Raw genomic sequence first — 72,089 nt, forward strand, 5'->3', positions numbered from 1 at the left:
TTCAATCATTGTTTTTTATAATCAATAAATAAAGAATTTCTTACACAAATAAAATGAATTAATTGGCGATTGAAAAATCATTTTCATAGTAACTAACAAAAGTAGGCATCAACTCTTTGCATTAAAAATAACATCAAATATTACATATGCCTAATCACATGCATTGTAAGAAGATGTCTTTTTAGTTTATTGTTTTTCTTTTGTTCACAAAATGAAAATGTCAGAAGAAAATAAAATCTCGCAAGAAAAATAAAACAGACAATAGATATATTAAAAATAGAGACAAAATGTTCACTTTATATATATATATATATATATTTAGATATAATACAATTATCTAAATAGGAGATATGTGTTAATAGCAATATGTATAACATCTTATGATCATGAAAAATTAAACATAAAAAACAATTTATATTAAACGTAAAAGCAAATACTAAAAAATAATAAAAAACAAAAAAGATCATGGCATTCATTGGTTCATTATGGTTTCAATTATGTAAAACATGATAGGATCATGAACCTTTTGCCAACTTTCAGAAACACTTCCTCATGTAAATTTTTTTGTATAAAAAGTAATTTATACTAAACAGAAAAGCAAATACTAAAAAATAAAAAAATCATGGCATTCATTGGTTTACTATGGAATCAATTATGTAAAACATGATATGACCATGAACCTTTTGCCAACTTACACAATTTTTTTTTTCATGTAAAATTTTCTGTAAAAGGTTCTATGAAAAAGTACAGACTCATAAGTATGAAAATGTTCAGAATCCATTAGTCACTTCTCAGAAACAACTATATTCAACAAATTTGATAATCAATGGCAAACAATGCACTAAATAAAGATTTTCTGTAATGTAAAACTCATGACCACATCAAATAAACAACTACATAAAAATGAAGGCATACCAAATTAAAGAAACAAAGTGAGACACAAAGACACATAAAAATGAATTAAAAAAAAATGAAATAGGCTATTGAACATGCAAAGATAACTTGAGAACCATACAATTCTTTTACAAAATAATTGATTTATGACAATGTTGAGTTAAAATAACTCATTCATGTCAAAAAAAATTAAAAATAACTTATTCAGCCGTTAAAGATACACTTGATGAAATATCTCTCCACCGATGATATCCCAGGTGTTCAAAAAGTCATCGATAAAGTGTTATCGCATGACGAAGAGCAAGCAATAGCGTTGAAGAATTTTGCCAGAAAATAGTTGCCCAAAATAGTCACCAAACTTTTTTTTCGAGAGAAACACAATGGGGCAAAAGGGGTAGAGGACCACAAAAAATATCCTAAAATATGAACCATCACTTTTTAAAAAATGAAGCATTGCATTTAATACTTGTATGGACATTCACAAAAACATGAGAAGATTTGCATTTACGTTTTGAGAAAATTTATAAATCTCATATCCAATATGCAAATGTTCTAAAAGTATGAAAATGAGGTTACAAGATCTGCATATATAGAGGATGTTCACGAATTGTATTGCAAACATCACAAGGACATTCACAGCAAGTATTTGAGAATTTCAGCAGACATTTGCAAACCTCCTATAAGAGTATTTAGTTAAAAGAGGTTTACATGTTTTCTTTACGAAGGTTATAGTATATTTGCAGAGGTCTCAACAAAATGTGAAAGTAGAGAACATTCACAACATGTATTTGCAAATATCACACATTTACGGAGCTCCTTGAAGAGTATTTACTTAAGTGAGGTGTGCGGGTTACTGTATTTGTCGATGTTAGAAGAATCTCATTTTTTATTAAAAGGTTGTGAACTTCCTACAATTTACCTATATATTGCATGAACCTCAGCAGGTTCACATATGCGAAGAGCAAAAATGTTCTAAAAATCGAGAATTCACAATTTTGGATATGCGGAAGATTTTATCAAATTGGTAGGCATTTTGGAAAGCACGTCATTTTGCAAGAAAAATAGTGTCATTTTCCGAAAAATGTTTTCTTAAAAAAAGTGAAAAACATTGTTGTTCATCTCTCCCATTCTCCATCAGCACATTGGGCTCGGACTTAATACAAGGTCCAACTCTAGAACCAAATCTTACATGATATAAAACTGAACTAAGATCCAGACACATTTGCTAGACAAAAGAAGCAGCTCGTGTTTTGGCTCAATTTAGCTCAATTGAAGTTCACTTGGGTTTGTCAAAAGGTTAAGCAAGCAGAGCCAAGAGCAGCTCTTATAGTACAAGTGAGTCAAGCACGAACAAATGGTGTTTGGTTTAGCTCAACCATAGTGACAAATCATGCGAGATTTATGAAAATCTCACAAAAAACTACCCGAAAGTTAAAAACGGCAATTTCTTACTGGATTTTTGTCAAAAACATAAATATCATGTTTTAAACACGGTATTTGTGTTTTTATCAGCTAATTATCGTGAAGAAAACACGTGGCTTTTATTTTTAAATATTTTTATTTATATTTTCTTATAAAATTTACTTTTTATTGGAAAGATTTTACTGACAAATACAAGATTTTAAAAAAAAAATCAATTTGTCGTGAGTTTTTGCCTGCCGATATTTTGCCATTTTAAACTTTTGTCACTATGAGCTCAACTCGTTTACGCTTGCCAAGATGGATAAATATATTATTTTTTGATTGGTGAATAAATATATTATTTGTATAGTGTTAAAACTTATAATGGCTCACAAGGGCTCTGCTCATCAGGTAAGGCCCATTTGTGAATGTCACCAAGTTGATGGGATATCACAATTTCGAAACCCACAGGTGGTGTCCCTTGGCGCAAGGCCCTATGAGCAGGGGGGACTACACCACCTGGAGGCCAGCCAATGTGCGATCGGTGTTTGGGAGGAGGGAGATACAAATTAAGTATTAAATTAAACCCAGATCCGATATCAGGATCAGCTGATCGGATATATTAAGTATGTAATCACTTCGGATATTTTGTCTAACTCAGAATTGAATCTATCTGCTTACCAAATCCTATTAATCGGGTTCAGATTCGATAAAATATCCAACCCAAGCCTGATCCATTTACATCCCCACAGTACCATGCAAAAAGAGGCATCATTTGACCTTTGGTTTTCTGTAATGAACAACATAAAGGCATGCCAATTCAAGTTGGTCAAAGAGTGTTTTAAGGTGCAAGTAAACTCAATTGTTTGCAAACAAGAAATATGATTACATCAGACCCTTAAATTCCATATTAATCTCAATTAATGGTTGCATCAGACACTTAAATTCCATATTAAGCAAAATGGTTCAGATCCGGAACAGCTAAATACATCAGAATTTGGATCAAAATCGGATCTCTATCCTAGATTTGACCCATTTGCATCCCTACCCACGATCAGGGTCTTAAGTATTAATTGGTTGTGGACGACTAATTCAGATCATAGTCACAAATCTCATTATCGGGATTTTCTCGGCAAAGGAAACTCTCGGGATAACTTTTTTTTTTTTGCTTTTCTCAGTAAAATCTTGGGAAGATAGAGATATATTTAAATTTTAAAAACATGTAAAAAATTTGTATAATGTTTTCAAAATATAAAAATACATAAAACTATAAGTATCACGATAAAAACACGATATTTTCAAAATAGTTGATATTTTGAAAAATCATCGTGCTTTTCTGTGGAGTATATTGGTTTTTGAAAATCTTTGAGATTTTCAAAAAATGGCCGATATTTGTGACTATGGTCCAGATGGGGAAGTAGCGGTGCAAATGGATTGGATTAAGTCAGATCTCGAATCCAAAATAAGTACATTTTAACCTTTAAATATAACTTTGAATGTGCTTTCAGATTGGGTTCAGATATATCTGTTAAAATCTTTAGGACTAGGACTCAGATTGATATCAATAACCTTTATTTGATATATACCAGATCTAGATTAAATCCAATTCATCTGTAACTTGTACTTGTGAAATAGATGGACTCATCCTATTTTTGCCTGATCCCCATAGTAACTGTGAGATTCAGATCCAAATCTGCTTTTCCATATCTATTGTGGACCAGGATTGACTGCATAAAATCATATTTGGATTCAAATCAATCATCATATGGCCCATATCCGACTCGTTTGCACTCATTAGTGAATGCATGTACTTATGCGTGTTAGGGATGGCAGTGGACCGGGGCGGGGGCGGCGCCAAGGTCTCCACCCTCGCCCCGTCTCAAAATCCTGCCCTCCATCCCCTCACGGGTTTTGATTTAAACCTCCATTTCAGTTTCATGTCCTCCATCCCCGGTCTAAACAGGGTGAGGTGGGCCCCGTTTTTCCTCGGTCTATTGCCATTCCTAAAGAAGGATTGGAGACGGGGTAGGGCAGGGCGAGGCGGGAATCGGGATGGGGACGGGAGAAATGTAAGTCCATCCCCGCACGGGTTTTGATTTTAACCTCCATCCCGGTCTCATGTCCTCCATCTTCAATCCAAACGGGGCGAGGCAGGGTGAGGCCTCATCTCCCCAAGTCCACTGCCATCCCTAATGCGTGTAGTGTGGGGAGGGCTTTGTGTTGATCCATTTTCTTACGGAAAAATGTTGGTTTGTAGTTTGTACGGCTATTAATGACGCATTAACAGCTATATTTATGCCAAATTGTAAATTATAATTAATATTACATCCTAAGTTGTGATTTTCCTTAAGCAATGATTAGCATTCTTACTAACAAATCACATTATCAGGATTTTCTTTTCTATGGAAAACCTTGTAATAAATTAAAAAATGTTTTCGTGAGAAAATCCTGACGTATTTAAATTAAAAATAACATATAAAAAATAAAAAATGTAAATTAGATAATAGAATTAAAAATTTATTGTTATCAATCCTATGTCACATTGACATGGACATGAACCGTGACTTGATAAGAGTTCCTAAAGTGAGTTCGATTTTTTTTTGGCAAATTAAAACCAAAACACAAGAACACAGATTTTTTTATTGTTTATTTGATTTGAAAATAAAATTTGTCATATTTGAATATATGAAAATATCTTTGTTATTGAAATATTGTTTAAACTGTTAATAGGTAAAAAATAATAAAATATTTTTTCATACGTGTCAGGGCATGTCATGTGGCGTGCTATCGTGTCATGTCCCTGACACGAAAGCCATGCAAACGTGTCCTATGGCTTAGTTGTAAACTACGATATTTAAAAGGAATGATATTTTGAATATAACATGATTTTATCGACATTTTTTATTGCAATAAAATCTTGATATCCTGACCATACCACCGCTCATCTGATAAAGGTGGCTTGTGAATGTCACCAAGTTGACGGGATGTCAAAAGTTCGAAACTCACAGGTGGCGTCCCTTGGACTGTTAAAAAAATGAAAAATTGGACGAAATGGATTATTATGGATCAGATGGTGTTAGAGCCAGAAATCTATCTTTTTTTTTTCATAATTTGGGTAAAGATTTTTATTCAATCACGCTCAGTTTTCATAATAAAAGTCCCAAAACCGGATCCCTATCCAACTTTATGATACTGGACCCAAAGTAAAACAAGTCAAACTGCATTCATCATCTGTTGTTTTTATTGGAAAAGTTAAAACAGGTCGATTTTGAGACTATTTCAACCCAATTTTGAGACTATTTCAACCCAGATCCGATTGAATTTCATCCATAGCTCAAGAGTGGAAACCGGGTCTGGGGGCAAAATGTCATCTCAGTGGAGTCTGGCCGGACCCAAACGATTTACTGGTTGAGTTTAAAGGGGTCTGACCCGACCCACATCAAACCCACCCCGATAAGACCCAGGTCTGCCCAGAATCTGACAAGAGGGCTCGGCCTTAATTTTAGTGAACCTGGGTCTGGGTCAGGCATGTCTGGCCCTGATGGTTTTACTATAACCGATTATACTAAGTACTAAATCTGGCCCAAGTTCAGATAAGGTGTACCTAACTATATCTAAGAATATATGTCCGAACCGTTGTCACAAATATCAATTATTTTTTGAAAATCTTGCGATTTTTTCATGAAATTTTCAAAAAACCTACATAATCATGAACACGATATTTTCAAAATATTACCTCGTTTGAAAATATTGTGATTTTCTTGCAATATTATCGCATTATTAACATGATATTTATTTTGTTATATATTTTAATGCTTTTTATATATTTATATATTTATATATTTTCTTATATATATTCTCAAATTTTAAATATGCTGATATTTTCTCCAGAATTTTTTAGGAAAGCAGTTTCTTAATTTATTGTGAGATTTTCCTTTGCTTGGAAAATCCTGACGACCACATTTGTGTCTATGGTTTGAATTAGGGGTGGCAATTGGGTCGGGTTGGCGGGTCAGCACACCTCAACACGAACCCGACCCGTTTATTAAACGGGTAACCCGACATGACACGGTTAACCCGTTTAATAAACGGGTCGGCGGGTCGGGTTCGGGTAAACTGTAAACGGGTTGACAGACGGGTTGGTGAGTCGGGTTTGGGTAAACGGGTTGACCCACCCGCCTAACCCGTTTATTAAACTAGTCAGGCGGGTTGGCATACCCTTAACACGAACCCGACCCGTTTAATAAACGGGTTAGGCGGGTCGACCCATTTATGACCCGAACCTGGCTAAGAAGCGGGTTGGCGGGTCGTGTCAGATTTTGCCACCCTTAGTTTGAATAAGGATGGGACTCTTATCTAAGGTTAAAGGGGGGTTGACGTAGTGGGTTCGGGCTTTGGCTGTCAGACAGGTGGTCAAGATTCGATCTCTTCATGGATCACCCTTTTCCATAAGCCGACACCAGCCATACGACCTGAAGGCGTGCAAGAATATCAAACTCGAAGTTCTACACCTTTGGGACAACAACCATAGGTATATATAGCAGGCTGAGCCAGTGCTACCAGGTCTTCGAATTCCGGGCTAGTTTTTTAGATACACAAATCCCATGATTTGAAATATGATGGGTTTCATCATACATTCAATTCAATCATAACCATCCAATCAACGACAAGATGGGTCTACTGGATGGTTAGGATTGAATGTATGATGAAACCCATCCTACTTCAAATGATGGGATCCTTTGAGTAATAAATAAAAAGAGGGGCTCTTACTAGGGATGGCAGTGGGGCAGGGCGGGGCGGAGGACAAGGTCTCCACCCCCGCCCCGCCTCAAGATTTTATCCTCCATCCCCGGCCGGGAATGAATTTTATCCTTCATCCCCGTTTCATGTCCTCCATCCCCGGTTCAAACGGTGATGAGGCGGGGCGGGTGGGGATATTGCGGGGAAAAGTGGTCGGGGCGGGGATGAGGCGGGGACCGTGGCAGGGCGGGGAAAAGTGCACGTCCATCCCCGCCTCCACCCCCGGACGGGGATGGATTCTAACCTTCATCCCCGCCTCCATCCCCGTTTCATACCCTTCATCCCCGGTCCAAACGGGGCGAGGCGGGGTGGGGCCCCGCTTTCCCCCGGTCCACTGCCATCCCTAGCTCTTACCTTCTTACTTCCTTACTTCTTTTGACCGAGTCAAGACTAGTGCCAACGTCTCTAAGCTGTCATTGTATCGTATTATATTTTTAGAGGATTACAAAAGACAAATATCAAGTTATTATACAGCTAGAAAATTTCAAATTAACGCGTAAAAAGGTCCAACACAAGTACCAACTTTTCTCCAATTGTTCGACTGCAGAAGAAAAGGTCTATGAGTTCATTGAAGTTTGGTTCTGCCACCTACCCTTCCAGTGACAGGTCCTAATGGGTCAGATGTAATCTGAAATCAGACCAGATTCCGATCCGTTTAGTCAGATTAGGTAGATATATAATGTCAGATCTGATTAATAATCGGATCCAGATTCAGTATTGAGTTTTGCATCTGAGTTCGAGTCCGAATCTGACTAAAATCCAAATACGAATATATGTAAATCCTGGACTTTAGGTTGATCGGATAGAGATTCAGTTTTGACTGATCTCATCCATCTCTGAATCCGAATCTGATTAGGTTAGACTCGGCAATGCTTAGATGGACCTGAGCCCGACCCGTTTACATCCTTAGTCATAACTCCTAACTTTTGCATGTCATGAGAAAGGGTCATTTGAATGTATGTAAACAGATTCAGATGCGATTAGCTAGGTAAAAGTGCAAACGGACCTGCTTATGTTCACTTCTTTGAGCTTTTATCAAAATGAGAAACAAATTTTGATATATATATATATATACATATACATATATACATATATATACATATACATATATATATATATATATATATATATATATGTATATGTATATATATATATATAAAATAATGGGTCTGTGTTAAACCCATTTGGTGCTAAATCACAATCTAAATGGGTTTCTCAGCTTATCTGGTGCTTTTTATGCGGTTCCGGCCCTATAAATGTGTTGGACATGATCGATTTACTAAGAATCCACACCTGGATCATGTGTTTTGGATAGAAAAAAATGATGTTTGAAGCCTAAAAAATTTACAAAGATTTAAATAGTTGATTTTTTGAACTTTATAAAAATTAACCCACCCATGTGTCAGATGCTTAAGAATTGATCCCTATAAAATCAAGCAAATAGATCACATCTGTATGGTTAGAATTTATACATAAAATGAAAAAGCCCAAAAAAACTATTTAGCATGCACCGATCCATTACTCTATATATATAAATATATATGGAAAATATTGGCTATTTTCATGGGTTAGAGACTCCCTGGTTAAAACTCATATGGGTGGAGGTCGTTTTGACTGAATCTGACCCATTGAATGCATACAACATGGTCAAAATAGTACAAATTGAACCTTAAATTGTACTTTTTGACATAAAAATATAATTTTTTAGGATTAAAAATTCATGTTATTGTAATTAGCTATATATTAACTTTTCAACCCTAGAAAATCTGAAATACATGTCGAGAAAAACATGATCTAAAGGTTGTTTTTTATTAAAAATAAACACGTAAATCACATTTGAAGGGTCAGATGTGCCAAAAAATAGTTTTATTCTATTACAGTTTAAAACCCGCAAGGATAGCAAACATTATCTTCTTATATATATTGCTATAGTTGATTATAAATACAATCTACTTGGCATAGTGGCGGAACCTCTCTTTTTTTTTGTGTTTTTTCCTCACATTTAACACTATAAACATATTTTATTTAGTAGGAACCAGCTTTTTTATTGCTTGAATTCGACTTGTATACAGGTTTTTCTGGCAATCCAAAAATCAACAGCTATAATTTTTTTCTCAACTTATAAAAACATGTTTTTTCGAAGAAAAAACATGTTTTTTCTTCGAAAAAACATGATCAAAGTGTTGATTCCTACTGAATTGAGTCTACTGAACACATCTTAGGGTTAGATTATGTCAAAACAACTTATGATACCTGTTAAATGAGTTTTTATATCTTTTTGGTGTTTTTTTTTGCAGTTCCAACCCCATAAATATGATAGGCATGGTCAATTTATGAGGAATCCACACCTGGATCATGTGTTTTCGATAAAAAAAAAATAATATTTGGAGCTTCAAAAATTTACAAAGATTTTAGACCATTATTTTTTTTAAACCTTATAAAAACCCACCTATGTGTCGGAATCAAAGACTTCAAGAGCTGATCCCTATAAAATCAACTACACAGATCACATCTGTATGGTCAGAATTTATAAATAAAATGAAAAAATACTGAAAAAACTATTTAGCACGCTCATTTAGCACCTAAACGTGTGAGCAATACCAATCACTATATATATATATATATATATATATATATATATATAATCGATACGATATTCTAAGTTTGGTAGAAATGGTTGACTTATATACTTTGGAGCGTTGAGGGTGGACTTTAAGGGACACTTTGACACAGCCCTCCAAGTCTAGAACATTCCCAATGATGCTAGAAATCTTTAGTGAGCCAAGTCAAAGAGCAGCCAAGTTTAACCATGCTGCAAGCCACCAAGTGTTGTTTCCTGCTTAACAACTACTGTCGTGTCGTGTCCTCTCATATATTATTCTTGGATCTAGTGCAGCTCTCATACAAGTAAAATCTGGTCTAGAATCTTTAGGCCGGATGACAAGGGCAAAATCATGTTTTTGGAAAACTTTGATTGCCAAAACTAGCTTTTTCAGGCTATTGGTATAACCAAAAAGCTAAAAAGAAAAAAGAGAAAAACCCAAGGCTGGTCATTTTCCAGCCAGCCACCGGCTGAGAAATGGTTGATCATCAAAAAAAAAAACACTGAGAAAAATGTTAAAAAAAAAAGAGTATGGTCAGCTATTTTTTGGAATCCAGCCATTTAGTCGGGTGGAAAAAGGCGATAGGGGGCACAATTGAGATGCTAAAGATGGAGGGGCTGGTAAGGGTTGGGAACACCCTCTCCCTGGATAAACCTGGTTGGAAAAAGAGGGGCAAGGTGTTTTGCAAAACTAGATTAAAAAACCCGTTTTACCTAAACCCCCGTTTGGTGGTACATCAAATTAGGTTTTGACTACAAAATTTGGTTTGACACCATCCAAAGGAAAACTTAGAATTTCTAAAAGTCACAATTCTGACTTTATTTATGCAAATTCTTTAAGCTTCTATTTTCTTATACATGCCATGAGTAGGGATGGCAGTGGACCGTGGCCGGGGCGGGGGACAAGGTCTCCACCCCCACCCCATCTCAAAATCCTGCCCTCCATCTCCGCCTTCATCCTCACACGAGTCTTAATTTTAACCTCCATCCCTGCCTTCATTCCCGCATGGGTCTTAATTTTAACCTCCATCACTGTTTCATGTCCTCCATCCCCGGTCCAAACGGGGAGAGGCAGGGTTGAGCCCCATTTTCCCTCGGTCCACTACCATCCCTAAAGAAGGATCGGAGACCGGGCAGGGTCGGGCAAAACGGGGAGAGGCGGGGCAGGGAAAAACGTAAGTCCATCCCCGCATGGGTTTGGATTTTAACCTCCATCCCTGTTGCATGTCCTCAATCCCCGGTCCAAACAGGGCAAAGCCGGGCGGGCCCCATTTTCCCCGGTCCACTACCATCCATAGCCATGAGAGACGTTTCATTCCCTAGCCATGAGAAATCTCTCTTGCTTTATAGACACTGAACTCTGTTTGTTGCTGTTAATATAACACTACTCTTTTTCTTTCACTAAAAATTTATAAAAAAAACAAGGATAGTGAATTTTCTATTCACATGAAAAAATACTTTATATTCTTCCCATATATATATATATATATATATATATATATATATATATATATATATATATATATATATATATATATATATATATATATATATATATATATATATATATATATATATATATATATATATATATATATATATATATATATATGTGTGTGTGTGTGTGTGTGTGGGTGGGTGGGGACCACTTCTAATTGATTTCATACTTTATAGAATGGACTTATGAGTTATGATTCATTTATGTTTAACATAATTAATTGGATGTTTACACGCACACGCATGAGAAAGAAATTAAACAATCCAAATTATCTTACAATTATAGAATGGATTCGGTCCTCGGCGAAGGTTCATCGCTATATATATATATATACACTAGTTTTTACCTATATTCTTACAATTATCAAATTAATTATCTTGGCCAATATCTTGCCTGTGAAAACATTAGAAATATAATTTTTCAAATTTTCACGCGAATTTGGCTGCCTTTATTTTGGCGTTTAAAACTTTTGTACCTATAATCTGCACTAAACGAACCACAATAATAATATACTGATACTGTGATACGCATAGGGAGTCGTTGATATGAAATGTGTTATGTTTTCAGATCACTCTTTATGCGCCACGTGTCAAAGAGGCCGATTAAGGAGAGTCCAGAACTATGTTAGGCAATAATACGTGGTTATAAGATTAAAACAAAATAAGAAAGCGAATTACTTAAAAGCCCCCACTAAAAGAAACCCTCCAACCACTCGAATCCACAGTATTACACAAGGGATTTTTTGGGAAATTAGAGATTGTTTCCGGTCCTTTAACGTGATGTTATGAGCAAAAGTTGGCAGGTGCTAAAACACAGACATTAAACGATTGAAAGTATGACGTAATAAATAAATAAATAAATGAGAATAGCGATTAATAAAAAAACTGCCAAAGAGAGCATCCCTTCAACCAAACGCGCCCTGATCTCCTCAATGCTCAAGATTGAGTCGCTTCCCAACTCGACTACTATGAGCCGTCCATCGGCCATTGATCAATGGATCAATTTGAGTCATGATCCTTTCTTCCCTAATCATTAATAATATTAATTTAACATGAAAAGAAAAAAATAAAAGAAAAAAAATCATTAGTATCATTAATTAATCAGGAAAAAAAAAGAAAAAAAAATAATTTCCTATTTAAGTATGGTTCGGACTTTTCTCATTAATAACCTCTCCTTCTTCCCTCCTCCCCCCCTCTCTCTCTCTCTCGCTCGCGCGCGCCATTCTCTCTCTAGATTTTCTCTGTTTATCTCTCCATAACACAAGGAAACGGAAACTACCCACCAATTCCGTCCTCCTCCTCCGTGCATGTTTCGATTTTTCTGACGAGTTTCCGATCGGTGGCGGTGATGGCGGGGGCGGCGAGCAGCGCCTGCAGCAGCACCGCTTCGAGCCCGAGGATAAGCGGACCGGCGGCGAGGCGGAGGCACTCCGACCCGTTCGTGGCCTCCGGCGACGCCGAGGAAGAGCGCTACCCGTTCCTCTACCGCTCTCGGGAGGTGGCGGGGTTATTCCGGAGGGCCCTCGGGACGGTTCACGGCAGGAGGAAAGCCATCGCGGGCCTCACGCTGCTGCTTGCGGTCTCCTACTTCTTTAAGATCTCGTCCGTGGACCTCGACGTCCGGCTTTCCGGACGGAAGGATACCGCTGCCCGACGGATGATGGTGAAGACGGTCGCCGGCAGTGGAGACGCCGTCAACGCGCTCGCCGAGAGCGAGCGCCCCGTGCCGAGGCGCCGAACCAGGAGCGAGGAACTAACGGTTGGTCTCTCTCTCTAGAGTTCTACGTGAAACTGAAAAGCGTGATAATTGTCGTGATTTTTCAATGGGTTCTTCGAGGTATTCAACCTGACATATCAGGATTTGGACGGAAAAACCACTCTCGAGATCAGAGACTTTTCTGATTTTATCTTACTTTTTTTTGAAGTTTTGATTCTAGGGTTGTTGAGAGAAGATTTCTGGATTTGTTTTATGAATGGTGTTTGAGATTATGCGATTTTGGGATTAGTATCGTGGATTTGATCGAGTCTGTGTTGGTTTTCTTTTTGTTTTTTCGGTTTTTGGTGGTTATGAGTTGCTTGCGTGGAGTTGCAAAGTGCGACCCGACTCGGAATTGGGGTTGTGTTCCGAGTCTCCATAGTATCGGGTTAGGAACTCGGGTATGAGAATCGTGTTGCTTGAATACTTTGAGGTAGATGGATCTTGTGGAGCGTTGGGACCTTTAAAGTCTCGTTTGTTGTGATCTTTTAGGATGACATATTGACATGTGACACATTCTTGTTTGGTATATGAAATACTAACAAAATCTGGATTTCATGGAGCATCCATACACGACATTGAGTCGTGTCCTAAATTTTTTTTTTTTGGATAATCGAGGAAAACCACCTGTCACTCATGTGCTTGTTAAACTAAAAACCCTAAGTCCCCTTTGCTTATCAGTACACCAACTTCAACCTGGCGGCAATGAATGCACACTTATGGGTTTCGAACTTGTGACATCCTTTCAACTTGGTGACATTCAACAGTCGCCCCTACCGGATGAGTGAAGCCTTACCCTTATACCGTTCGTGCCAAGACTCTAGTCCATAATGACCTGGCCCTAGCAGCATGGGTTGGATAGGTCTACAGTCTTCAAGTCGCCCATGATCTTTATATTCTAATGATTATGATGCCTTTGAATCTTCTTGAGACCCATAATTTTAGTGGTTGGACAGTCCTTCTAGGAGAAGAAAAGGATGGGGACCTTTGACCTTATGGAAAGACCTGTCATGCTAGAAAGTTCTGACAAACTATGGTCTTTTCATGCTCGATGGCACGAATCCCCAAGTTCGCCCCCTGACTACTAGGGAGCCTGCTGCTTCGGCCGCAGCTAAAGAGACACCCTAAGTATCGAACTCTTGACATCCTTCAACTTGAACATCTTAAGCTAACCCAACTGCTAGCGAGGCAGTTGGAGCCCTTGTGGGCTACTAGCACCATATCTTGATGCACCTAAACATCAGGCTAGGGGCCTGTTTGTTTCACAAGAAACAATGGCTTGTTCCAACAGGAAAAAGGGTCATTTTCTCGCAGGACATGAAACAAACAAGCCCCGCCGGAAAAAATGGTCCGCCCATGCGGCTCCGAGGCGGGTTTCATGTTTTCCTGCGACATGTGTTTTCATGTGAAAATCCTTTCTCGGGGACCAGCGGCCTACAGCTCTGTAAGCACACAAAGGTGCCTGGATCATCATTCAACTGAATGAACCAAACCAAAACAATTAGATTGGAGATATTGCTGAAACATCTCACATGTTTCCAGAAAAAGGAAGAAAGCAGTATTATCCATACTAAGGGTCATCCATCCCAAAGATGAACACCACTAGTAGAAGAATGTCAAATATAGCATAGCTTTGCCAAAGTTGCCTCCAGATAATCCTGACTTTAGCTTTTGTATATATAAACAGGTTCCTGATATCTGGTTAAAGCCAAACAGTGAAAATTATTATCAATGTATTGGGCGGCCAAAAACTGGGATAAGTATGCAATATTTTATGACTTTTTCTTCATTTTTTGTTCATAAAACACACTGATATCCATAAGAAAATGGCCCGAGAATTTTATTTTATTTTTACTCGTAATCTTGCAGGAACGGGATCGCGCACAAACGGTTATATTTTGGTCCACGCAAATGGTGGATTGAACCAAATGAGAACAGGAGTATGTTGTCAGTTTATCTTTTGGTTGAAACCTTGCTATGCTTTTTTTTTTCTTCAAAAGTTTAGCTTTTGGATGAATTGATTTTCAGATCTGTGATATGGTCGCAATCGCGAAAATTATGAATGCAACACTTGTTCTCCCATATTTGGACCATGAATCTTTCTGGACAGATCCAAGGTAAACATTGTATTGTCTAAGGTCAACTCATCTGGTAGGGGAGACTCATGAATGTCACCAAGCTGAAAGGACGTCACGAGTTTGAAACCCATAAGCATGCATCCCTAGACATGAGGCCGAAGCTTGGTGTACTCCCTGGTAGGATTTAAGGGGGACCTGAAATTTTTGTACCAATGAGCATGCAAGTGAGTGAAGTGGTTTTCCCAGATTATCTAAAAAAGCAAAAAGAACTCCCATGGATTTAAGCTATTTTGGGGAGGTTTCCATTTGTATGAAGGTCTGATCTGGCATGGGCTTCACGCCAGATCTGACCTTGAGTGACATGTTTGTGGATCTCTGTAAGCACTCAAATGCACCCTTTAAGGCTAAGGTTCGGAATTCAGGTTCACGAGCTTGTTACTGAGTGCTGAGTCTTTGTTTATCAGATCATGAATGAAATCAAACTTTAAATTTTCTTACAGTGAGTTCACAGACATATTCGATTCAGAGCACTTCATAAACGTCCTGAAGGATGACATTGAGATAGTGGAGACTCTGCCACCAGAGAGTGAGAATGTGAAACCATATCTAAAAGCGCCTATTTCCTGGTCTAAGGTGAGTCTTTTGCAGAATCCTTTAACATATCAATCCACTTATCACTTAACCCTCCATGGCTTCTGCTGGCAGGCAAGCTATTACAAAGGTGAAGTGCTAGCGCTATTGAAGCGCCACAAGGTTATAAAGTTCACGCACACAGACTCTCGGTTGGCAAACAATGGCCTTGCTAGTTCAATCCAAAGGTTGCGATGCCGTGCAAATTATAAAGCACTTCGATACAGGCCTGAAATAGAAGAGTTGGGAAAGAAACTAGTGGCCAGGCTAAGAAGTGATGGCAGTCCCTATATTGCTCTCCATCTAAGGTAAACTATAGCTGCATATATATGAAGTTAACCACTGCAACATATTAGAACAAAGATTTGAAGTATTTTATATCTGTGGCAGATATGAGAAGGACATGCTATCCTTCACTGGCTGCAGTCACAACCTCACAGAAGAAGAAGCAAAGGAGCTGCAAGATATGAGATATAGTGTAAAGCATTGGAAAGAGAAAGAGATTGACAGCAAGGAGAGGAGACTTCAAGGAGGGTGCCCAATGGCCCCAAGAGAAACTGTACTTTTCCTGAAAGCATTGGGTTATCCTTCCACAACAACCATCTACATTGTTGCAGGTGAAATTTATGGTAACCAAAGCATGGCTGCACTTCAAAGTGAATATCCCAACGTGTATACACATTCAACGCTAGCAACGGAAGAAGAATTGGAGCCTTTTAAACGGTATCAGAACAGGCTTGCAGCACTGGACTACATTGTAGCCCAGGAAAGTGATGTCTTTGTTTTCACATATGAAGGGAACATGGCCAAAGCCGTGCAGGGACATCGAAGGTTTGAAGGTTTCCGCAAGACCATCAACCCAGACAGGTAAGAACAGATATTCATAGTTCAGAATTCAGATACTCATAGGTTATATATGAATGACGAGTGACAACTTCCATTCTGTTGCATCAGGCAGAACTTTGTGGCTCTAATAGATCGCTATGACCGGGGAGAAATATCATGGGAGAAATTCTCATCGATGGTAAAGGAAATACATTCAAACAGGATGGGAGCTCCTTATTTAAGACAGTCCAGTTCATTCCCAAGGCTTGAGGAAAGTTTTTATGCGAATCCATATCCCAACTGCATATGTAATGATAAGTCACAACCGAGCCGGAGAATGATTTCAAGACGGACGGGCAGATAGTTCTGCAACAAAAAGTTCTGGCATTTTTAGAATATGGGATTATTTTGAGCTGCTTGGGAAAAAGATCAGCTCAGAAAGACACAGAGATTAAAGGATTGTTAATGTTATATTCCCATACCATTGCATGGCTTGCTGCTCAAAAGGGCCATCCTCTGCAAGCTTGAAGTATTGGCATATCAAAACTCGGGGCCTACCGACAGCACAGTTAGCTCTGCAAGTTGGGAATTTTTTGTATTAGGAAGAGAAAAAGAGAGAGCCTGCTGCATAGAGGTTTGTTCATAGCCCATGCATTGGCCGGTTGAAGACAAATACATACATAAGCACGAGTTACTCCTATATAAAAATTTTAATTTTCCCCATGTTGCATTAAAATGCCAAGTGAAATAGAGGCATTCAATAAAACCAGGCAGCATGGGATCTTAGTGCAAAGTCATCAACCTTCAATTTGTTATACAGCATCAAAAGATGAATATCAAGGAAAAATACACTTGTAGCATGGCATGTATCTTGCAAAACATTAAGCTAGAGGAATACAAGACTAATGAACATAGCTCTCTCTCTCTCTCTCTCTGAAAAAAAAAGCTAAAAGCAATTCAGTATACCTATAGGCATCATATCAGAACTCGAAAAAAAAACTAAAAGCAATTCAGTATACCTATAGGCATCATATCAGAACTCAGTTAGCTTACATCTTAGGAGCAGAAGTAACCTCCATGCAATTATAAAAAATGGAGCTGCAGTATGGAAATAGGGGGACAAGTCAACTTCTAAAGGGATCACAACAGGAATCTACTCTGTCTACACAAAGTTCAGGAACGTCATCATTCTTGAGAGTTAAATGGAACATCATCTTGTCAGAGAAGAAAGGGCTTAACACATGGAGGGGACATAATACCTGCTATTTCAAATTTCTCTGTGGTACTTTCAGTTGAAAACTCTCTTAGTACACCAATAACCCACTACAATCTAATTCCTGCAGCAATTGCGATACCAAGGTCTTCTCTCTAGTTTGTCTTGATCCTAATCCACATTTGAATGCCCAATTAACTTCCGCCTCACCATACCAGCCACAAAAGAATCCCCGGAAGCAGTTTTCTCACATGTAAATTGGGTGATAAGGACATCTTCTGGGAAAGTCTATCAATGCCACCATAACCATCCCCTATCCTCTTCTTCTTTAGTCTCTACCATTGTCTTTTTTTCTTCTCCGCATCGATCTCTTACACCTTCTTGGAGATCTTCTCTTTGTTGGTACGACCTTTCTTCCTTTCTCTTCCCTTGTTGATGCTCGTGCAGTGCTTGCTCCCATGGTTTCTGCATTGATTCGACTGAATCTCGACTGAATCCGAGGCCATTTTGCGAAGCACGCAATGCTTCTTTCTCTCTCTCTCTCTTTTGGGTGAAGGTGCAGCAGAAGTAGAGTGCAAAGATGAAAGAGGGGAGCGTTTGGTGACCTAATTGGTACCTTGCGATTACGTTTCCGGGTAGAGGGCGTTTGGTGACCAAATTTCCACTATTTTTCGCACCAGAAGAAGAGTAAGAGCTTTGCCACAAGGACACGAGTAATAGGACACGAAGCACGTATTTTTATGCAATTTTTTAATTAAAAATAATATACAAAGGGACACGACACGGGGCAAGTTGAAGAATAGGAGCATGCAGTATCTTGGGCTAAGGGTAGGGGTGTCAACTGGTCGGGTTAAGCGTAAGGAACCAAACCCTATAGGGTCCGGGTACGGTGACAAATAAGAAGACCTGATTAAGACCCAAGTCCAGACCCAAAGGTCCAATTAATACATGGACCCGAGTATAGTTTGTGAAATTTTATACCAGACCCAGGCCCGACCCGAGTTTCGATTAAGACTGTAATTTTTCAAAGTAAAAATGATAAAAAATATTATTTTACCAGGTATGGTCCGGACTGGTTCATGTTGTTCTTATGAGGTCCGGGTATGGTTTATCTTATAGAAGGCCCAATTAAATCTTGGCCTGAACCCGATATCATACTCGAAAATCTAATCCAAGTTTGATTCCACTTGCGTCCTAACCAAACTCAACCCGTTGACACCCCTAGTTAAGGGGCAACAGGAGAGTGTTAACCAGGAATGAAGAAGAGGGTTGAAGACACTCCACGGAGGCAATGTCACATGGACAGGCCATTTTGGGTGTGTCCTTGACACAAGCGGACACTCTCGAACATGGTGACAGGTACAATTATTATTTTGATGTTTTTAATATTTTAATATTTTTAAATATTATTTAATCAAAAATGTATTTTTATTATTAAAATAACAAAGAAATAACTTCATTGATTAAAAAAATCAGGCCCTCGTATCATATTATTCGAAAAAAAATTCAAAACTTGCAAGTCTGACACACATCATGCATCCTCGTGTCCACGTATCTTTGTGACAGCTCCATGGTGATGAGGGACTCAAGGACCCTCCACATCTTTGGGTCGATATCCATTTTTCAAAAATGGGCATGCGATCCATATCCAATTAGATCCACACATAGGGGTGTGCATCAGGCTGGCCTGGCCCAGCCTGGCCTTAGGCTCATTAGGTCCAGAAACTATTAGGGATGTCAAAACGGGACAAATTTAGATCCAACATGGGTCCGAATCCAATCCAATTAGTAAAGCAAATAGAATCTGATTTAATAATCCAAATCCGTTTCTGTATGCAGATTTGCATCTGAATCCGAGTCAAAATCCAATGGATTATCTGACCCGATTACATATTACATTTTTCTCATTTGACCCTGAATCCAAATCTAAATCCTATTATGCTCGATCTGATAAGGTCGGATTAAGTAATGACTATATCTGACCTGAGTCTAACACCAACTCAGCTTAAGCTTCGGTTAAGCCTTAATCAAATCACTTTCTGTTATATGTGTCTTATGCGAAATGGATCTGATAGAAACAAATCGGATCTGGAACAGACAATTTGAGGATCCACACGTGGTTGAAAACAAAATGATTCAGATTTAGATGCAAATTACCATAATTTACGTTCATTTTGGTCTGGATTTGAACATCTGAAAATATTTCATCAAATGTTCGAATCTCAAACCATCCGACTGAGATCAGTTTTCTGATCAATCCCAATCCAACCTAATTAAAACCCAAAGAGTGCAACCATAGTGACAAAAGTTTAGAAGGGGAAAATAACGGCAGTGAAATTCTCGTGAGAACTTTTCTGATTGCACATGTTTCTGTTGAAAAAATATCAGCAAAACAAGTAAATTAAAAAAATAGGAACAGAAATATGTAAAAAGGAACAAATATATAGAATATTTATACAAAAAAATAAAGAAACTCATTTTCTCCTGAAATAACTGACAAAAAAGTAAATACCACAACATAATCATGATATTTTCATTAAAATGATAATATCATGTTATTTTGACCATTTAAAACAGTGACCACAATATCGCATTGTTTTCACAATAATTTCAAAATATCATCAATAAGATATTGTCATGTATGTGAATATGCGAGCTGTATGGTTTTCGCTTGCATCTCTAGGCAACTGAATCGACTTAATTTTGAGAGAGAGAGAGAGAGAGATTTTCCTAAAAGGTAGGGTCGTTCATATGGAAAAGGTATACGGGTAGCATGGTCATTTTAATAAATACATAACTAGTAACTAAACTGGTGTCATTTGATTAACTCAAGCTGAAACTTGTGGAAATTGGCAAACTCTAAAACTTTTGGTGTGTGCATGAATTAGACAAAGAAGTTTGGGGTGTATTTGAAATTTTCCCAAAAAATAAAAAACCATTGATCAAGCCTCATCATGGATAGAGGTTTCAAAACCAAAGACTAGTACTCAGAAATGCTCGTCTTAACCAAACAATAGAAGAAGGAAAGAAAAAGAATGCTTACAGGCTTGACCAGAAAAGATCAGTCTTGATCAGCCGCATTGCAGCCTTCCAAAAGGAATGATCAAGTGCAGTTGCTGAACTGTATCATGGGCACACCAATCACTCAAACCATCAACTCAGATACTTGCTAGCACACCACACTCTTTGCTCAGGCTAGACTGAGGGTTGATATGGGCATCTAGATATCCATCCCAATCCAGAAGTGTAGATTAACGGGGAGTACCTAGTATTTTGTGCAGTCAAATACACTAGATCATTCCTCTTCTGCGTGCTGTTTCAAAAAGCAAGGAACATGATTCCTCTGAACACCAACAAAGCTTTACACAATCACAAGAAGCTCATTTGAGCATGTAAAACCTTGCCACTATAAGAAACCAAACCAAAAGTGCTCCTCTCTCTCTCTCTCTCTCTCTCTCTCTCTCTCTCTCTCTACTGATACCAATCAAGAAACAGGAGAGAGAGGGGAAGGACAATTAAGAACAACAAAAGAAATGTCCGACTGCTACTATTGCGCTCAACTGCTTTTGAAAGCTCCTTGTTGCCAAGAACTACATTTCTTGTTGCCTCGACTGCCTGAAAGCACAACAGAACTTATGCAAAGTAGTAAAAGACACAGAAGAGCAAAAATAAGGAATCAGTTTTACAAAACAGAAGGATATTTTGTAGGTCAAATTAGATATAAATAGTCAAGATGAAAAGAATCTGAAAAGCCTATTTTGGAGATCATTTCACCAATTTAGGAAACGTCTCTGCCAAAACTTTGAAATTTAAGCTGACCTAGGCATTTGGTCAATGATGAGGATTAGATTTTTCCAAATAAAACATAAGCATGAAGATTTTTTTCCAATCTGAAGGAATTATATAGACCTATCATAAACGGAAATGGCTAACCTGTTCATACAGATGTTCAATCTGTTGCGCCTGTTGGAGGACATGAGTAGACATAAGATGATTTAATGCTGACATCTCGACCATCTTAGTTTCTGTCTCCTGAACAACATCCAGAAGGCTTGACAACTCTACCTGCAGAAGTATCACAAATAAATTCAAAGAGAAATTCTAACAAATGCGAAAAAGATTTAACCATTAATTATACACACACACACACACATGTGTGTGTGTGTGTTTTATAGATCACGGTGCTCTAAAATAAATTCAAAGAGAAGTTCCAACAAATGAAAAAGAGATTTAATCCCTCATCAAAGTGGTTTGGGTTATCATTTTGCACCAATGTAATCACCTGAAGAGCACGTGTTTCATCATCTAAGACTTGCTGCTGGACCTTCAGAAGCTCGGACTGAGGTTCCCCACTTTGAATTTCAGAAAGATTGGTGGGCTTAGAGCTGTCTGAAGACACTGACTTGACCATTTTGCGCATCAATCTCCTTGGCATGGCTTTGTTAATAGCGTCCTGGAAGCGAATTGCTCTTAGATGATCAAACTGTGATGTAACAGCATGAAGACGCTCGCTTAAAATTAAAACCTGCAATTTATCAGTAGAGGCTCAGAATTTTAAAGAGGTGATCTTGCAAGAAAATACAAAGTACCCAGAATTCAGAGTTGATCTAGAGAAGACAAAATTATGTGGAGGATTTTTTTTTATAACACTGGGGGATAAAAGCCCCCTACTCAAATTATGTGGAGGATTTACTTCAAATGTTTAACAAGCACAATGATAGTCATGCTCAAGATCTTGGAGACTTCTCCATTCCTTTTCATGAGATAAATCGTGACTTCATGCGCAAGATTCAAAAGAAAGAAATTGCAGAGGCTTTGAAGAAAATGAAATCAAGAAGGGCAGTTGGCCTAGATGGTATACCTATCGAGGCTTGGAAATGCTTGGGAGAGAAAGGTTTAGAATGGTTGACAAATCTTTTTAACTTGATTTGGCGAACAAATAAGATGCCTAATGAGTGGAGGAAGAGTACTTTGGTGCCTTTATATAAGAATAAGGGTGATATACAAGATTGCACAAACTATCGTGGTATAAAACTCATGAGTCATACTATGAAACTTTGGGAGAGGGTGATTGAGTCTAGGTTGAGGAAGGTTGTCATGATATCGGAGAATCAATTTGGTTTTATGCCTGGAAGATCAACTATGGAAGCTATACATCTTCTTAGACAACTTATTGAAAGATATAGAGAGAGGAACAAAGATTTGCATATGGTTTTTATTGATTTAGAGAAGGCATACGATAGAGTACCTAGGGACGTTCTCTGGTGGACAATGATGAAGAAAGGTGTTTCTCTCAAGTACATTAGTATAATTAAAGATATGTATGAAGGAGTAGTAACCAATGTCCGCACTTGTAGAGGGGTGACAACCAATTTCCCGATAACGGTTGGGTTACATCAAGGATCTGCTTTAAGCCCTTTCCTATTTGCGATAGTGATGGATGAGCTTACGAGATCAATTCAAGAAAATGTACCGTGGTGTATGTTGTTTGCTGATGATATTGTTTTGATTGATGAGTCTAGAGCTGGGGTTAATGCTAAGTTAGAATTATGGAGACAGACATTGGAAGCTAGAGGTTTTAAGTTGAGTAAGACTGAATATATGGAATGTCGGTTTAGTAAGCAACGAAGTAGTGATGGGAGTGTAGTGAAGCTTGGTGAGCAAGATATACCGGTGAATGATTATTTCAAATATTTGGGATCTATCATTCAAAAGTATGGAGAAATTGATGGAGATGTAAATCATAGGATAAAGGTTGGGTGGATGAAATGGAAAAGTGCTACTGGAGTGCTGTGCGATCGTAGAATGCCATTGCGGTTGAAGGGAAAGTTTTATAGGACGACTATTAGACCCGCTTTACTATATGGTACGGAATGTTGGGCTGCCAAGAGACATCATATTCAAAAAATGAGTGTAGCTGAGATGCGGATGCTTAGATGGATGTGTGGAAATACAATAAAAGATAAGATTCGGAACGAAGAGATACGTAAGAAGGTAGGTGTTGCACCCATTGAAAATAAGATGCGAGAGAATCGTTTACGGTGGTTTGGACATATTCGGCGAAGGCCTAATGATGCTCCAGTTAGAAGGTTGGAGAAATGGGAAAATATATTAGTTAAAAGAGGTCGGGGTAGGCCTAGGAAGACTTGGATGGAGATGATAGGAAAGGATATGAATGCTTTGAACCTCACCGAGGACATGGCGTTGGATAGAAATATTGGAGGAAAAGGATTCATGTGGAAGACCCAAAATGAATTTCTTTTTTGGTTCATATCGCTGACCCCAATTGTTTTGGGATGAAGGCGTAGTTGTTGTTGTTGTTGTTGTTTAACAAGCACAATGAAACTAACCATGAAACCCAACTACCAATCACAAAGTTCACCAAAAGTCACATAATAAAGAAATCTATAGGACATGTTGCCACTAAAAGGTTTTGTCCACGAATCAGGTATGCATGTTCACAAATAATTTGAACGATTTTCACATGATGAACATGGGTTTGGCCTAGATAAAACTCACTCAGTTAGGGTCCTTGGTTAGAAATGGCTAGGAAAGATGATGGGTTAGTTTCCACTAGGATAAGTGTTTCATGCATAGCTGACTGCTACATACCAAAATCATCTCTCTCTCTCTCTCTCTCTCTCTCTCTCTCTCTCTCTCTATATATATATATATATATATATATATATATATATATATATATATATATATATATATATATATATATATATAGCTGGTTTAAAGGCTATCAGAACGGTGATGTCAGTTTCCTCATTTATTTGGCATCACAATTCATTTACAGGAAAGCTGATAAAGAAAGTGAATCTCCCACTCTCCTTTGACATTGACCCTTCATGGACAGGGTGTGAATGCTAGGAGAAAATGGAAGCAATAACGATAACTTAACCTAATGAGCTGTCATTCAAGATGTTTTTTGTTCAATTTTGAAACTTTTCATTAGAAATCATGTATTTCAAACAGATTCAAACATATAACCTGAATTGCTATATAAACGGATCAATCTTCTTACAAAATCCCATTCCAAGTAATAAACAACAGATGCTATACCATTTTTAGTTCTTCTATGGTTTAAGCTCAACAAATCTCCAAAATCAGCAGTCATTCAAAAAATTCAAATTTATTGCAAGAAAAATAGAGGTCATGCAAATGAAAAGTTTGAAAGTTGACAACTCAAACAGTTTGTACGTTAAACTGGCACCAACTCAGGCAATTTGGGCAAGTAGCATAGTCTAGTACCATTTCCCAGAGATCCAAGTGATGGCACTGGCTTGGACCCAGCCTGAGAGGGACTAAGATGCATCACCAAAACTACAACAAATGCTACTAGCAGAGAGTCCCAATATCGCATACAAGATAATCAATGAAGTAACCTATTGGCACATTAATTGTAGTACTTGAATCAGTCATTACACTAACCAAAAATAACAAAAATTAGAACAATAAGAAGCACAGACATTGTCCTTAAAAAAAAAATATACCTCTGTTATTTCTAGAGGTAAAAGACAAAAGTGAACATAAAATCATAAATTATACCACGCCATGCTTGTGAGCCACAACAGCTGCATCAGGACGACCTTGATTCATGTCAAGCCACATTCTTGAATTCTTCTTATCATCCACATTTATACTATTTTTGAGAATGTCAATTTGTTCTTTACATGTTTTTATGAATACACTAACCTGCACAAAATGAAGGTATTAGATTCAAAAGGTGAAAGAAGTTGCAGACATACTAAAATTAAAGGTACAAAAATAAGAAAATTATATGGAAACAAACTGAGCTGCAAGTTGGACCAGTTCTACCAAAAATATTGATACAAAAAAAGAACTGCAAAAATAACCAACAGATAGAAGATATGACAAAAAATAAACATACATAATGACTAAAAAAATGTATGAAGAATTTTTGAAAAAAAATTGCACACAAGTAGATACTACTGAAGCCAAAAAAAATCAATCAAACTAATACAAATGACTTACTTGGAATGGCAGTTCAGTCATTTCCCAACAAGACCTTTGGTTGGAAAGTAGTTCTGAAAAAAGACTCGATCAGGATTCTGCCCAGTCATGGAGGATTCTCAACTGGGTAAATTTTAAATGTTTGTTGCCGAAACATTGCCCCATGCCCACCTCTTTAAAAAAGGTAACCTTTGGGGCCTGGTGTTAAAATGTAAACTGCAATATATATATATATATATATATATATTATTTAATATTATTATATTTTCTTTTATTATTTTATTTTTCTATTTTTTATTTTCTTTTTTAGCATCTAGTTCAATAGAAACTAGATATTTTGATCCAGTCAAGTTCCTGTTGGAACTTGACTGTGCAAGTAGCTGTTGGACTGGTCCAACAGCTATAATAAATGCTGTTGGACTATAGTCCAACAGCTATAATAATAAATTTAAGAGACGTTGGAATCCAACGTCTCTTTTTGGAGAGCTCAAAATGAGCTCTCCTCTCTCTCCCATTTTTTTGTATATATAGGGGTGAACCCCTTCAATGTAATGTACAATGCTTCTTAAGCATTTTGTTCATGAATAAAGTATTATTTATTTTTCAAGTGTTCTTCCCTTTATACCCTTTCAAGGGTCATGCTTGTAGTGTCTCCAATAGACACTTGTTTGTGAGTTATTTGTGCATTTGTTGAAGACCACCATTTTATTACATGGTATCAGAGCTACGAAATCCTTAGATCTTGAAGTGCTTCCGCCTCGATTTCCGTGCCACATTTACAAAAGGTGTTTCATCACCTTGTTCTTGGCTCAAGAAGATTTGTTTGAAGAAAGGCGAACTTGTGCTACAAAAAAAAAATTGGTTTTGTATCCTCTCTTATTCCTTTGTCTACTCTTTTTCTTTTCTTTTTCTTTTCTTTTTATTTTTCTCTCTCTCTCCTCCTATTTATTCCTCTCTTACCCTTGTAAAAGATGGATGACAATGATAAGATCACCATCATTCCTATGAAGCTAAATGATACTAACTATGTAATGTGGGCTTCGATTATGAAGCACCACATTTGGGGAAAAGGTTTATGGGGTATAGTGGATGGTTCCGATTTGGAACCTAAACTATCTCTTACCAAGAAAGAGGGTGATAAAGAGGTTCCTCTAACGGAAGAAGAGAAGAGTAAGGCGTTAGCCACTTATGAAAAGAAATGGAAAGAATGGAGGATAGGGCATGCAAAAATTATGTCATGGCTCATCAATAGCATTGACATTAAAAAATGCTCTAGTCTAGCTAAGTTTGAGCATGCCGATAAGGCTTGAGAATACCTCAAAAACATGTATTCCCTTAAAGATATTGCACATGTATGCAATTTACAAGATAAAGTTCGGACAATGACTCAAAAAGATAAAACTATTCGAGAATATTATAATGAGTTGTCCGAACTTTGGGAAGAGTTGGCTCTTCTTGAGCCCAAATGGCATTGTGCCGAAGACATCGAGCTTCGCCAAAAGCAACTCGATATGGAACATTTCTATCAATTTGTGAATGGTCTAAGGCCGGAGTTTGAATCCACCAAATCAGCCCTTTTACATCGTGGAAAAATTCCTTCTATTGTTGATACTATAGAAGAGCTCACTATGGAGGAAAATAGACTTAGAAAAAGTACTCCAAAATTTGATGATGACTCCGTTTTAGCTGTATCTAGACCGGAGAATCATACTCGTACTTACAAGCCGCCTCATTTTGGAAGGCAAAACGGCGACTTTGATAAAAGAAAAGTTATTTGTCATCATTGTCATGAACCGGGGCACTATAGGCCTCAATGTCCAAAGTTAAAAAGAAGAGAAGAAAAAAGAGTTGCATCTGTTGAATCTGAGTCAAAAGATCAAGATGCACCTGTGTCTATGGCTCAACTGATGGAAATCCTTTAACCTCTTCTCAAAGGGGTATCCTCCTCAACCGAAGCCTCAACTGGAGCGGCAGTTGCATCTTTCTCCGGTCCAGGTAACTTTCCTTGGCTTTTAGATTCTGGTGCTTCTTTTCATATGACCCCAAATGTTAATAGTCTATCCGAATGTCTTAAAAATAACTCAAGTGTGTCAAAGGTTTTTACAGCCGATGACGCATCTCTCGAAGTAAAAGGAATAGGATGTTTTGAAAATCTTCAAAAATCCAAAAGATTTTTTATCCCAGAAGTTAGATATATCCCTAAACTTAATTTGAATCTCTTATCTGTCTCGCAAATATCTGATTATGGATGTAATATCTCCTTCTCTTCTCATGGTTGTTGGGTACAGGATCGCCAGTCAGGGAAGCTGATTGGGGAAGGCCATAGAGAAGGAGGACTTTATTACATGGACTTTTTGGAATTACCCAAGAATGCATTTTGTTATAATATTCAGAAATTAGAATTGGATTTATGGCACAAAAGGCTTGGCCATCCTCATATGTCTAAAATTCAATATTTTTCAAGTTTGGAAAAATTTTGTAATTCTGAAAATTTTCTTGTAAAGACTGCATTCTTGGCAAAATGAAAAGGTTACCATTTCTTAGTAGAACTTTTGTTTCCTCACGACCACTTGAGTTAATACATTTGGATGTTTGGGGCCCCGCACCAGTTATTTCTAAAGGTGGTTATACATATTATGTCATTTTTGTTGATGACTTTTCTAGACATACTTGGATTTATTTTCTTAAACATAAATCTGATGTCTTTGCTAACTTCCAAATATTTCATAAAATGGTTAAAAATAAGTTTCAAAATGATATTTCTGTTTTTCGCACTGATTCAGGGGGAGAATTTATGTCCAACGAATTCAAAGACTATCTCAATTTACATGGTATTACACATCAAAGATCATGTCCACACACTCCACAACAGAATGGCCTAGCCGAACGCAAACATCGGCACATTATGGAAACTACTAGGACATTGCTAATTGCAAATCAAGTTCCAAAAAGTTTTTGGGCTGAAGCGGTCCTAACTGCCACCTACCTCATTAATAGGATGCCATCTTCCTCATTAAAGAATACAACTCCAATAGAAAAGCTTGTTAATTTAACTCCAGATTATTCTAGATTAAGAGTCTTTGGATGCAAATGTTTTGTTTTCACCAACAGAAATGATAAACTCTCTCCTCGTGCAATCCCATGTGCCTTTTTAGGATATGCTGATAATCAAAAAGGCTACAGGTGTTTCGATTTTCAAAATGACAAATTATGTGTCAAGAAATGTATCTTTTTTGGAAAAAGAAAGCTTCTTTGAATTTGAAAAATCCAAGGATGTCACTGAATACTCGTTTTTAATTGATCCAACTTCAAAATCCAATGAATGTGATGTTGGATGTGACCTTGACAATGATCAAAGTCCTATTGTTGTTGAAAATGATGATAATGAAGAGCAAATCCATAGGGATGTTAGTCTACAATATTCAAGACGTAGAGAGCAAAATCTTCCATGTGCATTACAAAAATACTCTGAAGTCTCACCTAGAAGAACGTCTAGAATCTCCAAACCTCCAGAAAAATTTGTGTCTTATGAATCTTTTTCACCCACGTATAGGGCCGCCATTACATTAATACAATCATATGTTGAACCATCATCCTATTCTCAAGCAAAAAATCATATAGAATGGATAGAAGCCATGAAAATAGAATTGGATGCACTAGAAAAGGCCAATACTTGGACGATACAAGATATTCGTCCGGGTAAGAAACCTATAGGTTGTAGGTGGGTATACAAAGTCAAAACCAAAAGTGATGGGACCCTGAAAAGATATAAGGCCCGTTTAGTAGCAAAAGGATATGCTCAAGAGTATGACATCGATTATGAAGAAACATTTGCTCCTGTGGCCCGTATGACCACTGTTAGAACTTTAATAGCCTTGGCCTCCATTAGAACATGGCCTATCTTTCAATTAGATGTCAAAAATGCTTTCCTGAATGAGAATCTCGTTGAAGAAATATACATGGAAGCCCCACCTGGTATTAGTATCCCTAAGGGTAAAGCTCTTCGTCTAGAAAAAGCTCTTTATGGTCTTAAACAGGCTCCAAAAGCCTGGTATGACCGATTTAGTCATGTTATGCTTGATATTGGTTTTCAACCTTGTTTAACTGACACTGCTTTGTTTGTTAATAAATCTGATGCAGGCATCATTATTCTTCTTCTCTATGTGGACGATATGATCATCACCGGAGGCGACAAACAGGGAGTTGCAAATATCAAATCTCTTCTTAAAACTCACTTTGAAATGACTGACTTAGGTTTATTAAGATATTTTTTAGGCATTGAAGTTGCTTATTCCCCTCGGGGGTATTTGATATCTCAATCTAAATTTGCTCTTGATATCGTTTCCAGGTCTGGAATTACAGATGATAAGAAAGTAGACACTCCAGAAGTTGTCAATGTTAAAATGAAAATTGATGATGGAAAACTTCTTGATGATCCTACTCCTTATAGACAACTTGTTGGAGCTCTTTCTTATCTTTCCATTACTAGGCCAGATATAACTCATGCGGTTCATACAGTCAGTCAGTTTCAGCATGCTCCCACCTCCGTGCACATGGGAGCGATTTTGCGTATTATTAGATATTTAAAATCCTCTCTTTCACGAGGACTCTTCTTGTCTGCTTCATCTTCATTAAATTTAATTGCATATACTGATGCTGACTGGGGAGGTGATCCCAATAATAGACACTCAACTACTGGTTTTTGTGTGTTCCTAGGTGAAACCTTAATTTCGTGGAGGTGCAAGAAGCAGCAGAAAGTCTCTCTTTCTTCCACCGAAGCTGAATACAGAGCCATGGCAACCACCACTATGGAAGTTGTTTGACTCAGACGATTGCTAGCGGATATGGGAGCTAAAGCAACGCAAGCTTCAAAGATGTGTTGTGACAACAAAAGTGCGATCTACATTGCAAGCAACCGGACATTCCATGAGCGCACTAAACACATTGAGATGGACTGTCACTATGTCAGAGAGGAATACTTACATGGAACCATTGATCTGCCATATGTTACATCAGAATATCAATTAGCAGACTTCTTCACCAAGCCTCTCGCTGCTCCCAGATTTCACTTCCTCTTAGACAAACTTTCGCTCATTGTACCGTAAGTTTGAAGGGGAGTGTTAAAATGTAAACTGCAATATATATATATATTATTTAATATTATTATATTTTCTTTTATTATTTTATTTTTCTATTTTTTATTTTCTTTTTTAGCATCTAGTTCAATAGAAACTAGATATTTTGATCCAGTCAAGTTCCTGTTGGAACTTGACTCTGCAAGTAGCTGTTGGACTGTAGTCCAACAGCTATAATAAATGCTGTTGGACTATAGCCCAACAGCTATAATAATAAATGTTGTTGGATTGTAGTCCAACAGCTATATTAAGAGACGTTGGAATCCAACGTCTCTTTTTGGAGAGCTCAAAATGAGCTCTCCTCTCTCTCCCATTTTTTTGTATATATAGGGGTGAACCCCTTCAATGTAATGTACAATGCTTCTTAAGCATTTTGTTCATGAATAAAGTATTATTTATTTTTCAAGTGTTCTTCCCTTTATACCCTTTCAAGGGTCATGCTTGTAGTGTCTCCAATAGACACTTGTTTGTGAGTTATTTGTGCATTTGTTGAAGACCACCATTTTATTACACCTGGCTTCTTAGTTTAGCAAGAAAATTGGGTAGGAAAATGAGGAATAAGGAGATAAAAATCTTAATTCTATGGGAATGGGTAAAACATGAAGAAGCAGAGCAGCATTTAAAGTGCAGGTGGTTATCACTGGTGGGTTCTATGGCTGGACATGAAATGTATGTTTATAATTGGCCAAAGAACTTAATGATTATCCACTTGGTGCAGACATTATGCTTGCTTTTTCTGTTTCTTTCGTGGTTACACTTATACCTCATCATACTAGTATTCAGTGCTTTTCTCAATAAAATTATCCTTTTTTTCCTGAGGAAAAAATGATTTAATTTTCTTAATAAAATAGCCATAAACTAACCTTGGAATGAGGTCATTGTCCTTATAAGTTCTCTAAGCATCCACTATATTAACTATTGATTCATCTCCTATCTGATGTATGCTTAGTATCAATCTCTGTTAGCCAATCTTCTTGGCTATGTCACTATGTCATTTAGCCAGTGAGAGAGTTCACCCCAGATATGGTACTTTAGCTACCCCCTTGCTCATTTATTTATTTGCAACTTGAACAATTCAACATCTTAGTCTTCCCTAATACAATAAAGTAATCTTTGAGTGTGTCTCTTTCTTCCAACAACCAGCTCTCTTCAAATTCCCACTTTCAAATGAGCTGAAATGCCATCATAACCTTTCATAAGATCCTTCACCATGTTTGAAACATGTGTAAAAATCCTCCCACCTTAATTACCATTTCCCAAGTCCAGCATTTCTCATTCCAAGCAATCCGATCCATGCAACAATATTTGAGGATGAACACATACTAACATGCGTCAATCTCTGATTGAGATCAAGAAAACAGCCCAATGCATTAAGACTTGGTGGAACTTGGTGAAGAACCTCATACCACCTCCATAATGCTGATGATGTATTAACCTTAGCAAGCGCTCCTCCCATCAAGTCTGTTGATGTTGGCTTGGCCTTGCATTTCCAAGCTCTCACCAGGCTCAACATTGTTAGGATACCATTTGATCATTTGATTTTCAATGTGAATTCCCCTAATAGCATACATGAGTGCAGGTTGGCCTCTACAAGTAGCTTGTCATGCCTCTATAAGAGGATAGAGCAGGTAATGGGAAGATGCATTAGAGAGCAGCAAGGACTCTAGTAAAAGGAAAGGGTGGGTGGGGTGTTTCTTTTAAATAAATAGATAGAAAAGTGAGCATGAATATCAATTACAGAATGATCCTAATTGAATACTCTTCAAAGTAGTTGGTGATCGAAAGTCTTGCAGATGTTATCAACTTATGAATATAGAGAACTGATAACAAATGGTGACCTTGATATAAATAAATTGCCTTTCTTATTTAAAAAAAAAAATGATGACAAATGGTGGCCAAATACTTGCACAATAGTATCAGCCCTTGATGAGGGTTCCATAGTGAACATAGAAAACACCAACCAGATTGTGGCAATCGATGAACATAACTAGCACTTTGATAAGGCAGTACACGCCTGTGCTCTAGGCAAGTTTAACTAACTCTTAACCAACAAAGTGTGTCACCAATAACTTAAAAATTGATAATGCAAAATCTAAAGAGCAACTCACTTCATGTTCAATGTTGTCCCGTTCTTGTTCGGTGGTGCGATGAGGCTCAATGTAATCCTTCCGATGCTTCACAATGAACCATTCCAAGGCATCAATGCTTTCAAGCTAACCAACAGAAAACAATTCATCCAATTCACCATGAGAAAATTTTGAACAGAAAAGGAAAAAAAAGGAATCATACACTAGCTAAATATTCACGTTTTTACAACCAATCTTATTAGGAGCTGCCCACATTGCACATATCAAGTTGACATCGAAAAAGGAATTATATCGAACAATTGAGTTGTGAATGCGAAAAATTAGCACACAAAGTTTATTATTCAAATACCGAATGGAACATATGCTAAATAATAATAATAATAATAATAATAATAATAATAAGCATCCAGATTGCCCTAAATCCTCCGCTTCTGCATAGCTGTCAATAATCCATCAATTTCTCAACAAACATCTAGACCACCCATTACTTAATCAGGCAGTCCAGATGGAGCACCAACATCCTACAATCAATCTAACAGCTTACTTGTAATAAGGTATGATGCCACACACACACACACACATGAATACCACAATTAACGTGGTTCGACCCTGTGAGGGATCTACATCCACAGGAATAATGTTTCTCTCTATCTCTCAACCACTTTGGGAAGAGAGAAGAGGTTCCTTAAATAGCTGATTATGGGTTACACGTAATTGAGTATTTCCAATCTGTTTGGACTCCCTCTCTACATGATTTTCCATCTTGGGGATTACATTGATATTATCTTGATTTGATAAGATAACTTTGCTTGGTTGTTACAACTAACATTTCTTCTTCATTTGTAGGACTCTTGGGTGCTGTAGCTGTATGACTCTTGGGTGGATCGATATCTACAAGCTGATGCTGATCTGGATCAGTCCTTGTGGATGGATTCTGATCAGGATCCAGGTTATCGTTAACAACTTGCAACCAGAGAGCATCGATAAAAAAGAATTAGTGATGATCGAGCTATCAACGTACCGTCATCAGTGCAGATTTGATAAAAGGAGAACGTTCCCGACGCTTCGGCATGATCATGGACGCCGATAATGTAGCCAATTTAGACTGAAACAAATTGCAAAACTTCCATTCACAAAATTTGCGAGAGAAATAAACTCCTAAGGAAATTACAAGGAATGAAGGGAAAATTGATCAATTCCAAAAAGAAAAACTTTGGTGTATACATTCACTACCAAATTCTTAGTAAATAAGTATGAGATTGAACATAGCAAAAGATCGAATGGAAATTTCAAACTTTTTACCAAAAGCATAAAAATATCAAGAACCGAAACCAGCAAATACCTCATTATATCCGAATGAGATCGCCACGGCACGCACAATTTCCCTAAAATCGTTGGTCCTGTCCCGAACTTTCGCCATCCTTAGGGAAAGAATCGTGAGCAACAAACACGTTAATTTTTCATGAAATTCTTGAATTTTCGAATAAAAGGAGAACAGGACGGAACAAGAAAACCAGAAATCGAGATTTAGGTAAGTTGGGATCCCTCGAAATTCTTCAATACAGAGAGAGAGAGAGAGAGAGAGAGAGAGGACCTCAACTAGAGGCGTGCCGCGTGCGCCCGGCAAAGAAGCCCCCGCTGGTGGCCGGCCGGACGGCCGCCGGAGTGCAGGGAGAGGCAGTCGGAGAGAGAGAGAGAGATCGTGGGGGGGAGGGGAGTCCGGGTGGTGCCCACCCTGACCCGATATCACCGCTATTTGGAAAACATTGTGTTTTTATTATGATGTTTTCTTCGATAATCCTTTTCCTTTTTCCGATAGTCTTTTTATTACGATATTTTTCTTTGCTAACGTAATCCTAAAATATTTTGATATTTTTAGCATGTCACCAATTTTTAAAAATATCACAAAGACTGCCTAAAAGACTAACTTTTAGATTTTTTATGTTTGATATCCTTTCCTTCATATTACTTATATTTTTATTATCTTAATATTATATTTGTTCATTTTTATTGGGAAAATTTTGAGCAAGAATTTTATTTTATTATGAGATTTTTCCACGCAAAAAAAAAAATCAATGGTGAGGTTTCTACAACAACTACTACTACGCCTTCATCCCAAAACAATTGGGGTCAGCGATATGAACCAACAAAGAAAATCATTCTGGGTCTTCACATGAATCCTTCTCCTCCAATCATTTCAATCAAATGCTATCACATTGGCGAGGTTTCTAACATATAAAAAAAATAAAAAGAAATAAAGTGCAGTTATCGGATATCTAATTAAACCCGATCTATTTTCATCCAGTGTTTCTCCTTTTCTTGTAAACAAAAGGGTGTTTTGTAGCTCACAAGAGCTCCACTCATCTTGACTTGTGAATGCCACTAAGTTGATGGGACATCACAAGTTCGAAACCCATGGGTGGTGTTCCTTGCCGCAAGGTCAAAGCTGAGTGTACTTTCTGATGAGCAGGGGACCTTGAGGGTTTTACCAACCAGAGGCCAGCCAATGTGATTTTGGTGATGGGGTTTTTCCTAGGATTATCCAAAGAAAAAAGGGTGTTTTGTTCTGGAAAGGCATATTGAAAATGAGGAATACAGCAAAATACAGTTCAGTGTAGCAAAACGGGATTTCAAGATTTATAATGTACCTATTTGGGAAAATTTGGCAAATAGAGTGCCCTAGTGATATTTTTTGCATTCTCTCTTGGCCCTGTATGACTTCTTTCCGCTCTCTTCTTCTGATCGATCTCTCCTGATTCTAGAGTCCTTTTGCCGTTGCCACCACTCAGTAACAAGGTACTCTTCATTTATCCATTTTGGTATTCTTCTCTTAGGATTAAGATTTGCTTCTCTTCTTTCCATTTCTCACAGATCTTTTCCCCTTGCAGTTTCTTCCTTGTTTCGTTTTTCCGATTTTCATCTTGTTTTAGCTCTTTCGTTGTTGCTTGCAATTTGTTAATTTTGCGGTGTTAAATGGGTGGAGAAGGTAAAAAGGGAAAATGGGTCATGGGAAGATCAGTGTACTGATTAAATTGCTTAAAATTTTAGTCATGGACTATTTCTCATGGTCAAGATCTTATCGGTGATTCCGTATGCTAATGTTGGTGAAAATTTATCTGTTGACAATTAAAAGTTGGTGTTCAAATCTCAATATCATGTGTGGTCTCTAACTCAATAATGACCATCCTTTCTCTTGGTGAATAATTTGTTGGTCATTCCATATGCTAATGTTGGTGGAAGTTTGTATATTGAAAATCAAACGTGTTCTTCAAATCTATGATGGTCATCCTAGTTTTATGCTTGAGGATGATAACTAAAACATTTTCCTGTTCCCCAATTGCTCCAACCAACCTCAAACTAAGAACTGAACCGTTCCAGGATCTTACATTCTATGACACCATACATCTCTTTTGCCACTTTCCTTGTTTTTTTATTCTACTTTATCCATCCAAGAAGTTGCAAGATAATGCATCAATGTCAACTAATATAGTTCCCCTAGCCCCTATCATGGTCATTCATGGGATATTTTTTGTTTCAGGTGTGCATATAAATTGTTTACGTCTGCATCAGTTTTATGCCCCATTTCCCCCACTTTACGTTTTTTGCCTATGTCTGCTGGAAGGCAACATGGTCAGTTTTGTGCCCCATTTCTCCCATTTGATGCATTACGTTGTTTTGCTTGTGTCTGCTGGAAGGCAACTTGGTGTGTTGGAAGGTTAACATGCGTGTAGCATGATGGTATGTTCAATTTGTGAACTACAAGCTGATTCTAAGGAATGGTATCCACATTCTGGAAAAAAATGAGGTAGGTAAGGATGCCCTTCTTTTGTTTTCAGAGTGCGAATTTGGTATCTCATCATGCATGTCAGAAAACAAAATTCCGAATCCTATATAATCTGCTTTAATGTCCATAAATCAAACATGCTACCAACCATTTGTCAGTTGTATGTCTTCTATCCTGAAATCTTTTGATCCTGGTCGTGTGTAAAGTTGGCCAAACTTGAAGGACATGATGTTTTGAATATTGGCATCCGTGAACTAATCAATAACCCGTTTTAAGTTTGATAAAGGCATCCTCTATGATTGTTGATCTGATGTAAGTGTGATGTGCATGCTTCTTGTTTTGTGAAATAGGAAGGTTATGTACTGCGTCTAGCCTTGACTTTATGCTTAAACATTGTAGACTGATAGTTCCTTACAAATATGAGAAAAGTATGGAATCCAAATGGTAGTTTTGCCATGCTTCCTGAATTGTTGCTTTGTTCTTTTCAAGTGTGATGATTATATGATTGGGCCCACATTTCTGTTCTCTGTCTACAACCATGGACTGGTGCATACGGTAGAAATGTCTGCTTTCTGAATGGTGGACATAAAGTTGCATGCCTTTGAACACTATGCGATTGGTAGACAATTTATGGTCCTTGGGTTTGGAGAGTGGATTTCTGCTTACATGTTTACATTTTCAAGTTATTTTTATTCGTTTGTCGTTCCAGCAACAGAGAGCTGTTTTTAGTCCTATACTCCTTATGGAGAGAATGTGATTATATTTGCCATCACCAGGCACAGGCACTGTCCATTGTTTCTGGATTGTTTCATATATAACAACTTGAACTATGATTACTGTGCTGTCATTGATTATTCTGGCGATATTTATAATGTTATGCAATTCTAAATGGGATAAGAGAAGGCAACTTTACATTGATGCTATAGTATAAAAATCAAGTTTACTGACTATTGAAATGACAAGCATTGCCCCTTATGTGCTACAGGAATGGGTTTGTGGACAATATTTGAAGGCTTTCTTCTCCTTGCAAATGCATTTGCGATACTGAATGAAGACAGGTTTCTTGCACCACGAGGATGGAGCTTTTCAGAAGTTTCTGGAGTGAAACCAAAATCATTGAAAGGGCAACTTGTAGGCCTCATCTATGCTGTTCAATACATGAGGGTGCCTCTTATAGCTCTCAATGCCCTTACAATTGTTGTAATGCTTGTGTCTGGATAATTGTGAGTGAATGAAGGGAAAGCAAATTTCAATGTGTCTTAAGTCCACTGGATTTGCACTATCATTCCACTGGCTAGACTTGGCATGATTGCTGCGGGAGCCTTGCCCTGTAATTTAGATACAAAAACTTGGTCCATTGTGCTGGAAATTTTATATGATCTTGAGGTGCTTGTGGTTTTAAAATGCTTTAGTGCCTATTCTTTGTTTAACATCATTTGAGCAGCAAATTCCTTGTGATTGAGCAATGCTGAAGTCTCTCTCTCTCTCTCTCCATACAATATATATATATATATATATATATATATATATATATATATATATATATATATATATATATATATATATATATATATATATATATATATATATATATATACTTGGTATAATTCAGTTCACTTTGACAAGGCAGTTTCCCCTCCTTCCAGGGTGCTACAAGCTCAGTGCAGCCCCTGGGGTTTGAACCTGAGAACCATCAGTTGTGATAGTCAGTCTACCCTTCCAGCTACCCCTCCAATTGTCATAGGTTTCAAACTTGTGATGTCCCATCAACTTGGTGACATTCACAAGTCGCCCCTACCAGTTGAGCAGGGGAGGGTTGTGTATGTTCGCCCCCGATGATTCACTGAATCCCACGTCCGTGTTCGGGGGATCGAATGAGCGCCACGTATTCATGCACATGGGGCTCGTATTCCCGCGTATGTTGACATAACTTTGCATCGGACTCTGGTGCTGTTGAAAAGACTTAATCACCCTTACTTGCTTTTCTTGCCCTGAAATGACGGTTCGAGGAAATGACAAAAATATCCTCCATTCAAAAGTTGTGAAACGACGGGTGGGGAAAAGGACAAAAAAGTCCTCCTTCTAGAAAGTTTGATGTTAACCATTTAAAGTGGAGACGTTCGCCTGCGCCATCTGCTGTAACAGTGCTCCCATTATCAACGCAAACTTTGCCTTCGTCTCCAGTCGAGCTTTCCGCCTTGTTTTTTATCCTGTTGTACAACATATTGTCGCCTTCTCGTGCCTGCCTTGTGTTACAAAACATTCCAGTGTCTTCTCTTCATTTCTGCTGTCGTTAGGCATCATGGAAGAAAACAATGATTCACAAACATTCCAACCAGTGCCATTAAGGCACCGTGAGTAGCTTTTCATCTCATCATGCTATCGATGAAGAAGGCATGTCGTCTTGTGTGCCATTAAGGCATTGTTTGGTTATTGCAGGTAGATCTTGTTATTACGAAGGTTGGAAACTTATCGATATTTGTAAGACGCTGGGACCTGTTGACAAGAACGCTTGTTTGCAGATGCTAGGAAGGGCCTCTACCCCATCAGGTATCCTACAGTCACTCATCATATGCATTGTATCTCAAACCGCTGTATTAGTAACAGACTCTCGTTTTTGTGAGATACATTTTTGTTAGTTAATATCGATTTGTTTGCTATTATGTTCAAGTTCTTCCTTATCGATTTGTAATTTATTGTGCGATATATTTATCGACCTTTTAGATAGTATGTTTTTGTATCGTCGAGTTATAAGTTATAAATACTGAACTTCCGTATCGATTTTCAATATCTGAACAATCGCTATACATATCGTTTTGTAAGATATTATATGTTTTGTAATATGTATTTGTAAGATATTTGTACACAGACTTTGAAAACGTTTGGGTGCAGAAACACATCTTGACACGCATGGCGGGGCGATTTTCGCATGCATATCGTTGCTCTCTCAGCGACTTCTATTGAACTCGCTTTAGAGCCTCGTGGATATTATGAGAGCGTTATCGTCAACACACATGTACGACATGTTTATTTTATTGGCATGGTAAGCGACACGTCGATGCTCAGCACAAGCAAACATCAAACCGCACTTGCTTTGATACTTTCATTCATTAAATCGTTGTTTTGACTTGCGTAACCCTAGTGGTATCCGTTCTTATATGCATCCTGATTAAATCGTAGTAAACCTATGTCGTTTGCTAACGGAAATTGATATATTGCTTATAAAACATTCCACTGTCTTCTTTTATTTGTCGTTGTTGTTAGGCATTAAGGAAGAAAGCAATGATGCACAAACATTCCAACAAGTTCCATCAAGGCGGCGTGAGTAGCTTCCCAGCATCATGCTATCGATGAAGAAGGCATGTCGTCTTGTGTGTCATTAAGGCTTTGTTTGGTTATTGCAGGTAGATCTTGTTCTTACGAAGGTTGAAAACTTATCGATATTTGTAAGACGCTGGGACCTGTTGACAAGAATGCTTGTTTGCAGATGCTAGGAAGGGCCTCTACCCCATCAGGTATCCTACATTCACTCATCATATGCATTGTATCTCAAACCGCTGTATTAGTAACAGACTCTCATTTTTGTGAGATAATATCGACTTGTTTGTCATGTTACTGCAAACACAAATTGATATATTGCTTAAAACATTATTGAGCTTATCATCAGGTTGTAATAAAGACGATGTAGCTCAATCAATAGAAAGATCTGGAGAATTGAATATCTATACTTATGACCCAACTGAAGAATTGAACATCTGCACTGACGATGCACATGAAAAGAAGGGTGCAGGCATTAGACCCACTATTGACTTGAATGTTCCAGTGGAAGAAATGCAATTCAATGATGAGGTAGACTACCATGACAGCGCACATAATAAAAGTGTATGCACCGGGAATGTACACGGAAGTACACCTGACTTCAATGTTCCAGGAGAAGAAATGCAATTCAATAATGATCCTGATTTTGATGTCAGTACACTTAATAAAACCGTAGGAACTGGGAATGTACATGAAATTGCACTTGACTATGTTCCTATAGAAGGAATGCATTTTAATAACGAAGAAGATGCATATAAATTTTACAATGATTATGCCTTAAAAGTTGGCTTCAGTGTGAGAAGGTTTTCTTGGTCAAAAAATGCACAAGATGTTTTGGTTAGAAAGTCATATGTCTGTTCCAAGCAAGGTTGAAAGAAATCAATGGGAAATCCAACTAGGAGCACGCCAGAATCAAGATGTGGATGTCAGGCGAGATTGGTTTTGAGAAGACATCCGAATGAGAAATTTGTCGTGCGTACTTTAATCAGTGATCATAATCATGATTTATCTGCATCATTTATGACTCCTATGCTAAGGTCACATCGTAAAGTAACTGTAGCTCATGCTGCAATGGCTGAAATAGCCGATAGCGTCGGCATTGCACCAAGGAAGACATACAATTTGTTTACCCGCATTGATGGTGGTCGCGAAAATGTGTCATTCACACCTTTGGATCTTAGAAACCACTTGAGCAGGAAGAGGACAGATAACATGAAAAATAGAGAAATATGTTGTTTGGTTCGTTACTTACAGAATAAATCAAGTAATGAACATGGTTTCTTTAGTGCAATGCAATTGGACGCAGATGGATATGTCGTGAATATGTTTTGGTCAGATTCAAGGTCTAGATTAGATTATGAATGCTTCAATGATGTGCTTGTGTTTGATACTACAGTAAAGATTAACACTGAACAGTGGCCATTTGCGCAGTTTGTGGGAGTGAACCATCACGCACAAAGTTGTATATTAGGCGGTGCTTTTGTGTATGACCAGACCAAGGAAACCTTTGAGTGGTTGTTCAGAGTATTTACACAGGCAATGAACGGGAAGCATCCTGAAACTGTACTTACAGATGGTGATCACGCAATTGCGGCTGTAGTGCTTCATGTGTGGCCAGATGCACATCATCGCCTGTGTTTGTGGCATATCTTTCAAAATGCAGCAAAGAACATAGGACACATATTTAATCAGAATACAGGGTTTGACAAACATTTTACAAGGTGTGTACTTCATAGCGTAGACGAGGTCACCTTTAAGTCAGATTGGGACAAAATGATTAAGACATACGACCTTGCTGACTGTCTGTGGTTACAAAATTTATATGCAGAAAAAGAGAAATGGACATTGGCATATGGAAGACAATACTTTTGTGCATGTATGATAAGCACACAAAGAGCCGAATCTATGCATGCCACGCTGAAGAAAACCCTGTATTCATGTTTAACAATGTTTCGTTTCATGGAACAATATGAATTATTTTTAGACGGTCTAAGACAGAATGAGCTTGAACAAGACGTGAAATGCTTCAATACACGACCTCTAACTTTTGGCATGAAAATATTGATGTGACCTGCAGCTCTGTATACACTAACTGTATTTGAATGAATCAAGAAAGAGGTGTTGCATGTCATGAATTGCAGAATAGAAGAACTGGTGCAAACCGAGAATATGCACAAATACCATATTTTTTGTCAGGGCGAAAAGCATCAGGAAAGGCAAGAAGCGCATGTCACGTACAATGTCGACAACGGAAGGGTAGAATGTTCGTGCAAAATGTATGAATTCAAAGGTATCCTATGCTGCCATGCATTAAAGGCACTCAATCAAGAGAAGATACAAGAAATACCTGAGTCTTACGTAATGCGAAGATGGACGAGACGCGCGAAGATTGAAAAACTCGTTATGGACAATGCGAGTAAATCTGGTGTTGACGAGAAGTGCCACATAGCCTCCCGTTACCAACAACTATGTAGGTCATTCATGCATGTTGCTGATTTGGCATCGAGAAGCGAAGAAGGCTATGCATGTGTGAGAAAAGCTGCAACGGAGTTACTTGAAAACGTGGAGTTAATTCACATTAAGTCTGTTGCAGCGAATGAATACCAGCCGAAGATAATGGGATCGAACAACGTAGGTCAAAATCATGTCTCGCTTGACACTCCCGAGAAGTTGCGCCGAAGCGTAAACATTATCTTCAACAAGTCAGTAGTGAACGTTGTTGATTATGATAGACATATTCATGAAGCGCAGGGTATCAAAAGAAAACCTGCCTTTGATCGCAGTCGTCGGAGGGCAAAGGGTGCACTAGAATTGGTTGGCAAGAAAAGGACTAAGAAACAACCAACCTGTAATAAAAAACAACAAAGCCCTTCGAATGAACAGGTATGTAAAACATTATATTACTTCCCATTGCGTGAAGCTTGTCAAATAGCTAACTCGTGTAATGTCCATCATGCAGCAATACCCTGCAGAAGTACCGGCAAACGTTCAAACCTACATTCCTCCCGACCAGATTTCCGGCAACGATCGCTACAGTTTTACAAGGCTTTTGGTATGTAATCGATGTTGCGAGGAGGTACGCATTTCTTGTGAAACATAATTCAGTGTCTAATATTTTCTCTTTCATGACAGGCTATGATGCAGTCGACAGATAGGTTTGGGACACAGGAATCTCGTGTGGGCTATTAACTTAGTTGTCATGCCTCTTTGCATGACCCGATCTCCAGAATGCCGGATTTTTTGAGAGTTTATAGTCGTTTGTCATTGACGACTTGCGGTTCGTGGTTGAATTTGTTCAAATCGATAGATAGCGGGTTTTTGCTTCTGCAGGAAGGCGAATGATGACATCATTGTATGGTGATTTGTGGTTATTGTTGAATAGCGATATATGGCATCGCAGCGTAGAACGTTGTTGATTATTGTTGGACTGTCAATCTTAGCGTGATGCGAAGGATTGTTCAAGTGTGCTGCGATGTGTGGCATCGCAGCGTAGGACTGTCAATCACTGTGCTGCGATGCCACAGATCGCTATTCAACGATAACCACAAATCACCATACACCTCCAGTCAACTTCTTCTCCAGCAAATCTTTCGCGTTCCCGACACCTCCACTTGCCTTTTGAAATCATTATTGTTATCTTGTGAAAAGTTGTATCCATATATTATAAATAAAAGGCTACTCAATGTGTATTTTCCAATGGATACCCATAAATGTTTGAGTTGTCGTACAGTATTCATTGATCATGTTGGTTGAGCAGTACATCTTTTAGGTCATAAATAGTCGCACAAGCACTGGAAGGTGTGTTTGTCTTCTACTTCGTGAACCAGCAACAACCAAACCGACGGTTCCTTCATAAACCTGGAGATCCGCCCTCGAACATAGAAAATTATAGTCGGTGAGGCAGACGAAGACAGCTACACGACCAACAATGGCGAATCATGGGTATATTGTCTACACATAGTCTACATGTTCAGCAAAATCCGTCTCTTTCATGCGTTTTTTGCGATTTGTTTTTGTGTACTATATAATGTAATTTAAATATCGGTCGTTGCAATGTCCGCATTCATTTCAGTTGAACATCCACCGACGAAGTTGGGCGAAAACTTAGTCAATCACTCCTGGAGGACATCAACCGAATGCGCAGTGAATTCGCACAATGCAACATGATCAGTAATTTTGTTAGTATGAAACTAGTAGTAGTTGTCTATAAACGTAAGCCATGTGTACGTATGATCAATACAACACCATATTTGCTGCAAACAGACTATATCCGATTTCGTAAATTATATTAAAAGCAACGCACCAAGCCAGACTGTGAGCGTCGTCAGCCCATATTTCATGGTATATCGGTTGTATTTTATGTTGCTTTTCATTATTGATTTAGTCAAATTGATTCGTATGTTAACGTTGGTGTTAGCAATGTTTCTTTCGGTTTGCAGACTATATTACGCCGTTTGCCATACTCCAGTGGATTTCAAGACGGCAAACCTTATTGGGTTAACGGTAATCACTGCAGAGACCTTATGACAAGTGAAAAGGTAAGCAAACAAACCTACAGTGCAATATTACAGCGTGACAGTGGTAACAACATTTTTTCGATCTATTTGCAGATACTGATTCCTACACTCTGGCAGTCTGAAAAGCATTGGGTCTTATACGTGATGGATTTACGCGAAAAACAACTATGGTGTTACAATTCGTTGGAAGTTGACAGTGGTTTACGGCTAGACATTTCCCATCTCATAAGATTCCATCTATATGAGTATCGTGTAGTGTACTGGGGTCATGAATTTACTTTCGGTCGCATTATTCTCAGATTGGTTTCCTCATAGCCATTTTGGGAGTCGATGTCAGCGAGTGGATCTATCGCACGGCATACCATGCTCCTTTACAAGATAATGGCGTTGATTGCGACGTATTTGTAATGAAGTACATTGAAGCGATATACAATGGTGCAGAACCCTGTTTCGACGCTGTATGCCATTCCTTGGCCTCTGTTATTGGCAATTAAGGGCATGTCTATTGCTTCTAGTTTACAATCTATTTTTGCAGGTTGATATACCCGGATTTCGCGAAGAACTCTGCAAAAAGTTGACGTCCTTTCTAATTTTGGAGGAGAAACTGACGGAGGCGAGGATCTAAAAGGCTTGTAATTGATAAAAGATGTGCGCTCAACCCGCGTGATTGACAGTCGCAGGGTGAGACTGCGATGTGTGCAATGAACAAAGACTTCTAATGTTCGAAATGATAATATTCAACATCGCTATGAAATGTTGTATGCTTAAACATCGCTTTAATGTCACGTTCTTATTTTACGAATAGTACAAAGCGATACGCTTGGTGGTCTAACGTCAAACTACACTGCTACGACCATGAAAACCTGTGCCAGCATTTGAAAATTGTTTGAATTTTAAATGACGGTTTCTTCAATTATGATCTTACAGACCTATGAAAAAGGTATAGACGGATACGACAACTGCGTCGAAGCCGCCTATGCACTCGATTCAAGAATAAGTCGTGTATGCAAGAATTGTCGATTATGTCGGTTCCTTATTCGCGAAGCAAAGTGGAACTGTGTGTTGTGTCATTCAAATATTAATGAAACGTCCTATCACCCTCCGTCAGTTTTCGAGTATATACGTCAGTTTCATTAAACCAAAAGCAAATCTTAAATAAAAAAGCACTCCGCATTAATGAAAATAATGTCATGCCAGAGGGCTATTCTGAATGGTAGTCATTTCGAAATAGCCCTTTGGCATATACGTATAATAGAAACTACTAGAACTCTTCTAATTTCTAGGGACATTCCAAAAAAAATTTGGGCCGAAGCTGTTTTAACCTCAAATTAATAAATAGAACTCCATCTTCTTTACAAAATGTTTCCATTTCAAAAACTTTTTAAAATGACTCAATTTTAAAAGACTAAGAATATTTAGTTGTAAGTGTTATGTGCTTAATCATAAAAATGATAAACTATCTCCAAAATCCTTTGAATATGTTTTTTTGGGCTATGGTGAAAATAAAAAAGGGCACCGATACTTTGATCCAATAAAAAACAAACTCTATATTTCTAAAAATGTCATCTTTCTTGAAAATAAAGATGGGTTTGATAACAAAGGACCTAAAGAAGAAATTGACTATTCATTTCTATTTGATCTATTGCCAAGACATGATGAGTCTAACTCTATTGATGTGTTTGACTCTTGGATAATAACTCTAGTATCATCCGGTTGTTGTTGAAGTTAGTCATCAACATGAAAGTTTAAATAAAATTGCATCTAATGATATGCATGTGTATACTCGGCGAGGTCAAGGTAACCATCCATGTTCTCTGGACAAGTTCTTTCAAAACATATCCTTAGAGGAATCCCAACTTAAGAGATCTAATCGAATCTCTAGAGATCCTAATAGATTTGTATCATATGACGCATTTTCTCCAAACTTTAGAGCATGTTTAATAACATAAGAGTCATCTCATTATAATGATGTCAAACAATATCATCATTGGAACAAAGCAATGAAAATAGAACTTAATGCCCTTAAGAAAGCCAACACATGAAATATGCCAGAGGGATATTCCGAATCTTTGGGTCTCAAATAAACTTTACCAGCATTGGTTATGCGTATACAACACAAAACTATTTCTGAATACAATTTACTTTTCATAGAACACCCGTCAACGGAACGAGATGAATACCCGTCACCGGAATGACAAATCCGCTTAGACCTCGCTAGGGAGAGGAAGAGGACTTGGCGGAGCTCCTGCTGGCCACCCTCAGCGCGACTGCACCTATTGGGTTACTGTCGAGGAGGACGGCGAGAACGGTGATGGAGGGCCTCGTTAGGTTGTACAGACAGAGCAATCGATAGGTTTCACTTTATACTATTCTGTCTGCCGTTCGTTTTAAACTCAATCAATTTTCCGCATATTTCGTCGCGTATTACCGGCATATGTTCCTGCAACAAAACAGGTAATGTGAAACCAATATATAACAGGAATACCGAATAACATCGGATACGAAGCTCATACAGCGTGGAAACAAGGTTGTTCTCCATTGTATATTGCTTCAATATGCTTCATTACGAATATGCCACAATCGACCCCATTACTTTGTAACGGAGCATCGTCAGCACAGAGCAACATCCACTCACCAATGTCGACACCCATTTGCCTGTTAAGGAATCCTGCCTGTGAAAAAGGGATAATATATTACAGTCCGGTCTACCTCGAATAGCTACTTCACCTTTGGGTACAAGCTTACCAAATGCATAGCATCGCGTTCTACGCCACTGTGGCAGTCCAATGAGTTGTAGCACCATAGTTGTTTTAGCTGAAAATTCATCTCGTATAGGACCCAATGGTCTGGATGTTGCCAGAGTGTAGGAAGTAAAATCTGCGAATCGATAAAATCATTTTTCGTTCCAGAGACTTATCGTGATGGGGATGTTACGAATAAACCTTGGATAAGAGGTTTGTTCACTTACCTTTCCAAATTTCGAAATGTCTATGCACTCATCATCGCTGTTCCAACAAGGTAGTGCATCTTCGAATCCTATGTCGTATGGCTTTCGCCGGACGTACATCTGTTGCACGAAATAGCAAGGTTTAACCACCAAGAAACGTGATTACGTCATGAAAGCAAACAGAACAACAACGGCACAGACATACCATGAAATACGGGCTGATGATGCGTACTGTATTGCTCGTTGGGTTGCTTTGAATGTAATTGACAAAATCATACATTGTCTGGTTGCACAAAGTTACGAACTTCAGAACATGCAAACCGATGACCTAGAAATTGATAGTGGACAAATACTTACAAAATTACTGATAGTGTTCCCATCTGCAAATTCATCTTGCATCTGCTCGATGTCATCTACGAACTCGTCAGGGCGTTGCCGCCCACCCGAGACTGTGGATGTTGCACTGAGTGCACCATGAGCGTGGTATTAAGGATTGGACATTGAAATTATTGTCTACAGTAAACAACACTAGTCCAAATACGACATGAAAAGCCAAATGTTCACTAAACCGCTCAGGCGTTTCAAAGAATATACCTCTTAAGTGCTAGTCCTGGTACTGTGGATGTGGTTGTATTCTTGTTCAGAGCCGTGCGTGGCCGTTTTGCTGCCATCGTCCACTCCATTGGCAACGTGCCTGGTCGTTTAGCTCCCATCCTCCTATCCGTTTGCTCCGTGCCTGGTCGTTTTTCTCCCCTCGTCCACTCCTCTGACGCCGTGCCTGGTCGTTTTGCTACCATCGTCCTCTCTGTTGCCGCTGTGTCCGGTCGTAGTGCTCCCATCGTCTTTGGCGTCGTGCCGGGTCGTATTGCTCCACTAGTCCTCTTCTTGTCCGCCATGGCTGGTCGTACTGCTCCGATTGTCCCCTTCTTCGGCGCCATGCCTGGACGGAGATATCGATGGCATCTTTGCAACGGAGATACTGAAATGTCGTCCTCACCTACAAAGGTAAAGTCCTTTAAAGTGCAGCCATTTTTTGAAACCAGCCCGCTAATTAATTGATTGCGTTTAAAAAAAATATAAATACGGCTTTTCGCATGCCGCCTTTTTTTGATAACCGCCGCCAAATTAAATGCTTGCGTTCGAAGTATTCAAAAATACGTCTTTCCATGCCGCTCATTAAGTTTTAAATATTCAAAAATACGTTTTCCACGTGTGATTAGACATTCGAACAATACCCACAAATCACTATGCTGCGATGCCACAGATCGCTCTCCGACTCAAAGCACGAAGCTAATTAATGTATGGTGATTTGTGGTTATCGTTGAATAGCGATATGTGGCATCGCAGCGTAGAACGTTGTTGATTATTGTTGGACTGTCAATCTTAGCGTGATGCGAAGGATTGTTCAAGTGTGCTGCGATGTGTGGCATCACAGCGTAGGACTGTCAATCACTGTGCTGCGATGCCACAGATCGCTATTCAACGATAACCACAAATCGCCATACACCTCCAGTCAACTTCTTCTCCAGCAAATCTTTCGCGTTCCCGACACCTCCACTTGCCTTTTGAAATCATTATTGTTCAAAAATACGTCTTTCCATGTCGCTCATTAAGTTTTACATATTCAAAAATACGTTTTCCACGTGTGATTAGACATTCGAACAATACCCACAAATCACTATGCTGTGATGCCACAGATCGCTTTCTGACTCAAAGCACGAAGCTAATTAATTGATTGCGTTTAAAAAAAATATAAATACGGCTTTTCGCATGCCGCCTTTTTTTTTATAACCGCCGCCAAATTAAATGCTTGCGTTTGAAGTATTCAAAAATACGTCTTTCCATGCCGCTCATTAAGTTTTAAATATTCAAAAATACGTTTTTCACGTGTGATTTGACATTCGAACAATACCCACAAATCACTATGCTGCGATGCCACAAATCGCTCTCCGACTCAAAGCACGAAGTATCCAGCGATGGCAACAAATCCTTTCCTTATCTATTGATTATTTAACACAAATACCTTTTCACGATTATCGTATATGGATACAAACCTTTGTGCCGTCAGAACTCATTAAATTATTGTTCATGGCTTAGATCGCCAATACTTTGTGCGCTATTCTTTCGAGGCGAAGACAAATACAGCGATTGCGAATACAAAGATCTCTGTAAAAGTAATTTCAATTGTAATCATTGCATTTTTGGAAAAATGAGAAGCTTGACTTTTGAACAAATATCTACGTTTACAAACAAATCTTTTGAACTTGTGCACTCGGATTTATGGGGACCGACACCCGTAGTATCTAAGAAAGGATTTGCTTACTATCTTATTTTTTTTATGATTATTCAAGATTTTGTTGGATATACTTTCTTAAACATAAGCATGAAGTCTTTGCATCGTTTAAGACATATCATATGATGATTAAAAATCAATTTAATGATAATTTAAAAATCTTTAGAGTTGATTCCGGAGGAGAGTATCTTTCAAATGATTTTAAAAACTATCTTGAAAACCATAGAATAGTTCATCATAGATCTTGTCCAAAAACACCACAACAAAACAGTCTAGCTGAAAGAAAACATAGGTATATTATTGAAACAACTAGAACTTTACTCATTTCTCAAAACATTCCAAAAAGTTTTTGGGCCGAGGCGGCTCTTACATCCGTTTATCTTATAAATCACTTTTCTTCAAAAAATCTAAACAAAACTTCAGCTTTTAAAATTTTATACCAAAAGGAACCCGACTAAAATAGGTTAAGAATCTTTGAATGTAAATGTTTTGTCCTTACCGACAAAAATGACAAACTCTCACCAAAAGTCATTCCTTATGCATTTCTTGGATATTCTGAAACTCAAAAAAGATTTAGATGCTATGATGTTAAGAACGACAAATTATATGTTTCTAGGAATGTGACTTTCTTAGGAAACGTTAGTGGTTTTGAGAAGGATGAATCCCATAAAGAGAATATGGATTACTCTTTCTTGTTTAAGTTACTATCTAGAAATGATGATATTTTTAGTGATGATGAACTCAATTAGTTTAGTAAAAAAGAAAATATAGATGAAGACAACCATCCTTCTTATCAACCTACTAATCCTCCCATAGAGGAAAGTTTATTTATTACCGAGACCCAAAGTCGGAAAGATGTAATAATAAAGAATTAAACATTAAAAGAATTTCACGTTACCACAACTCATTATACAATTACAACAAATGTATAGCGTGATAAAAATGAAAATCTAGGATTTATTCCGAGTCACTGGACGAATCTGATGAAATTTTATAGACTTGTCTCTCACTTTTTATTGGTGGACTGTCTATCCTGGGTGGCCTCCTCGTTGCGAAACCTTGCCTAAGAAGACTGGTCATCATGTCCACCACTGCATTCAATTGGGTCCCCATAGTGCTTACTTCTGTCCTTAATTTCTTATTCTCCCTCTCAATAAGTTCGAACCTTGCGGCAGAGACAGTCTTCTCTTTTGGAGCAAGTGTTCGGTCTTCCTCGTGATTTGTTACTGATGGACTAGTCGTATTAACCAGAGCGAGACGACGTTTTGGTTGTAGAGGTTGGGCTACAACATGAGAAGGGACAGTTGGGAGGCATGGGTTGACAATTTTCTCAATCTTCCGATTTCGCCGCATTGGTTCCCAATAGCTTTCGAAATAGAAGGGATCAAATTGTAGTCCTTCATGATCATACGGTACGGCAGGGAAACCACCTGAGTTCCAATTTAATAATTCGTCCCTGTAGCGATCGCTCCAATTCACGTGCCTGTCCCCACCAATATTCATCTTCCTTCTCACCTCCAAAGGCTTATTTGGGATAGACTGCCCCAAGCCAGATTGTAGGAGAACTCGACTACCTTGCTGCAACTCGGCTTCAAAATTGCAGAATAGCCACAGATCGCGGTCAGACAATCTGGCAGCCTCCGCAACAACGTCTTCATCATCGCCCCCATCTCCATAAGGTCTCCACAAAACCTGTACATTGGTAATTCTTTTTAATAACGAATGACAAATATATTAAAATTTATTTACGCATGATATGGCAACAACGATATGCACTACGGAAGACAATCCTGCAGCGATGTATACTTAAGAATGTTGAACATTACAACGACTTATAATACTCAATGGTAAATGCTGACGCGATTGTAAACAATTTTAGAACGTTTACCTCGTTTAATTGCAGCCCAGCTAAAATGGACTTAGCATTATAAACTGTGACGTTTATTCTAGCCCAGCGACCGATCTTTGCAAAACCACAAATCGGAGGGCCACACCGTGGACGCAATGGGATAATATGTTTCAACGCCCAGGCCTAACAAAAAAAATATTATTAGAAACGCCACAGACTGCAATGAGATTTGTCTACAAATACTAAGTATGTAATCAACAAATACCTGAACAAATGGCCAAAATCCGCCAACTGTTTTCGTACCATTACTCGCACGGTGGAGTTGACTGTACAGGTGTGAGAGCATAGCGGCACCCCAGGCATAGTTGTCGACTTCGTCTAAGTCTGCCAGGTACTGCAGCCACATGGAACTTATTCTCGAACCAGAACAGTCAGAAAATAATGTAAGAGCAAAAAAATATAGAAGGAAGCCGCGCAACTCTTGGTCAGCTATTTCAGATGCACAAGTAGCGGAGTGGCTTTCCCATTTATTACAAAAAACTGAGACCTTCATTGATGTGGAATTGCTTCCACCAGAAATACATTGACTCCATTCGTCCATCGACATTCCTAGAAGGGCAGTGCAGTTTTCCCTTGCGTTATAGTTTGAATGCCGTAATAGGACAGCACTGCCATCGCACTTAAGGCCAGTGATCCTCGCCACATCTTCTAGAGTCATGGTGATCTCAAAAGAATCAAACTGGAATGTGTTAGTCTTATCATTCCACTTATTTACCAGGTGAGTCATGGTATTCCAGCAAGTTTCAAAATATTGCTGGTCCAAAATGCCACCGAAGTGCATATTTCATAGTCGGTCCTTTTGATATGCACTCAGTTGACCATACCAAGACAGAACTACAAGCCATTGACAACGACCTCCGAGCTTTTCACCTGGTGCTCTACTTCTCTTGTGACCTCCCTGTAACACAAAATAACATATTATTCCTACAAATTATAAATTACTTCCATTTGTACTTATAAATACTATTCTACTAACCGCTATAAATAATATCGGTTGCAGACATACTATCGCAGTAATCGCTATAAATATCAATACCTAACACAGTAATCGCTATACCAAAATCGCTAAACATATTATTAAATCTTCGCAGACAGGACGAATATATTTATCTTGGTCGCTATTTTCTGCTGTTCTCGCTCCAACCTGAGACTTTCTGGTGGGTCCACTGCCTCAAACTGCCTTTCAATCTCCATCTCTACCGGCTCCACCGTCGCCTTCCTTTCTCTCACCTTCCTTTTCTCATCCTCCTTCTGCTTCCTTTCTCTGTCCCTATTCTCCTTCTCCTCCTTCTGCTTCCTTTCTCTCTCCTTTTCCGCCTGCTCCTTCTGATTCCTTTGTCTCTCGCGTTTCTCCTCCTCCTTCTCCTTCCTTTCTCTCTCCCTTTTCTCATCCTCCTCCTTCTCCTTTCTTTCTCTCTCCCTTTTCTCCTCCTCCTCCTTCTGGTTCCTTTCTCTCTGCCTTTTCTCCTCCTCCTTCTCCTTCCTTTCTCTCTCCCTTTTCTCCTCCTCCTCCTTCTGCTTCCTTTCTCTCTGCCTTTTCTCCTCCTCCTTCTCCTTCCTTTCTCTCTCCCTTTTCTCCTCCTCCTCCTTCTGCTTCCTTTCTCTCTGCCTTTTCTCCTCCTCCTTCTCCTTCCTTTCTCTCTCCCTTTTCTCCTCCTGCATCCTTTCTCTCTTCTTTTTCGCATCCTCCTTCTTCTCCTTCCTTTCTCTCCTTTATCCCCTCCTCCTGCTTCCTTTGTCTCTCCCTTTTCGCCTCTTCCTCCTGCTTCTTGCTTTCCCTTTCCTTTTCTTCCTCCTCCTTCTCCTTCAGCCGCCTTTCTTTCTCTTCGATTTCTTGTTTCCTTCTTTGCCGCAGTTCTTCCACCTGCTTCTTCCTTTCCCTTTCCTTTTCTTCCTCCATCTCCTTCCGCCGCCTTTCTTTCTCTTGCAGTTGTTGTTTCCTTCTTTCCTGCAATTCTTCCTCCTGCTTCTTCCTTTCTCTTTCCTTCTCTACCTCCTCCTCCTTCTCCTTCCGTTGCCTTTCCTTCTTTTCCTCATTCTCCTTCTGCTGCCTTTGCATTTTCTTAGCTTCTTCAAACTCCAACTCCCTCCTTCGCCTTTCCTTTTCTTCCTCAAACTGAGGAATATTCTGTTCCTTCTCTTCCTCCTCCTTATTCATTTGCCTTCGCCTATCCTCCGCCTCCTTCAGTAGCCTTGCCTTGTGTCGCATTGCTCTACTCTCCAAGTTTGTCCTATGAGCCTCCGCCATCATATTGCTAACATCCCTTTCCCACTCCTCTACCTTCTTCTTCCTCTTTTCCATCTGCTGTGCGTTAATCCTCCGCCTTCTATTTATATTCTCATCAATATTTCTGGCCTTTGCCTTCTCTTCGTCATCCTTGTTCTGCATCTTTCGTTCTTTAGAGTTCTTTCTTTGGTCCGCAGCCTCGATATCTGATGGATAATCCTTCGCAAAATACGATTCCAAGGCTTTTTCCCTGTCTTTATCGTTCTCAATCTTAAGTATATTTTGGTATCTTTCAAAAACTTTAGATAGATGGGACTGGCAGATCACTTCTCTAATAGACAACCCATAGAACGACGGGGTATCTCTAATCTGATGAGGCGCAGACATTGCTAACCTGCACAACACAATACACGATCATCATCATTAGAAATTGTCGGAATATTTGGGTTCATAATACAAATCCTTGTATAAGAACCAATCTTCAGATTGAAGAAAGAAAACTTACACGAAACTCACCGAAACGATGGGAATTTGGATATTCCAACTGTAGAGTAAGAAACAGTAACAACTAATACGCAACAGAAGGTGGCAACGATGCTGCGACTGCGTGTAAGACGGAAACAGATGCTCTGGTAAAAAGGAAAGGATGCTCCGACAACTCGAGATGAAAGCAAAGAATCTTCGGTAGAGTGCTTAGAGCGAGAAAGGATTTTTTTGAACTATTTGTATCATACAACATAATGCTTGCTACATACGCAAACTCTGCGGAACATTTTCCCGCGATATCGATGGAGGGCAATTTTGTCATTTTCACGAACCGACGATTCAGTTTTCTAGAAGGAGGGCATTTATGTCCGTCCGAGGAAGAGGAACCGACGATTCAGTTTTCTAGAAGGAGGGCATTTATTTCTGTAAATTTTCAGCGATTTCTATTGTCATTTCATTCCCCATTTTAACTTCAACGATACATTACAACCACCTGCGGAACGTTTTCCCACAATATCGATGGAGGGTAGTTTTGTCATTTTCATGAACCGACGATTCAGTTATCTAGAAGGAGGGCATTTATGTCCGTCTGAGGAAGAGAAACCGACGATTCAGTTTTCTAGAAGGAGGGCATTTATTTCTATAAATTTTCAGCGATTTCTATTGTCATTTCATTCCCCATTTTAACTTCAACGATACATTACAACCACCTGCAGAACGTTTTCCCGCGATATCGATGGAGGGCAGTTTTGTCATTTTCACGAACGTCGTAAATGAGGCAGAGCACGGCCGGAGCGAGCGCTATGGAGTGGCCTAGAGAGAAGCGCACCGCCATTTCGAAGACTCCCCTCCTCACCCACTGCCCCCTCGAGCAGCAGATCACGCTGCGGCACAACCACAACACCAAGAACGCCTGGTTCTCTTGCATGAAAGGCTCCTCCTCTTCTTCTTCTTCCTTGCCTCCCGCCCACTCTTCCATCCACAGTTCAGTTTTCACATATGATCAACTCACACGAGGAGTTGGCAAAACCCGAGCAGGACAAGTAGCAAGCGCATTAGAAACACTGATACTGAACTCCTTCACATATTTGTCATTATTATAATCATTTGAAGAAACAACCTGCAAATGTAAAGAGTTAGCAGCAAGAAGGACTACGGATCTTACTGGTGGAATCTCAGTAATCCAATCGAGATGAGCATGAGGGCTAGATTCTGCTTACTGAGAAGCACTTAAGCAGCAAGCAACAAACACAAACAATCAAAGCAAGAAAAAGATGCTTCAAACATTGCAATCAAAACAGATTCAACTAAAGCTGGCATTATGATAAATAACCTTTGAAATGTTGTTTTGCCTATCAGTGGGACGTTGACATGTTGCTCTGAGCATAGCTGTGATTCAGTTCTCTAGAAAGAGGGCATTTATGTCCGTCCGAGGAAGAGGAACCGACGATTCAGTTTTCTAGAAGGAGGGCATTTATTTCTGTAAATTTTTAGCGATTTCTATTGTCATTTCATTCCCCATTTTAACTTCAACGATACATTACAACCACAATCATCAAAAGAAAGATTGCCCAAGCTAAGAGTCTTGAGAGAGTAGAGGAGGGCCTCACCACCCACCGAATAACAAAAAATACAACGACTCAACTTCAAGTGCAGTAAGGACCCAGAGTCGAATAAATTTAGAGGCAGCTCATCAGTAAGGACCCACAACAGTCAATGTGCAGGTCAGTCGGTGCTTGATGGAGCAATATAGGATCTTGTGATGGATGTGCACAGAAGCAGAAATAGAAGGGAGAGAGAGCGAGAGATGGTTGATGAGCCCGAACGGGTAGCATCCTGTAAGGGCAAAAGGCCATGAACACGCTGGGAGGAGCCCTCAGACCCCCCTTTTATAAGGGTAAAAGCTCTGAATCAGACTCCATAACTCTTCAAGTTGAATGATGCTACCCACACTGAGAGGAGCCCCCAGACCCTCCTCCTGTAAGGGTAAAAACTCTGAATCAGGCTCCACAACAGTAAATGTGCAGGTCAGTCGGTGCTTGATGGAGCAATGTAAGATCTTCTGTTGGATGTGCATAGAAGCAGAAATAGAAGGGAGAGAGAGTGTGAAAGGGTTGATGTCTAGGGGAGATATCTTTCTCGGATAATCCTGTAGTGCAGAGACTGGGTCTTAAATAATCATCTTCGGGGCACTTAAGTCTTTACAACCACTCCTTTTCAAGAACCGTCATTTTTTTTTGCACCAATGGAGGAGAGGGTACTTAAGTCTTTGCAATCGCATCAAACTCCAACGCTAATTAATGCTGACAAACATGGGGATACGAGACGCACATGCTTACATACGTGGTGCTCTTTGGGACCCCGATCATGAGATGTAGCTAACTGCCCTGTTCGGGGGGGGGGGAAACATATAACCTGCTTCGGTTGAGCAGAACCCATGTGGGCAACCTTTTAACTTCTTGAAAACCTACATATATGGAGAGTACACCCAGCTTCGACCTTGCGCAAGGGACACCAAATTTGTGATGTCTAATCAACTTGGTGACATTCACAAGTCGCCCCTACCAGTTGAGCAGAACTCATGTGGGCAACCTTTTAACTTCTTGAAAACCTACATACACATCACAATCGCATTACCTAAAACCCATTTTCTACAAAAAAACAAAAGCTTAAATGTGGAAAATATAGTATTTTCTGTTAGCATGTAGAATATATCAATCCCAGAAAAAGTGCGACTTGACCACCTGTTTTAGACAATGATGAATAGTTAGTCTGATTGAAATGATGTAGGGCCAATCAGACAAATTCATGGTCTCTCATCGGAGCAAAGTTGCATGATGTTGAAAGTAACAGCCCCACAATGCTCTAATTCCCATAAAAACCATACTTTTTTTTTCTGAAGAGGCTGTCAACTGATTCATATCCTTCAAATTTAACTTAATGTTTATCAAGCAAGCCTACACCATTGAAGAAGTTGAAAAACTAAAGGAAAAAAGAGAACTTAATATACGAAGTTACACAAAACAGACAAAACTAGTACGCTGCTACCGTATTCATGGTCTAGAACTCCTTCAAAGCCATTCATCATTCAACTGGAACAAAGATTTCATTGGTCCTCAAAGGGGGCAGAGTCCAAGGAGGATTGTACCTAGCCAGCAGATGTTCTCCTACAATCTTGTAGCCATCCTCTACCAATTTAGCTTTCAATTTCCCCAGTTTTTCCTCCACCACCTTATCACCAGCAACACCACTGAATGTGACCACACCATACTTTCTTTCACCTACTTCCTTGATCACAACTCTTGGGTCTGTTGGCCTGGGCACATCCTCTAGCTTAGTATACCTTGACCCTGGCAGAACAAACTGCATGGTCATCAGTTTTTGGCCTTCCTCAACCTTTGTGATCACTGGGGCAGTCATGTCAATGGTCTCAGGCTGGGGATTACTGGTTTCTTGAGTTATGACAGGTGCAGTCATAGCTATTTTTTCTCCTGATTCTTGAGTGATGACTGGGGCAGTCATGGCAATCTTCTCTGGCTTGGTGTTTTGGGGTTTGCCAAGGGCACCAATGTAGTTGGCAAGGACCATGAAGCCACCATCTCTGTCACCCTTCATCTCCTTGGGGTCATAGGTCACCTCAGCAATGATGGAGGGCTCATACTTCCTGATTTCATAGTTTGGAGTTGTGTTGATGACTTGGTGCTTTGGTGTTTCCACAGTTATCTTGCCAAGCATAAGGCCCATGGTTCCAATCTGCTTTTTAGGGGATTAACAAGAAGTTGGTGTTGGAAGAAATTGAGATTTGAGAAAGGGATTTGGTCCTCGAGGAGGTTTGAGGATGAGAAAGGGAGGCAACTGTAAGATTGGTTGATGATGGTGATCTATTTATAGAGAGATTGGTTGATATGAACTCTCTCTCTCTCTCTTATTGTGGATTGAGGAGCAAGTTTCCTTAGGATGATGCCATGGTATGCTAGAGACTCTTTGTGTGGTCTTACTGACTCCACGTGTATGATGAAGATTGTGTGCTCCCATGGCTGCCTTACAGCCGCAGGAAAGGGGACTCAAACTCTGGTGGGGCCCTGTGAACCATGGGGGACCATTGGCAAGAAGGTATATGGAAAGAGAGGGAAGACAACTAGAGAAATCTCCTTTCACACGTCCAAGAGGGATAGCTTGTGACAAAGTTTGACATGGCTAGGATCCAAACGTCAACTCTGTCTCTGTATTCTCATAACTTTCTATTGGGGCATGTTCCTTTACGGGTGTATATTTAATGAGAACTAACTTATTAGGTTCCATTTGTGGTTCTGCCCCATAGTTTTGAAGTATTTTATGATGGATCTGAACCTTTAGGTGTGTTTAGCATGCTCGGTTTAGTGAAAAATTGATTCTTGGATCATGTTTTTTCGATGAAAATACAGGTTTTTATGAGCCGGGGAAAACTGGTACCTTCATAGCCATTGATTTTGGATCACCGAAAAAAACTGTATACTGGTCAGATTTCGGTGATCCAAAATCCATTTTCCACTAAACAAAACCTATAGATCACATTTATGGTGTTAGATGTGAGAAAAAAATGTCAAAAACGATGATTTTTTAGGGGCAAAGCAAGAAGGTGGGTAGAAGGATTACTCTATACAGGGCCGATAGCAAGTACAATATAGTTAGAATCTCGAGATGTAAGTTGTTTCAACTCAATCTAACCAAGTAGATGTAGGGATGGCAGTGCAGTGGGGTGTGGGGCGAGGGACAAGGTCTCCACCCCCGCCCCGCCTCAAGATTAGAACCTCCATCCCCGGCCGGGATGGATTTGAACCTTCACCCCAGCCTTCATCCCTGTTTTACGTCCTCCATCCCTGGTTCAAACGGGGATGAGCCGGGGTGGGGCTATTGCGGAGAAAAGTGACGGGGACTGGGTCCGGGCGGGTTTGGGTTTGAGCAAATATAATTTTCTTTTTTGGGAAGACCCCCGGTGGGGCCCCACAACCACCTTACCTTAAGATAAACTAAGTTTTTTATACCTAAGGATACAAATATTTAAGATAATACCCAAAATTTTAAGAAATTGTTCATGCTTGATTGAGTTCCCTTTTTCACTCAACCCTTACTTAAATATTGAAAATAGCAGTTTTAACCTTGATTTTTTTTCTTTAAATTACTAAATATCACTCTTTAGTGCCTCATTTTTGTAACTATATTAAGGGTAAATAACTAGTTTTAGAGAGTAAAAGCAATTGTGGCAGTTATCCGAGCAATTTCTTAAAAGTTATGCATTTATCTTAAATATTTGAAACCTAAGGTGGCTAAACATAAATTTGCCCTGCATTAGGTGCCAGTTGCAAATCTGTGATCAACAAGCAATTCGGGCTCATCACCCTTTTGGCTTCTAAGCCGGTGACAGCTAGGGGTGGCAAAATCTGACACCACCTGTCAACCGGCTTCTTAGCCGGGTTTGGGTTTGACTTAAATGGGTTCGTGTCGTAAACGGGTTGACCCACCTAACCCGTTTATTAAACGGGTCAGGTTCATGTTAGGGGTATGCCAACCCGCCAACTCGGCTGACCCGTTTAATAAACCGGTTAGGCGGACGGGTCAACCCATTTACCCGACCCAACCCATTTATTAAACGGGTTAATCGTGTCGTGTCGGGTTACCCGTTTAATAAATAGGTCGGGTTCGTGTTTGCCACAACCAATCAGTTTAATAAATGGGTCGGGTTCGTGTTGAGGTATGCTGACCCGCCGACCTGACCAGATTGCCACCCCTAGTGACAGCTAGAACCATTGCTTTAAATGCTTGATTTTACAATACATTTTCATTCCAAGAAGTTGCCCAGAAAGTGCAATCACCTACCTAAAATGTTTTATGAGTAGCAAGTCAGCTTGGGGTCGTTGACCCACCTGACCTAAAGAAGCTTCGTTAAGTTTCCATAAAGTTGCAAGTCCTAAGCTAGAAAGTTCTGAGTAGGCAAGTCAGCTTTGGGGTCTTTGGACCACCTCACCTAAAGAAGTTTCAAGTTTCCCATTAAGTTCGAATTCCTATGCTAGAAACTAATCTCTAGTCAAGTCAGCTTGGTATTCAACTAGTGATGTCAATTGGTTGGATGTAATCTAACATCTGACACAAATCCTAATCCAGAGTCCAAATCCGAAACTGACAAAGATCTGAATCCCATTATGTGTAAATATCGGATTTTAAGTTAGTCAGATCCAGATTCGGTTTAGTGTGATCCCATCTAACTCCGAATCCGATTAGGTCAGACTTGGTAATGGTTAAATCCCAACCAAATATGTTTACATCCCTTGATCTAACCCTCATTACTTCTAGAGCTTTACCCACATTATCTGACATTGAACTTCTCGACACAAGTAAAGTCTGCCAATGGTCTGATTATGAAAAGCTTGAAAGGAAGAGAAAAACAAAAAATGCCCTTTAAAATCATAGGTTGGTACATCTGCTTATCAAGGGAGACATGGTTAAGATCATGAAATTAAGCTCTTTTTTTTTTTGAAAAATGACCATACTCTATGCCAAAAATGATATGTTTTCTGAAATGCCCTACAATTTTAAAATTTCGCTCAATGTCTAAATTCATAAATTTTCAATTTTAAAAGGACCTTTTTACTCTTTGCACAAGCGAATTTTCTTTAGATATGCGAACTTCCTGACAAATATTCAAATATGTAAATTTTCTCCTAAACATGCAAATTTTCTCACACATTTGTGAATGTCCTCTTGCATGTGCCCTTTATGCGATTTTATTAAAAAGAGGGTCGCACATTTTGAAGACATTCACAACCATGAGTTGCGAAGGTCCCCAAATTGTGTGCACCTTTTTTAACTAAATACTCCCATATTTGTGAATGTCTTGACCTTCACACACGAATTTTCTCACACATTTGTGAATGTCGTCTCCTTATGCGATTTTAGTAAAAGGTGGGGACCTTTGCAACTCATAGTTGCAATGTCCTACTGTATTTGCGAATGTCAAGAGACAAAGGGCCTTGTGCCTAGTATTTGCAAAAGTGTCACTAAAGCCTTTGGCGACACTTCAAAAGCATTGTTAAAGCCTTTAGTGCTGCTTCAAAAGCTAATGTTCCCAAAATGTGCAAAACATCTTACGTGAATATCGTTACACATGTGCGAATTTTCGTAAAAAAATGGCAGAAGCCGGAGGACATTCGCAAATACAGTGCGGCATTCGCATATTTGAGAGAAAAATTACATATTTACAAGAAAATTCTCATGTTTGAGAAGAAATTCACATATTTGGGAGGATATTCACGTATTTAGGAGAAAATTCACATATGTAAGAGGAAATTCATATATTTGGATATTTGGGAGGAAGTTGGAATATCTGAAGGAAATTTGTTTGTGCGATGAGTAAAAATATTCTTTTACAATAAAAAAGTTACGAATTTGGACGTCAGGCGAATTTAAAAAATTGTAGAGAATTTTGGAAAACATGTCATTTTTGGCGTACATGTCATTTTCCGTTTCTTTTTCTCTATTTGGATGCTACCAGCTAGATATAATCACAATTTCAGACAGGTTTGGCATTTTGGGACTTATTGAGTAGGCCTACATATTCAATACAGAATGCAGTTGAAGGCAATCTAACCTAGCCAGCCGTTGAATTAAGAAGTTGAGACTTCCACAAAATAAAACTCCATAGAAGATAAATATGATTACAAAAAAAATAATTAGAAGAATAACAAGAGGCATGCTTCCTCTTATGTAAGACAGAAATCAGCATGCTCTGCAACAAAAGGCGCAAAGCATTAAAACAGTTCATACCCATTCTTTCATGGAAACAATCTGATCCAACTTTTTTTTACTTAAAAGATCATTCTTAGGAGAAAACAAAGAAGCCAAACGTGAGCCACAATGCTAGCACAGATCCAGTGCTTGATCTTGGTCAATAAGCATCATAAGCCCATTGACAGGATAACTGCTCAGATCCATATTTCTCATGTAAGGGCGAGGGAGAAGGTATAACATGAATGAATCTCGTGTATTTGTAATCAAACATCATAAGAAAGAGTAAATATCATCTACAATGAACACTCCAAAATTCGATGGTTGAACATTCATGACCTTTTGATTTTTTGATAACTGATTGCACCATGAATTGTCTGTAAAATAAATATAAAGGTACGTAGAATTGATACAACTACCAACAATTAAGGTCAGTAAATAAATGGTATATTCTTGATAAAATGCAAAAAATAATACAGAAAAAATGATGATGCTGAAAAACACGATCTGAAATATAATGATTCGATCTTCACTAACTTTTGATGGATTACATGGTATACATTGGTATAATATTTATAGAGAAACAAGGCACATTATCTGATGGACTATAGTGTCCCACGTTATTAAGGAGATAAAGTTTCGGTGGTTATCTGATAACTTCAATGTATGAAAAGGAAACTCACGAAGAGTTATCCGATAAAGTTGGATGAGTCCAGTGATGTTGGAAACCACTGAATAATGACCCAGCTAATATGCTCCCTCAAGTTGGAGCATGCAGATCGAGCATGCCCAACTTGGTCTTCGAGTAGTAATGATCCCATGTTGATTTCTTTCGTGAATAAAATGACAGCCAACTTCAATGTATTTGGTGTGTTCATGGTAGACTGGGTTGGCAGCAATGTGTATCGCGGCTTGATTATCACAAAAGAGGATCATGGGTTGAGTGTGAGAGATCCCAAGGTCAACGAGTAGGGATTTGATCCAGATAAGCTCACAAGTGGTAAGAGCCATGGCACAATATTCAACCTCTGCAGATGATTGAGAGACAATAGATTGTTTCTTGGACTTTCAAGAAATCAGACTCGAGTCGAGCAGGATACAGTAGCCGAAGCTAGACTGGTGAGTTATGGGGCAAGAGGCCCAATTAAAATCAAAATAGCCGGTAATGGTCATGGGGCTAGAGGAATTCATTAAGATGCCATGACCTTGGATGCCTTTGAGGTAACACAGTATCCGGAGAGCAGCATCCATATGAGGTGTGCGTGGTTGACTGAAGAACTGGCTCAAGAGATGCACGACATAAGTGATATCAGGGCGAGTGATGGTGAGATAAATTAATCAACCAATGAAACAAGCTCGAGTCTTCCAAAGGTGAACCATCACTGTTGTTGAACTTCGAGTGTTGCTCCATGAGAAATGAACATGGTTTGGAACAAAGATATTCCATGTCATCCAAAATATCTAGAGCATACTTGCGTTGTGAAAGAAAGAGTCTGGACGTGGAGCGAGCAACTTCAATGCCCAAAAAATACTTGAGGACGTCGAGATCTTTAAGACAAAATTGTCGATGGATGTCCTGTTTGAGGGCACAAATATGATCGAGAGAATCACCTGCAATAACGATGTCATTGACATAGACCAAGAGAAATAAGTGAAAACCATGCCAAATTTTGGAAAATAAGGAGTAGTCGGCCTTTTATTGCATGAAACTGATCCCGTGTAAGTAGGAGGTGAGCTTGGCAAACCAGTTCCGTGAGGATTGTTTAAGACCATAGATGGACTTGTGTAGGCGGCAAACCAAAGGTGACCCCTTTCGAGAAAAGCCAGGAGGAAGTCACATGTAAACTTCCTCGTGAAAGTCGCCATGAAAAAAAGTGTTGTTGACGTCAACTGGAAAGAGATGCCAACGACGAAGAGAGGCAATGGCAAGGAGGCAACGAACAATGATCATCTTGGCAACAAGAGCAAAGGTTTCATGATAATCAAGGCTCTCAATTTGTGTGTACTCTTTTACAACCAAGCGAGCTTTGTAGCGTTCAATGAAATCATCAGAGCAAAACTTAATTTTATAGACCCATTTGCAATCAACGGGATGTTTACTTTCAGGGAGAGTCGTCACCATCCAAGTGTGGTTTTCCTTAAGAGCATGGATTTCTATAGCCATGGCATCACATCAATGCTCATGTTGCGTGGCTTGGGAGAAAGTGCGTGGTTCGAAGGCTTGGGTGATGGCGGCTAAGAAGGCACGGTGTGAAGAATAAAAATGGTTATAGGTGAGGTGATGGTGGAGGGGGGTGATGAGTGCTGGGAATCACATCACAAGAAGTATCCGACGGGAGCCTAGGTGCTGCCGAGTAACACTTGAAATCCTTGAGGTAAGAGGATGGCTGGCGGGGACGATCAGAGCGACGAGGAGGGGGTGGATCGGAACGGGACTGGGTGATGGGCAAGAGAGGTGGAGCAGTCGATGGTGTAGAAGGGTTGGAGGAAATTCAGATGGTGGACGAGAGGGGGACAACCGGAGGCTGTGAAGCAGAATCTTGAGGGTTGAAGATGGGTATGGGTAGGACATTAGTGATGTCGACAGGAGGGGCTGGATGTTCAAGAAAGTCAAAGACTGTTTCATAAAATTTGACATCTCTACTGACGAAGATCGTTTGAGATTCAATGTCATAGACTTTATAACCAAATATGCATTGTTTGGCCCGAGAATCAAATTTGTGTTTGTGATTGATATTGAAGGCATAACACAAGCAACAAAAAATACAAAGATGAGTGTAAGTGGGTGGTTTATGGTATAAGACCTCGTAAGGAATTTGTCCCTTTAATGGTTTGGAAGGAAGATGATTAATGAGGTATGTGGCGGTAAGGATACATTCACCCCAAAAATGAAGTGGTAAATTAGATTGGAAACGAAGGGCCCGAGCGACATTCAACAAGTCACAGTGCTTGCCTTCAACAACACCATTCTGTTGAGGTGTTGCGACACAGCTGCACTGATAAAGAATGTCATTTTCTTGAAGGAGAGTTTGGAGATCGTGAGAAATAAACTTGGTGCCATTGTCGGATCGAAGGCATAAAAGAGGAGTTTGAAACTGAGTATGAATTAACACAAGGAAACTTTTGAAAATATTAAAAGTCTCAGACTTGTACCACATAAGATATACCCATGTGCATTTGCTAAAATCTTCAATGATGGTCAAGAAAAAATGGACCCCGGACATAGAGGGGGTCTGATATGGCCCCCATATGTTGCAATGGATGAGTTCAAACGGTTTGGAGGAGAAGATGGTCCCATGAGAGAAGGGTAATCGAGTTTGTTTGGCTTTATGGCAAACACAACATGGATCAATAGAGATATGATCATTAACTTTATTAGAATTGATAAGAATTTGAAGACGTGAATTTGACACATGTCCAAGATGAAGATGCCAGAGGGAAGGGGGTGCAGTATGCAGGGCATGGGGGCAACCACCTTCAAAGATATAAAGGTTTCCTTGAAGCTTACCTGTTCTAATCATTGTCTTTGAGTGTGGGTCCAAAAAAACACAATGATCAGTATTGAACACAATGGCATATTTCAAATCATGAATCAATTTGCTAACGAAAAGAAGGTTGAATTTAAAGTGAGGGGCATAGAGAACGTTGTGTAAAATTATGGTGGGGGTTAAGGAAACGGTGTCAGTGTAGGTGGCGTGAGTAAATGTGCCATCGGGGAGACCGATGGGTGGAAAAGAAATCGGTGTAGGGAAAGACAAGTTGGAGATAGAGTTAGTGATATGATCTGTGGCACTGAAATCGATAATCCAACTCTGAGATGCAATCAAGCAAATTGAAGGTGTGGGTATGTTACCTGCAAGGTTGACCATGGATGAATTAGATTGATTACCGAGGTTGATGACAGTAATTATTTGTTCACATTGTTCTTGGATGAGTTTAGAAAGAGGGGAACTTAAAACCTGTTTTTCAGGTTCGGTGATAGAGACACAAGCATTGACTTGAATAGTGACTCGAGCATTTGGAGGACCCCTTGGGCGGTTAGAAAAACCATGAAGATGGTAGCACTTCTGCTTAGTATGTCCAAGACGACCACAATGATCACATTTGGGTCATGGACACATCTGTCCTGTCCTTGGTGCATCAGTTTTGACAGAAATATTGCTTCGATCAATGATTGTCGCGGTTGGCTCATGTGATGTCATAAGGAGAAGATTGCGTTGTCGCTCCTCTTGGATAATCAAAGAATATACCTTAGAGATACTCGGTAAGGGTGTCATAAGGAGTAATTGGCTCCAATGACACTAAAACTATCATTAAGGCCCATCAAAAATTTGATGAGTCACTCACGTTGGTGGAGGTCTTGAATAACCTGTATGGCGCCACACAAACATGGTGGAACCTCAATGTAAGTGGACAGTTAATCCCATAAACCTTTTAGCTTGGTGAAATATACAGTTATGGGGGATTGATCTTGCTTGAGGTTGATTATCTCCTATTGAATTTGGTATATCCTGGGAGCATTAGATTGGGAAAATCGTTCGCAGAGCTCTACCCAAACCTCAACTATTGTTTGAGCGTAAATGAGGCTGGTTGCTAGATCCTTATGGATGGAATTAAGCAACCAGGAGAGCACCATATTGTTCCATCGCTCCCACATGGCAATATTTGGTGACGAAGATTCAGGTTTCATGATGGATCCATCAACGAAGCCTAATTTATTTTTGGCACTCAGTGCCATATCCATAGCCCTACTCTACATGGAGTAGTTGTCTCCGACGATCTGCTATAACACTAAGGATATCCTTGGATTATCAGATTGATAAAGAAAAATTAGATTAAGCATCGATTCTGGGGTGTTCTCGAATGATATTGTCTCGATGTTGGTGTTGTTTGACGTCATTGATGATGGCGCACAAGAAAAAAAGTGGAAATCTAGTCAAATTAGCAGATATGATGCGAGAGAGCAACTCGAGAACAACGATCTTTTGTCAGCACAGGGAGTAACAGACTTTGAGCGTCTGATGAAGAGGCCTGAACCAAGCTTGATGTCAATCTGAATGAGCACAGATCTTCGAGTGTCTGATGAAGAGGACCAAATCGAGCTGGATCTCGATCTGAATCAGAGCAGACGCTGAATGAGATGTAAAAAAAATCGATCAGGATAATACTTGCTCTGATACCATGATAAAACATAAAGAATAATATGGAAAAAATGATGCTAGAAAACACGATCTGAAATATAATGATTCGATCTTCACTAACTTTTGATAGATTACACAGTATACATTGGTACAGTATTTATAGAGAAACAAGGTACAACAAATAACAATGGACTATAGTGTCCTACGTTATTAAGGAGATAAAGCTTTGGTGGTTATCCGATAACTTCAATGTGTGAAAAGGAAACTCACGAAGAGTTATCCGATAAAGTCGGATGAGTCCGATAATGTTGGTAACCACCGAATAGTGACCCGGCTAATAGTTCTTGAATCTACCATGATGAGCCTTATGGCTGAAACTGCTACTGCAGCAGACAAGCAACTAAACCCAATGACATTTAACCAGTGCCAAGATTTTTGCAGCATTGTCAGCTTGTTGCCCTTGATCGTGAGATACATGTGATTGACAAGAACAAAAGTGAGAGGAAATGTGCTAAATGCACCTGTAAGACTCATAAAATTGCCAAGAAAGGGCAACAGAGCAACTACAAATATATTCACTGCCAGGTAGCCTCTTCTAACAACAAGCCTGAATGAGATATTGTGTAGAGAGTATGGTCCTCCTTTGGCTCCTCCATATGTGGTATCCAGGTATTCATACATTGGACTAGCAAATATCTGCAAGTAGAGAAGCATTTAATTAACAGACTTGTAAATCATATTGCATTTGAGAAGTAGCAGAACAAAATGTTCTCCAACAACATACATGGCAAATCATCATTAACATCTGGAAAAATGAGTATTTCCACATTAATGAATATTAAATCTGGGATAATTGTCCCAATATATAAGAACAGTATGTGAAAATTTCTGACACAACTCAGCTTGATTCCAAATCAAGAATCATGATGCACTTGATTGAAAAACATTGTCCCTAGCCCCAGAGAAACTAAAGCTACAATCAAATTTTTTAGTTCATGGATGATATAGTCTTGCTTGCGTGAAAATCACATGATTCTATAACTTGGATCAATTCTGAACTGGATCAAAGATTAGTATATATTGTTAGTTAACAAACTACTTGCAATTTTGGAGAAATTGCCGATAATTCCAGTCATAGCAATTCTTAGGCACGAAGATTATGGTATCAGCAAGAGCTAGAGAGGTACATGCAGCGCAATCACTGTCTGCAGAAAGGAAGCTATATTTGCCAGTGTCTTCACCCAAAGGATGTTTTACTGTTGCCTGTCAAAGAGAATTCAGAGCAATCAAGTGTTCCGCAAATAACTTTGGACTTCATAATTCAAAATTGACAAATGATAAGTAAAGTCATGATTGATGAAATAAATTATATAACAGTGCAAGAATAACACTTTCTATTTCTTGCTGCTAACAATATTATTCTGTATGGACAAATATTTAAAAAATCTAGAATATACAATCTAAAATGCACTTGTCTAGTGTATGAAGGTTGAGACATAGAATGACATTTTCAAAAGAAGAATAACAACTTCAATAGCAGTCATGAATTGCAGGAAAACATAGTAATTTCTTTTGAAAGCCGATAAATTATTAAAATAGAAAAGCATAATCATAGAAAGTGTGACACGGTGTTAACCAACACGAAAGAAACACAAGATGTGAAGGCATGAAACTTTCAAAAGGCAAGAAAAACCATCCTGATGCAGCTGTTAATATATATATATATATTGTATGTTATGTAATAAGTAATGCTCTCTAGGGGCATATTGGTTATGTCATTTTCATGTAAATAGCTAGAGACATTATTGTACTTTTGTTTTTTATTTTATTTTTGTCTTTATTCTATAGTAAAGAGGGTATGACTGTTGAACTGTTCATTCTTAAATGCCCATCTTGGCTCTATATACAGTGCCTTTCTCTTTTTTGTAAGATAATGCTTATGCTAAAATAAGATAAATATTTTTTATATATTTTTTCTTTAGTTCTTTGATGTCTTGAATACACTTAGTTCTGCTCGAGGATATGGCGGGCTGGGTTGGCTTGGCCTCTCAGCCCATTGCCCACCCCCACCTGAGTTTTCAGTCTCTTATGCCAGGTTTTTTCCTCATAAAAAAATATTTTTATAAATACATTAATTTTACAATACTTACATATTATGATTAAGAAAAAACTATAATGCAATAATGATTGGTTATACATATTTAACTGTTTTTTTTTTGACAGATAAAGTTGGGTCAGGCAGACCCTTACCTGTTTATTAACTGAAAATAAAAACTACAGATTACAATGGGGGAGTCCCATCAGGACTCGTGTCTTGCCTCTGGTGCTCGATACCCTCCTTCAACATTGTAGGGGCCTGAGCACAGTCTGTCTTGGTGGAAGGGGCTCCACAGTTTCAATCTACAAACTGAGTCTTAGAGTCCAACGGAACAACCAAAGTCCAAACCGCCCCACCTCATCCTGTTTGGACTGGGGATGGAGGCTAAAATCAAAACCCATGTGGGGATGAAGGCAAAGATGGACTTACGCTTTGCCCCACCTTGCCCCATCCCAGATCCTTCTTTAGAGATGGCAGTGGATCGAAGAAAAATGAAGCCCCACCCCGCCTTGCCCCGTTTGAACCGGTGATGGAGGACATGAAATAGGGATGGAGGCGAGGATGGAGATTAAAATAAAAACCCGTGCAAGAATGAAAGGTAGGATTTTGAGACGAGCTAGAGACCTTGTCCCCGATCCACTGCCATCCCTAATGGTGGTTAAGAAAGGGAATTTTTTACTGTAATCATAACTTTGGTTTGTCGCTAGAGAATAAACAAAAGCACACCACAGGCCAACTTTTGTCGGAACAACTTTGGACATGAGAGAATGAGAGGTCATATGGTCATATGTTATTTGAGGGGTCATGACAATATATTAGATTCAGTTATTGATGCAGATTCAGTTATAATCGATCCCCACCGCCAATGTCACATGAGAACCCTACATTTCACTTTGTAACTGTGCTAATAGGTCTCACGCACGTCTCCATCAAGCAGCTAGTGCTCGTACAAGATCTGGATTCAGGTTGGATTGGATTTACCACAAGAGAAACTATGTTCGGGTCCGTTAAAGATTTACATAGACCACGTTGTCCATACCATACCTGATAAAACAATAACCTTTTACATTGAAAAATTATGGATCTTAATCGATGGTGGGTCGAACCTGGGTGATAATGGGAGTCAACAGGTCCAACAAAGATAGTTAATCGAGCCTCTTCTTTTGTTACCATACCTTGACCCGGTGTAGATTGGGGTCTGGTCATACCAAACCCAATGACACCCCTGCCATCAAGTGACACATTGTGGTAGGATATTCAATATGAGCTGATCTTTTTTTATTTATTTTTACTCAGAGAAACCGCCCCAAGGCGCAGAGACCTAGTCGAGGTGGCTCAGCCTGCCGTACTTACGGTCGCTATCCTATCAGCATAAAATTCTGAGGGCTTACCCGATTCCAAAAATTCACCAAGCTTCAACTTACACATGGAGGTGATACCCATAGGATTTGAACTTAGACTGCCCGTCAAACGGTCTAAGCCCCATTCCACTACTCCAAATCTCTTGGGTCTAAATATGAGCTGATCTTTCATAGCATAATGGGTGGACATGCAGTCTCACTAAAGACATTTTTTTTCACTTGCACACTCAATTGATCGTGCTTGTCTGACTTTGTATTTGATGTTTTACGTTCGAAGATACATCGTTCTAGATCTAGATATATAGATATATTATAAGGGAGGAGGATTTAGACCTTGGTATCAATAGGGTCCATCATACACCATATGACCAGATCTGTCTTGGACTCTAAATAGGTTTGTGGCGTGTATTACATTTGGTAATTGATGCGTATGGTTTTGATTCATTTCCTTTCTCTGTAGTTGATTTCAGCATCCGAATATAACAATGGGTCTCATGCCTATACATACAATTTTCAAAAGGACAACAACGATACGTAGAAGATTAAATAATGTATATATACCTTTTGCGTATTCATAGCAAGAGTAACATAATGCGTTTTTACTACTTGATTTTTAATTATGAAATAATATATGGTGTTTCTGCCTTGCTGTATACTCATGGATCTAACCATAATAATGTACTCAAAATGGTACATTCATGTTCAATATACAACATGAATGAATGAATGAAAATAAATTAATGAATGAATAAATGAAAATTTGAAATACCAAAACCAAATCCCAGATCAAGTTCATTTCAACTGAAGTAAATGCTAGACAGAAAAATTTTATCTAGAAGGATAAAATTTAACCTAGTACTGTTGTAGAGAGAGAAAGAGAGATTTTAACCAATTGATGCACCAAACTAATTGTGTTGCTATGATCTCAATATGCATATTAAACACTTCATAAAAAAGTTATGTCCTGAATGAAATGTTTGATGAATGACGCAACAGAGGCATGTAGCAGCAGAAGAAGCAAGAGCAATTCGAGCAAGAGAAGAAGAAGAAGAAGAAGAAGGTTAGGGTTTTTAAGGCTTGCTTCGAGAGACTCACTTTCAGTGTTTGCACATGACTGCTGAGCATATCCCCATTTTATAGCTTGCATCTCTTGGTTTTCCTTTAGCTCAACTTTTGCAGATAAGCTCAACGAGATTGTTGGAATGGGCAAAAGGCAAAACAATTAGATAAAGGTTTTATTTGAAAGTGGTTTTGAAAATTGCCCAAGCATATCCACGAACGAGCCTTGTTCGTGGATATGCCGAGATGTGCGGATAATGGACACACACCCCAACATTTCCCACTTGGTC

At 38.9% G+C, this 72,089-nt stretch overlaps 4 protein-coding genes across 4 annotated transcripts; 2 read left to right on the forward strand and 2 right to left on the reverse strand.

Annotated features, from left to right (window-relative positions):
- Positions 1–12,542: 12,542 nt before the first annotated feature.
- Positions 12,543–17,414, forward strand: LOC149823199 (O-fucosyltransferase 19-like). The gene is made up of 8 exons (XM_090019900.1): positions 12,543–12,732; positions 12,792–12,953; positions 14,820–14,890; positions 14,979–15,067; positions 15,529–15,661; positions 15,734–15,966; positions 16,049–16,525; positions 16,613–17,414. Exons 1-8 carry the CDS (start codon positions 12,543–12,545, stop codon positions 16,845–16,847), a joined length of 1,590 nt encoding a protein of 529 aa, XP_089876026.1. The 3' UTR covers positions 16,848–17,414.
- A 3,593-nt stretch (positions 17,415–21,007) lies between these two features.
- Positions 21,008–34,646, reverse strand: LOC149823200 (syntaxin-81-like). Its single transcript, XM_090019986.1, has 8 exons — positions 34,493–34,646; positions 34,241–34,319; positions 33,920–34,003; positions 32,920–33,024; positions 25,251–25,397; positions 21,979–22,221; positions 21,630–21,761; positions 21,008–21,311 (listed from the first exon to the last, which is right to left on the reverse strand). The coding sequence occupies exons 2-8, from the start codon at positions 34,316–34,318 to the stop codon at positions 21,168–21,170; spliced, it is 933 nt and encodes a 310-aa protein (XP_089876112.1). The 5' UTR covers position 34,319; positions 34,493–34,646; the 3' UTR covers positions 21,008–21,167.
- A 939-nt stretch (positions 34,647–35,585) lies between these two features.
- LOC149823201 (Yos1-like protein) lies at positions 35,586–38,082 on the forward strand. The gene is made up of 2 exons (XM_090019983.1): positions 35,586–35,694; positions 37,668–38,082. The coding sequence occupies exon 2, from the start codon at positions 37,670–37,672 to the stop codon at positions 37,901–37,903; it is 234 nt and encodes a 77-aa protein (XP_089876109.1). The 5' UTR covers positions 35,586–35,694; positions 37,668–37,669; the 3' UTR covers positions 37,904–38,082.
- Positions 38,083–57,292: 19,210 nt separating this feature from the next.
- Positions 57,293–58,232, reverse strand: LOC149823202 (heme-binding-like protein At3g10130, chloroplastic). The gene has a single exon (XM_090019984.1). The coding sequence runs from the start codon at positions 58,121–58,123 to the stop codon at positions 57,464–57,466; it is 660 nt and encodes a 219-aa protein (XP_089876110.1). The 5' UTR covers positions 58,124–58,232; the 3' UTR covers positions 57,293–57,463.
- Between the last annotated feature and the right edge of the window lie 13,857 nt (positions 58,233–72,089).

This window comes from Nuphar pumila, chromosome 10, assembly GCF_984573655.1.
Source record: "Nuphar pumila chromosome 10, dmNupPumi1.hap1.1, whole genome shotgun sequence".
NCBI classification, from domain to species: domain Eukaryota; kingdom Viridiplantae; phylum Streptophyta; class Magnoliopsida; order Nymphaeales; family Nymphaeaceae; genus Nuphar; species Nuphar pumila.

Excerpts from the sequence above, each read along its gene's own strand:
- LOC149823199 (XM_090019900.1), top strand. The coding sequence starts at position 12,543 with ATGGCGGGGGCGGCGAGCAGCGCCTGCAGCAGCACCGCTTCGAGCCCG. Across the intron at positions 15,662-15,733 it reads CGCCTATTTCCTGGTCTAAG|GCAAGCTATTACAAAGGTGA; the intron begins GTGAGTCTTTTG and ends TTCTGCTGGCAG. Across the intron at positions 15,967-16,048 it reads TATATTGCTCTCCATCTAAG|ATATGAGAAGGACATGCTAT; the intron begins GTAAACTATAGC and ends TATCTGTGGCAG.
- LOC149823200 (XM_090019986.1), bottom strand. The coding sequence starts at position 34,318 with ATGGCGAAAGTTCGGGACAGGACCAACGATTTTAGGGAAATTGTGCGT. Across the intron at positions 25,398-32,919 it reads GGGACAACATTGAACATGAA|GTTAGTGTATTCATAAAAAC; the intron begins GTGAGTTGCTCT and ends CATTTTGTGCAG. Across the intron at positions 21,312-21,629 it reads TTGAACATCTGTATGAACAG|GCAGTCGAGGCAACAAGAAA; the intron begins GTTAGCCATTTC and ends TTGTGCTTTCAG.
- LOC149823201 (XM_090019983.1), top strand. The coding sequence starts at position 37,670 with ATGGGTTTGTGGACAATATTTGAAGGCTTTCTTCTCCTTGCAAATGCA.
- LOC149823202 (XM_090019984.1), bottom strand. The coding sequence starts at position 58,123 with ATGGGCCTTATGCTTGGCAAGATAACTGTGGAAACACCAAAGCACCAA.